The sequence below is a fragment of the Myotis yumanensis genome, unplaced genomic scaffold, assembly GCF_028538775.1.
Source record: "Myotis yumanensis isolate MYYU_CA2020_CCGP unplaced genomic scaffold, mMyoYum1.0.hap1 SCAF_2, whole genome shotgun sequence".
Taxonomy (NCBI): domain Eukaryota; kingdom Metazoa; phylum Chordata; class Mammalia; order Chiroptera; family Vespertilionidae; genus Myotis; species Myotis yumanensis.
The window spans coordinates 109,491,520-109,563,608 of record NW_027223753.1 but is presented as its reverse complement, the minus strand read 5'-3'; the positions used below and the strand labels follow the sequence as shown (position 1 = coordinate 109,563,608).

Below are 72,089 nucleotides of genomic sequence, written 5' to 3'. Positions count from 1 at the left end.
GTGTGAGCGGCCCACTTCCCCATCCAAGGAGGAGCAACCACGCGAGCAGTCCGACCTGTGCGAGGAGCAGCAGCTGCATGAGCAGTCTTCCTACTTCTGAGGAACAGCAGCTGCACACACCCTGCACTAGTCCGAGGAGCAGCAGCTGCACAAGCATCTTGCCCTTGTCCAAGCAGCAGCAGCCACACAAAAGCCTCCTAAATCTGAGGAGCAGCAGTTCAGCGAGCTACCTGGCCCCATTTAGGAGCAGCAGCAGCTCACTCCGGTCTGAGGAGCAGCAGCCACATGAGCAGACTGCCTACATCTGAGGAGCGGCAGCCCTGTGCAGCCTGCACCTGTCCGATGAGCAGCAGCCGGGTGAGTGGCATGTCCTTGTCCGAGGAGGAGCAGCCACGTGTGCAGCTCACTCCCGTCCAAAGAGCAGCAGCCTCGCAAGCAGCCCACCCCTGTCCGAGGAGCAACAGACTTGCAATCAACCGGTCCAAGTCCTAAGAGCAGTAGCCCCACAAGCAGCCCACCACATCAGAAGAACAACAGCAGCATGCAGCCAGCCCCCATCCAAGGATCAGCAGCAGCCTCACAAGCAGCCCACCCCCGTCCGAGGAGCAACAGACTTGCAATCAACCGGTCCAAGTCCTAAGAGCAGTAGTCCCACAAGCAGCCCACCACATCAGAAGAACAACAGCAACGTGCAGCCAGCCCCATCCAAGGATCAGCAGCCACGTGAGCAGTCCACCCCAGTTCAAGGAGTAGCAGCTGCGTGTGTAGCCTGCCCCCATCCAAGGAACAGCAGCCTCATGAACAACACACACTCTGTCTGAGGAATAGCAACTGTATGTGATGCCTCCCCCCACCAGCCAGAGCAGCCACCACAGCTGTGAACAGCACCGACCAGAGGAGCTGCTGCCAACTGAGGAGCAGCTGCTACCACAACCGCCCCAGGAGCAACCACAGACCGAGAAGCCACTGCCACTCAAGGAGCAGCACCTGAAAGACTCAACATCTAGATGAGTCGGTGAGATAAAACATGGGTAGAAAAAGAAACCCCCAAAGGAAAGAAAAGGAGGACTCGCCAGAAAAGCAGCTAAGTGAAACAGAGGCATGCAGCATGACAGAAAAAGAATTCAGATTAAGGGTCCTAGAATGCATAACTGGATTGAGGAAAAAATCAACAACTTATGCAAGAAGCAAGAAGAAACGGATGAAAAAATCAACAACTTAAGTAAGAATAAAAAAAATGGATGAAAAAAATCAACTAATTATGTAAGAACCAAGAAGAAATGAAGAGTGATATAGCTGCAATAAAAAACACCATTGAGAGAGAAACCAAGATGGCGGCATAGGTAAACACCAGAGATTGCTGCCTCGCACAACCACTTCAAAAATACAACTAAAAGACGGAACGGACATCACCCAGAACCACAGGAAGGCTGGCAGAGGGGAAATTCTACAACTAGAAGGAAAGAGAAAAGCATACCCAGACTCAGAGGAGGCATAGTGCAAAAGTAAAATAATAAGGCGTGGAGGTGTGTGTGGAGCAGGCTGGCGGCTGAGGGCGCGGTTGTCTTTTTCAATCGGGAGGGAGTCACAGGCTCTGGGATCCAGTTCCGGGCAAGTCTCTGGGGACCCAGACTCAAACGAGAGAAGCGGGACTGTGTGGCATCGGTCGGAGCTCAAGGCCAGCTTTCTTTCCAAGGTACTTGCAGTGGTTGCTGGGACACTGAGAGGCAGAGCCTCTGGGGACAGGACTGAGAGGAGCCATAACTGCTCGCTCCGCACCCATGTTGATCCCCTGGGACCCACTCTGCCCAACCCCTGCACAGAGGCATTTGCTGGATAGCCTCAGGCAAAGGCTAGATTAGCACTTCCATAGAGATCAGGACAGAAGTTCTCCCACTGCAGACACAGCTGATTCTCACAGGCAGTTGGCCTGGAGGTCAAATCCCGCCCCCCCCCCCCTCCCCAGTGTTACCTACAATAATCAAGGCTTAACTACAACAAAACTGTGCACAAAGACCACTAGGGGGGTGCACCAAGAAAGCATAAAAAATGCGGAGACAAAGAAACAGGACACAATAGACAGAAATGGAGGAAAGCAAAATGCTGGATATAGAGTTCAAACCACACTTTTAAGGTCTCTCAAGAACTGTCTAGAAGCCACCAATGAATTTAGTAAGGCCCTTGAAAAGACTGGTGAGACCGCCGATAAATATAGTGAGGTCTTCAAAAAATCTAATGAGACCCTTGATGTTGTGATAAAGGACCAACTAGAAATAAAGCATACACTGACTGAAATAAAGAATATTATACAGACTCCCAAAAGCAGACCAGAGGAGCGCAAGAATTAAGTCAAAGATTTGAAATGCGAAGAAGCAAAAAACACCCAACCGGAAAAGCAAAATGGAAAAAGATTCCAAAAATACGAAGATAGTGTAAGGAGCCTCTGGGACAACTTCAAGCATACCAACATCCGAATTATAGGGGTGCCAGAAGATGAGAGAGAGCACGATATTGAAAACCTATTTGAAGAAATAATGACAGAAAACTTCCCCTACCTGGTGAAAGAAATAGACTTACAAGTCCAGGAAGTGCAGAGAAACCCAAACAAAAGGAATCCAAAGAGGACCACACCAAGACACATCATAATTAAAATGCCAAGAGCAAAAGACAAAGAGAGAATCTTAAAAGCAGCAAGAGAAAGAAACTCAGTTACCTACAAGGGGATACCCATACAACTGTCAGCTGATTTCTCAACAGAAACTTTGCAGGCCAGAAGGGAGTGGCAAGAAATATTCAGTGATGAGTACCAAGAACCTACAACCAAGATTACTTTATCCAGCAAAGCTATCATTCAGAATTGAAGGTCAGATAAAGAGCTTCACAGATAAGGAAAAGCTAAAGGAGTTCATCACCACCAAACCAGTATTATATGAAATGCTGAAAGGTATCCTTTAAGAAGAGGAAGAAGAAGAAAAAGGTAAAGATACAAATTATGAACAACAAATAAGCATCTATCAACAAGTGAATCAAAGAATCAAGTGAATAAGTAATCTGATGAACAGAATGAACTGGTGATTATAATAGAATCAGAGACATGGAAAGGGAATGAACTGACTATTCTTGGGGGGGGGGGGGGGAAGGGTGTGGGGGATGCGGGAAGAGACTGGACAAAAATTGTGCACTTATGGATGAGGACAAGGGGTGGGGAGTGAGGGCGGAGGGTGGGGTGGAAACTGGGAGGAGGGGAGTTATGGGGGGAAAAAAGAGGAACAAATGTAATAATGTGAACAATAAAGATTTAATTAAAAAAAAACACCATTGAAAGTTTCAACAGTAGACTAAGAGAAACGGAGGACCGAATTAGCGAATTAGAAAACAGGGAAGCAAAACACACCCAAACTGAACTGCAATTGGAGAAAAAAATTAAAAGACAGGAGGAGAGCCTAAGGGAGCTATGGGACAATCTGAAACGAAACAACATATGAATAATAGGGGCGCCAGAACAGCAGAACGAGGAACAAGGGTTAGAAAACCTATTTGAAGAAATAATATCAGAAAACTTCCCTGAGGTGGGGAAGAAAAAAGTCACACAAGAACAGAGAGTCCCAAACAAGGTGAACCCGAAAAACCCACACCAAGACACATCATAATTACCATGGCAAATGTTCAGGACAAAGAGAGAATCTTAAAGGATGTAAGAGAGAGACGGAAAGTTACATACAAGGGATCTGCCATTAGATTTTCAAATGATTTCTCAACAGAAACACATCAGACCAGAAAAGAATGGACGGAAATTTACAAAGTGATGCAAAGCACAGGAATGAATCCAAAAATACACTATCCAGCAAGGCTATCATTCACAACTGAAGGGGAAATAAGAAGCTTCACAGACAAAAAAAGGCTAAGGGAGTTTATCACCACCAAGTCAGCAATGCAAGAAATGCTAAAGGGACTGGTGTAAAAAGAAATAAAAAGCTAAGAAAGAAAACAGGCACAAAAAAATAAAAATGTCATATAAAAAGTACCTTTCAATAATAACTTTAAACGTAAATGGACTAAATGCTCCAATCAAAAAACATCAAGTAGCTGAATGGATAAAAAGCCATGACCCATACATTTACTGTCTACAAGAGACCCACCTCAGAATAAGGGACTCACACAGACTGAAAGTGAAGGGATGGAAAAATATCTTTCAGGCAAATGGAAAGGAAAAAAAAGCTGGGGGTAGCAATACTTATATTGGACAAAATAGACCTCAAAGTGAAGGCCATAAGAAGAGATAAGGAAGGCCACTTCATTATACTAAAGGGATCGATACAACAAGAAGATATAACCCTGATAAACATATATGCACCCACTGCAGGAGAACCCAAATACATAAAAAAAACTCCTGGAAGATATTAAGGGAGAGATCAACAACAATACAATCATAGTAGGGGACTTTAATACACCACTGACATCACTGGATAAATCCTCTAGACAAAATATTGGCAAAGAAACAGCAATCCTAAATGACTCACTAGATCAGATGGACTTAATTGACATCTTCAGAACAATTCACCCCAGAGCCACGGAATATACGTTCTTCTCAAGTGCTCATGGGACATTTTTAAAAATAGACCACATATTGGGTCACAAACAAAGTCTCCCCAAATTCAAGAAGATTGACATTATGCCAAGCATCTTCTCAGACCACAATGGCATAATATTAGAAATAAACTAAAATAAAAACAACCCCAAATACTCAAACACTTGGAAGCTGAATAGCGTGTTATTAAATATTGATTGGGTTACCAATGAGATCAAAGAAGAAATTAAAAACATCCTGAAATTAATAACAATGAAAACACAACAATCCAAATCCTATAGGACACAATGAAAGCAGTCCTGAGAGGGAAGTTTATAGCTCTACAGGCATCCCTCAAAAAACAAGAAAAAATGGTAGTAAATCATCTAACTCTACATCTCAAAAAACTAGAAAGAGAGCAATGAGAAAAGCCCAGAGTGAGCAGAACGAAGGAGATAATAAAGATTAGAGCAGAAATAAATGACATAGAGACCAAAAAAAACAATACAGAAAATCAATGAAACCAAGAGCTGGTTCATTGAAAGGATAAACAAGATTGATGAACCTGTAGCCAGGCTCACCAAGAAGCAAAGAGATAGGACCCAAATAAACAAAATCAGAAATGATAGAGGTGAAATAACAACAGACCCCATAGAAATACAAATGATTGTTAAAAAATACTATGGACAACTATACTCCAACAAACTGGACAACCTGGAGGAAATGGATATATTCCTAGAAAAATACAACCTTCCAAAACTCAATTAAGAAGAATCTAAAAATCTCAATAGGCCAATAACTATGGAAAAATTGAAGCAGTCATCAAAAAGCATCCAGCAAAGAAAAGCCCAGGACCAGACAGCTTCACAGGGGAGTTTTACCAAACATTCAAGGAAGAACTAAAATATATCCTCCTCAGACTACTACAAAAAAATTCAAGAGGAAGAAACACTTCCAAGCTCATTCTGTGAAGCCAGCGTCACCCTAATACCAAAACCAGGTAAAGACAATACAATGAAAGAGAATTACAGGCCAATATCCCTCATGAACATAGATGCCAAAATCCTCAACAAAATCTTAGCAAATCGGATCCAGCAGTACATCAGAAAGATCATACACGATGACCAAGTAGGATTTATCCCAGGGATGCAAGGACGGTACAATATCCACAAATCAATAAATGTGATACATCACATAAACAAATTGAAAGAAAAAAAAAACCACATAGTCATATCAATTGATGCAGAAAAAGCTTTTGACAAAATCCAACACCCATTTTTGATAAAACTCTCAGCAAGGTGGGAATAGAAGGCTCATACCTCAACATAATAAAAGCCATATATGACAAACTACAGCCAACATCATACTCAATGGACAAAAACTAACACCATTTCCCCGAAGAACAGGAACAAGAAGGGGATGCCCACTCTCACTACTCCTGTTCGACATAGTACTGGAAGTATTAGTCATTGCAATTAGACAAGAAGAAGAAATAAAAGGCATCAAAATTGAAAAAGAAGAAGTAAATTGTCCTTATTTGCAGATGACATGATATTATACATAAAAAACCCTAAAGACTCCCTCAAAAAACTATTAGACTTAATAATGAATTTGGCAATGTAGCAGGATACAAAATTAATGCCAAGAAATCTATAACAGTTCTATACACCAATAGTGAACTTACAGAAAGAGAGACTAAAAAATAATCTCATTTACCATCGCACCAAAAAAATTAAGATACCTAGGAATAAACTTAACTAAAGTGGTAAAAGACCTCTACTCAGAAAACTGTAAGATGTTGAAAAAAGAGATAGAGGGAGACATAAACAGATGGAAGAACATACCATGTTCTTAGATTGGTAGAATCAACATCATTAAAATGTCCATACTACCCAAAGCAATCTATAAATTCAATGCACTTCCCATTAAAATACCAATGGCATATTTCACAGGCCTAGAAAGAACTCTCCAAAAATTCATCTGGAATGAAAAAAGACCCCGAATATCTGCATTGATCTTGAGAAAGAACAAAGTAGGTGGGATCTCAATGCCAGATATCAAGCTGTATTACAAAGCCACTGTTCTCAAAACTGCCTGGTACTTGCACAAGAACAGACATATAGATAAATGGAATAGAATAGAGAGCCCAGAAATCGACCCGAACCAACATGCTCAATTAATATTTGACAAAGGAGGCAAGAACATACAATGGAGTCAAGATAGTCTCTTCAATAAATGGTGTTGGGAAAATTGGACAGATACATGCAAAAAAATGAAACTAGACCACCAGCTTACACCATACACAAAAATAAACTCAAAATGGATAAAGGACTTAAACATAAGATGGGAAACCATAAAAATACTAGAAGAATCCAAAGGCAACAAAATCTCAGACATATGCCGAAGCAATTTCTTCACCTATACAGCTCCTAGGGCATTGGAAACTAAAGAGAAAATAAACAAATGGGATTACATCAAAATAAAAAGTTTCTGCACAGCAAAAGAAACCATCAACAAAACAACAAGAAAGCCCACTGCATGGGAGAACATATTTGCCAATGTTATCACCAATAAGGGTTTAATCTCCAACATTTATAGGGAACTCATTCAACTTAACAAAAGGAAGATAAACAATCCAATCAAAAAATGGGCAAAGGACCTAAATAGACACTTTTCAAAAGAGGACATTCAGAAAGCCAAGAGACATATGAAAACATGCTCAAAGTCACTAATTATCTGAGAAATGCAAATCAAAACAACAATGAGGTATCACCTCACACCTGTCAGAATGGCTATCATCAACAAATCAACAAACGACAAGTGCTGGAGAGGATGCGGAGAAAAAGGAACCCTCCTGCACTGCTGGTGGGAATGCAGACTGGTGCAGCCACTATGGAAGACAGTATGGAGTTTCCTCAAAAAAACTAAAAATGGAACTACCATTTGACCCTGTGATCCCACTTCTAGGAATATATCCCATGAAACCAGAAACACCAATCAGAAAGGATATATGCACCCATATGTTTATAGCAGCACAATTCACCATAGCTAAGATCTGGAAACAGCCTAAGTGGCCATCAGTAGATGAATGGATTAGAAAACTGTGGTACATCTACACAATGGAATACTATGCTGCTGTAAAAAAGAAGGAATTCTTACCATTTGCAACAGCATGTATGGAACTGGAGACCATTATGCTAAGTGAAATAAGCCAGTCAATGAAGGGAAAATACCACATGATCTTACTCATTTATGGATAATAAAGACAATTATAAACTTTTGAACAAAAATAGATACAGAGGCAGAGCAGCCTCAAACAGACTGTCAAACTACAGTGGGAAGGCCGGGGAAGGTTGTGGGGCAGGAGGGGAGGGTAAGAGATCAACCGAAGGACTTGTATGCATGCATATAAGCATAACCAATGGACATAAGACACTGGGGGGTAGGAGAGGCCAGGGAATTGTCAAGAGCAGGAAAAAAAATGAGACATATGTAATACTCTTTATAATACTTTAAGCAATAAAACAATAAAAAAAGAAAGAATAACAGAAAACTTTCCTGATATTGAGAAGAAAAATTCTACACAAGTCCAAGAAATTCACACAGTACCATATAAAATGAACCCAAAAAGACCAACACCAAGACACATCATAATTAACTTGGCAAACACCAACGACCAAATGAGGATCTTAAAGGCTGCCAGAGAGAGACAGAAAGTTACCTACAAGGGATCTCCTATTAGACTATCAGCTAATTTCTCAACAGATTCACATCAGTCCAGAAGGGAAAGGAATGAAATAGACAAAGTGATGCAAAGCAAGGGACTGAATCCAAATACTATAACCAGCAAGGCTATAATTCAAAATTAAAGGTGAAATCAGAAGCTTTGCAACTAAAAAGGGCTAAGGGAATTTATTGCCACCAAACTAGCAATGCAAGAAATGATAAAGGGACTGCTGCAAAAAGAAGAAACAGGAAGGGAAGAAGGAACACAAGCATAAAGAATAAAAATGGTGAAAACAAAGTAGCTATCCTATCTAATAAAATACAAAAAGGGTAATTAACCATACATCTGCTATGCTTCCCATTGGCTAATCAAGACGATATGCAAATTACCTGCCAAGAAAGATGGTAGTTAACCGCCAACAAAAATGGCGGTTAATTTGCATACGTAGGCGCAATGCTGGGAGGCGAAAGGGGAAGGATGGAAGAAGCCACCTGATGGTGATCGGAAACCCAGGTGGCAGCTATGAGCTGGGTGGCAGGGCAAAGGCGGCCCTGGGTCTCAGAGGGAAGGAGGCAATGGCGGAGGCCCTGCCCCCTGTGCTGCCGCCCCATGTGCAGCCGGGCCATTGGCGCGGGGCTCAGATGGAAGGTGGCATGGCAGGGCCCCCCCACCCCTTGTGCAGCTCCCCCGTGTGCAACCCGCTCCGTGTGTGGCCTGTCCATTGGCGCGGGGTTCAGAGGGAATGCGGCATGGCAGGGGGCCCCCAACCCATGTGCAGCCCACCCTGTGTGCGCCCCAGCCAAGGGCATTAGGCTCAGGAGGCTCAACCAGCAAAGCAGGACTGTGGATTGGGAATGGGCACAGGCAGACTTCCTGGTCCTTCCCCTCAGCCGGCAGGCTCCTATCAATCTTCAGTTTCTACTGAAAGGAATGTGGCGCCTCCACTGTGTAGCCTCCCAGAACTCAGACTCCCAGGCTCCGGAGTGGAGACTTCAACAAGGACTTCAGCACCTGCTCAGGGAAATAATCGCCACCTCCCTACTCCACAGCTGCTTCTGTGACTGCAAGAAACTGCGCATGCTCCTCTCTGTGACATGGGCGGGGCCAGAGCCTGAGTTGAGCGGTTCCACCATAGAATAGCAGCTGGACCAGTGCAAGGATGGAGGGAGGGAGGGGGGAGAAGGAGCAAGGGGGAAGCCCTGGTTCCCTGCTCCTCCTCCCACAGGCATGGCCCTTGCTGCTGATATGATAAAAGGAGTTGTGTTTTTCTAACTCTGTCTGGGTAAAGGAAACAAGTGTCTGTTGACTTCTGATCTTATTCTCAGAGCTTCCAGTTAATCCCTCTGGATGCATCATACCCAACCTCCAAAGGATCAGAGGGGTAGGATCAACCTTCCTTCCATAGTTGAGGAAACTGACCAATAAACACATGTGTCTCATGCCTCAGTGTTAACTTCCACAGAAATCTCCAGGTAATGACTCAGATTCTATATCTAAGGGTATATTTTCTTCTGTTTTCATGTTTAATTCAGCCCCAGGAATCAAATAATACAATAAAGAATAAAATGAGTTCAGAGGGCTCAGCATTGTATTCCCAGGGCCTTTGGTCCCACACAAACTGCAGAGCTCAGTTATCCTGAGATGAAAGGAAAAGAAAGAGAAAGGTTTCCAAGCTCAGTTACAGATACATCTCATAACCACATATTAAGGACACAACATTAACTTAGGGGTGGAAAGGACACAAATGGAATAGAAGATGGAGCCACTTGGAGTGAGCAGGCCAGCAGGGTGGGGCATTGGGGGCAAGCAGGCCAGCAGGAGGTGGGGGCAGTTAGGGGCAAGCAGGCTGGCAGGGGGGTAGTTGGGGTGAAAACACTGGTACGGGGCCAGTTGGGGTTGATTAGGCTGGCGGGGAGGCATTTGGTGGCGAGTAGGCTGGTGGCGAGGGGAAGTTGGGGGCAAGCAGGCTGGCAGGCAGAGTGGTTAGGGGCAATCAGGCAGGCAGGCAGGTGAGTGGTTAGGAGCCAGCAGTCCCAGATTGTGAGAGGGATGTCTGACTGCCAATTTAGACCCAATCCCTGTAAACCAGCAGTAGGACATCCTTCCAGGGGTCCCAGATTGGAGAGGGTGCAGGCCGAGCTGAGGGACACTCCCCCCTCCCCGAGTGCACAAATTTTTGTGCACCAGGCCACTAGTCAATAATAACCTTAAACATAAATGGATTAAATGCTCCAATCAAAAATATAGGGTAGCTGAAGGAGTAAGAAAAAATGACCCATATATTTGTTGTCTACAGGAGACCCACCTCAGAATAAAGGACTCCCACAGACTGATGGTGAAGGGATGGAAAAAAATTTGTCAGGTGCATAGAAATGAAAAAAAAAAAACAAAAAAACTGGGGGTAGCAATACTTATATCTGAAAAATTAGACCTCAAAGTGAAGGCCTTAACAAGAGATAAGGAAGACCGCTTCATAATATGAAAGAAATCAATAAAACAAGAGGATATATCTCTGGTAAACATATATGCACCCAAACAGGAGCACCCAAATACATAAAAAACATTCTGAAGCTATCAATGAAGAGGTATCAACAGCAATACAGTCATAGTAGGGGACTTTAATAACCATTGTCAACACTGCATATATCCTCTAAACAAAAAATCAGCAAAGAAACATCAATTTTAATGACTCACTAGATCAGATGGAATTAACATCTTCAAAACATTTCACCCCTAAGCTATAGAATATGCATTATTTTCAAGTGCCCATGGGACATATTCAAAGATAGACCACATATTGGGACACAGGCAAAGTCTCTTCAAGTTCAAGAAGATAGAAATCATATAAAGCACCTTCTCAGACCACAATGGCATAAAATTAGAAATCAACTCCAATAAAAACAATGAAAAAAATCAAACATCTGGAGGATAAATAACATGCTATTAAACAATGATTGGATTACCAAAGAGATCAAAGAAGAAATAAAAAGCATCATGACAACAAACAACAATGAAACACAAAAAACCAAAATCTGTGGGACACAGTGAAAGCAGTCTTAAGAGGAAGTTCATAGCTCTACAAGCCTACCTCAAAAAAACAAGAAAAAATGGTAATAAATTATTTAACTCTTCAACTCAAAGAATTAGAAAGAGAGCAACAAGACAAGTCCAGAGTAAGCAGAAGGAAGGAAATAATAAACATTAGAGTGAAAATAAACAACATAGAGACAAAAAAATCAATACAAAAGATCAATAAAACCAAGAGCTGATTCTGTGAAAGGATAAACAAGATTGATGAACCTCTAGCCAGGCTCACCAAGAAGCAAAGAGAGAGGACCCAATAAACAAAATCAGAAATGAAAGAGGTGAAGTAACAACTGACCTCACAGAAATACAAAAGATTATGGAAAAATACTATGAAGAACTCTATTCCAACAAACTGGAAAACCTAGACTAAATGGACATAGTCTTAGAAAAATGCAAGCTTCCAAAACTCAATCAGGAAGAATAAAAAAACCTGAATAGGCCAATAACTACTGAAGAAATTGAAGCAGTGATCAAAATTCTTCCAGCAAACAAAAGCCCTGGTTAGACCGCTTTACAGGAAAGTTCTACTAAGCATTCAAAGAAAAACTAAAACCTATCCTCCTCAGACTATTCCAAAAAATTCAATAGGAAGGCACACTTCCAAGGTCTTTCTATGAAGCCAGCATTACCCTAATCCCAAAACCAGATAAAGACACCACAAAGAAAGATAACTGCAGGCCAATATCCTTGATGAACATAGATGCTAAAATCCTCAAAAAAATTTTATCAAATTGGATCCCGCATTACATTAGAAAGATCATAAACCATGACCAAGTGGGATTTATTCCAGGGATGCAAGGTTGGTACAATATCCACAAATCAATAAATGTGATACATCTCATAAACAAATTGAGAGACAAAAATCACATAATCATATCAATTGATGCAGAAAAGGCATTCGACAAAATCCAACACACTTTCCTGATAAAAACTCTCAGCAAAGTGGGAATAGAGGGATCATACCTCAACATAATAAAAGCCTTATATGACAAACCTATAGCCAACATTATACTCAATAGACAAAAACTAAATTCATTTCCTCTAAGAACAAGAACAAGACAGAGATGCCCACTTTCACCACTCCTGTTCTATATAGTACTGAAAATGCTAGCCATAACGATCAGACAAGAATAAATAAAAGGCATCCAAATTGGAAAAGAAGAAATAAAACTGTCATTATTTGCAGATGACATGATACTGTACATAGAAAACCTCCAAAACTCCATAAAAAAACTATTAGACTTAATAAATGAATTCAGCAATGTAGCAGGATACAAAAGTAACACCCAGAAATCTATGGCTTTTTTATACACCAATAATGACCTCACAGAAAGAGAAACTAAAAAACAATCCCATTTACCATTGCTTCAAAATAATTAAGATATCTAGGAATAAACTTAACTAAGGAAATAAAAGACAAGTACCCTGGAAACTACAGGACATTGCAAAAATAGATTGAGGAAGACATAAACAAATAGAAAAACATACCATATTCATGGATTGGTAGAATCTACATAATTAAAATGTCCATATTACTAAAGCAATTTAGAGATTCAATGTAATCCCAATTAAAATACCAATGGCATATTTCACAGACCTAGAACAAATTCTCCAAAAATTCATGTGGAATAAAAAAAGACCAGATCTTCTGTATTGTTTTTTGGTCTCTATGTCATTGATTTCTGCTCTAATCTTTATTATCTCCTTCCTTCTGCTCACTCTGGGGTTTTCTTGTTGCTCTCTTTCTAATTCTTTGAGTTGTAGAGTTAGATGATTAACTACCATTTTTTCTTGTTTTTTGAGATAGGCCTGTAGAGCTATAAACTTCCCTCTCAGGACTGCTTTCATTGTGTCCCAGAGGTTTTGGATTGTTGTGTTTTCATTGTCATTAGTGTCCAGGATGTTTTTAATTTCTTCTTTGATGTCATCGGTAACCCAATCAATATTTAATAACATGCTATTCAGCTTCCAAGTGTTTGAGTATTTTGGGTTGTTTTTATTGTAGTTTATTTCTAACATTATGCCATCGTGGTCTGAGAAGATGCTTTTTATGATCTCAATCTTCTTGAATTTGTGGAGACTTTGCTTGTGACCCAATATGTGGTCTATTTTTGAATATGTCCCATGAGCACCTGAGAGGAATGTATATTCCGCAGCTGTGGGGTGTAGTGTTCTGAAGATGTCAATTAAGTCCATCTGATCTAGTGAGTCATTTAGGATTGCTGTTTCTTTGCTGATTGTTTGTCTAGCGGATTTATCCAGTGATGTCAGTGGTGTATTAAAGTCCCCTACTATGATTGTGTTATTGTCGATATCTCCCCTGATATCTTCGAGAAGTATTCTTATGTATGTGGGTGCTCCTGCATTGGGTGCATATATGTTTACCAGGGTTATATCTTCTTGTTGTATTGATCCCTTTAGTATTATGAAGTGGCCTTCCTTATCTCTGGTTATGGCCTTCACTTTGAGATGTATTTTGTCAGATATAAGTATTGCTACCCCAGCTTTCTTTTCCTTTCCATTTGCGTGAAAGATATTTTTCCATCCCTTCACTTTCAGTCTGTGTGAGTCCTTTCCAATGAGGTGGGTCTCTTGTAGACAGCAGATGTATGGGTCATGTTTTTTTATCCATTCAGCCACTCAATGTCTTTTATTTGGAGCATTTAGTCCATTTACATTTAAAGTTATTATTGAAAGGTACTTGTTTGTAGCCATTTCTTTTTTGTGTGTGTGTGTGGCTGTTTTCTTTCTGAGCTTGATATTTCTTCTTTTACACCAGTCCCTTTAGCATTTCTTGCATGGCTGGTTTGGTGGTGATAAACTCCCTTAGCCCTTTTTTGTCTGTGAAGCTTCTTATTTCCCCTTCAATTTTGAATGATAGCCTTGCTGGATAGAGTATTCTTGGATTCAGTCCTTTGCTTTGCATCACTTTGTAGATTTCCGTCCATTCTTTTCTGGCCTGATGTGTTTCTGTTGAGAAATCATTTGATAATCTAATGGGAGATCCCTTATATGTTACTTTCCGTCTCTCTCTTGCAGCCTGTAAGATTCTCTCTTTATCCTGAACATTTGCCATGGTAATTATGATGTGTCTTGGTGTGGGTCTTTTCGGGTTCACCTTGTTTGGGACTCTCTGGGCTTGTGTGACTTTTTTCTTCCCCACCTCAGGGAAGTTTTCTGATATTATTTCTTCGAATAGGTTTTCTAATCCATGTTCATCTTTCTGTTGTTCTGGCACCCCTATTATTCGTATGTTGCTTCGTTTCATGTTGTCCCAAAGTTCCCTTAGGCTCTCCTCCTGTCTTTTAATTTTTTTCTCCATTTGCAGTACAGTTTGAGTGTGTTTTGCTTCCTTGTCTTCTAATTCACTGATTCGGTCCTCCGCTTCTCCCAGTCTACTGTTGATACTTTCAATGGTGTCCAAGAGCTGGTTCTTTGAAAGGATAAACAAGATTGACAAACCCCTCGCCAGGCTCACCAAGAAGCAAAGAGAAAGGTCCCAAATAAACCAAATCAGAAATGATAGAGGCGAAATAACAACAGACCCCACAGAAATACAAATGATTGTTAAACAATACTACGGGCAACTCTACTCCAACAAACTAGACAACCTGGAGGAAATGGACAAATTCCTAGAAAAATACAACATTCCAAAACTCAATCAGGAAGAATCTAAAAATCTCAATAGGCCAATAACTATGGAAGAAATTGAAGCAGTCATCAGAAAGCTTCCAGCAAACAAAAGCCCAGGGCCAGACGGCTTCACAGGGGAGTTCTACCAAACATTCAAGGAAGAACTAAAACCTACCCTCCTCAGACTACTACAAAAAATTCAAGAGGAAGGAACACTTCCAAGCTCATTCTATGAAGCCAGCATCACCCTAATACCAAAACCAGGTAAGGACATCACAATGAAAGAGAATTACAGGCCAATATCCCTCATGAACATAGATGCCAAGATCCTCAACAAAATCTTAGCAAATCAGATCCAGCAGTACATCAGAAGGATCATACACCATGACCAAGTAGGATTTATCCCAGAGATGCAAGGATGGTACAACATCCGTAAATCAATAAATGTGATACATCACATAAACAAATTGAAAGAAAAAAACCACATGGTCATATCAATTGATGCAGAAAAAGCATTCGACAAAATCCAACACCCATTTTTGATAAAAACTCTCAGAAAGGTGGGAATAGAAGGATCATACCTCAACATAATAAAAGCCATATATGACAGGCCCACAGCCAACATCATACTCAATGGACAAAAACTAACACCATTTACCCTAAGAACAGGAACAAGACAGGGATGCCCACTCTCACAACTCCTGTTCAACATAGTCCTGGAAGTATTAGCCATTGCAATTAGGCAAGAAGAAGAAATAAAAGGCATCCAAATTGGAAAAGAGGAAGTAAAACTGTCCTTATTTGCAGATGACATGATATTATACATACAAAACCCTAGAGACTCCATCAAAAAGCTACTAGACTTAATACATGAATTTGGCAATGTAGCAGGATACAAAATTAACCCCAAGAAATCTGAGGCATTTCTATACACCAATAGTGAACTTTCAGAAAGAGAGATTAGAAAAACAATCCCATTTACCATCGCACCAAAAAAAATAAGATACCTAGGAATAAACTTAACTAAAGAGGTTAAAGACCTCTACTCAGAAAACTACAGGACGTTGAAAAAAGAGATAGAGGAAGACATAAACAGATGGAAGAACATACCATGTTCTTGGATTGGTAGAATCAACATCATTAAAATTTCCATACTACCCAAAGCAATCTATAAATTCAACGCACTTCCCATTAAAATACCAATGGCCTTCTTCAAAGATCTAGAACGAACTCTCCAAAAATTCATCTGGAATAAAAAAAGACCCCGAATAGCTGCAGCGATCCTGAGAAAGAACAAAGTAGGTGGGATCTCAATACCAGATATCAAGCTGTATTACAAAGCCACTGTTCTCAAAACTGCCTGGTACTGGCACAAGAACAGACATATAGACCAGTGGAATAGAATAGAGAGTCCAGAAATTAGCCCGAACCAATATGCTCAATTAATTTTTGACAAAGGAGGCATGAACATACAATGGAGCCAAGATAGTCTCTTCAATAAATGGTGTTGGAAAAATTGGACAGATATATGCAAGAAAATGAAACTAGACCACCAACTTACACCATACACAAGAATAAACTCAAAATGGATAAAGGACTTAAATGTACGACAGGAAACCATAAAAATTCTAGAAGAATACAAAGGCAACAAAATCTCAGACTTATGCCAAAACAATTTCTTCACTGATACAGCTCCTAGGGCAGTTGAAACTAAAGAGAAACTGAACAAATGGGACTACATCAAAATAAAAAGCTTCTGCACAGCAAAAGAAACCATCAACAAAACAACAAGAAAACCCACTTCGTGGGAAAACATATTTGCCAATGTCATATCTGATAAGGGCTTAATCTCCAAAATTTATAGGGAACTCATACAACTTAACAAAAAGAAGATAAACAATCCAATCAAAAAATGGGCAAAGGATCTAAATAGACACCTTTCAAAAGAGGACATTCAGAAAGCCAAGAGACATATGAAAACATGCTCAAAGTCACTAATCATCCGAGAGATGCAAATCAAAACAACAATGAGGTACCATCTCACACCTGTCAGAATGGCCATCATCAACAAATCAACAAACGACAAGTGCTGGAGAGGCTGTTGAGAAAAAGGAACACTTGTGCACTGCTGGTGGGAATGCAGACTGGTGCAGCCACTATGGAAGGCAGTATGGATGTTCCTCAAAAAATTGGAAATGGAACTCCCATTTGACCCTGTGATCCCACTACTAGGAATATATCCCAAGAAACTAGAAACACCTATCAGAAAGGATATATGTAACCAGATGTTCATAGCAGCACAATTCACCATAGCTAAGATCTGGAAACAGCCTAAGTGCCCATCAGTAGATGAATGGATTAGAAAACTGTGGTACATCTACACGATGGAATACTATGCTGCTGTTAAAAAGAAGGAACTCCTACCATTTGCATCATCATGGATGGAACTGGAGAGCATTATGCTAAGTGAAACAAGCCAGTCAATGAAGGAAAAATACCACATGATCTCACTCATTCATGGATAATAAAGACCATTACAAACTTTTGAACAATAATAGATACAGAGGCAGAGCTGCCTCAAACTGATTGTCAAACTGCAGTGGGAAGGCCAGAGAGAGTTGGGGGGCAGGAGGGAGGGGAGTAAGAGATCAACCGAAGGACTTGTATGCATGCATATAAGCATAACTAATGGACATAGGACACTGGGGGGTAAGGGAGGGTAGGGGTTTGTCAAGGGCCGGGGGGAAAAAAGGACACTTATGTAATACCCTTTGTAATACTTTAAGCGAAAAATAAAAAAAAATTAAAAAAAAAAAAAAAAAAAAGACCAGATCAGCCACAGCAATCGTGAGAAAGAAGAACAAAGTTTGGGGATCACGATATCAGAAATCAAGCTATATTACAAAGCCACGGTTCTCTGAACTGCCTGGTACTGGCACAAAAACAGACATATAGACCAATGAAACAGAATGGAGAACCCAGAAATCAAACCAAACCAGTATACTCAATTAATATTTGACAAAGGATGCAAGAGAATATAATGGAGTCATGACAGTCTTCTCAATAAATGGTGTTGGAAAATTTGGTCATATACTTGCAAAGGAAGAAAGAAGAAGAAGAAAACGGTGAAGAAAAGGGAGAAGAAGAAGAAGAAGAAGAAGAAGAAGCAGAAGAAGAAGAAGAAGGAGAAGGAGAAGGAGAAGGAGAAGGAGAAGGAGAAGGAGAAGGAGAAGGAGAAGGAGAAGGAGAAGGAGAAGAAGCAGGAGGAGGAGGAGGAAGAGGAGGAGGAGGAGGAGGAGGAGGAGGAGGAGGAGGAGGAGGAGAAGGAGAAGGAGAAGAAGAAGGAGAAGGAGAAGAAGCAGGAGGAGGAGGAGGAAGAGGAGGAGGAGGAGGAGGAGGAGGAGGAGGAGGAGGAGGAGAAGGAGAAGGAGAAGAAGGAGAAGGAGAAGAAGGAGAAGGAGAAGGAGAAGAAGCAGGAGGAGGAGAAGGAGAAGGAGGAGGAGAAGGAGGAGGAGGAGGAGGAGGAGGAGGAGGAGGAGGAGGAGGAGAAGAAGAAACTAGATCACCAACTTACACGATACACAAACTCAAAATGGTTAAAGGACTTAAATGTAAAATGGGAAACCATAAAAATCTTTGAAGACTCCATAGGCAGCAAAATAACAGACATATGTCATGGCAATATCTTTTTTTTTTAAACTCCAAAACCTTTTATTAACAAACTCTAGCAGGTTTAATTTTGAGTCCAACTAACAGCAATACAGCATCTCTAACAGGACCTAGGATGGAGGTGCACACCTAATAAACATGGTCTCTTAAACAAAGGATTAATAAAATATAAAACATCAACTTACATATTTTTTTAAAAGAGCAAAATTCTCCAGTGTTGCAGAAAAAGGTATCCCAAAGTGATTTCGGTCAAGAATAAAACAGCATTTGACACTATGCTGCCTTAAAAATCCAGTTCAGGACACACCTGAGAGAATAGCATTTTCTCTGCTAAAAAATTTTTTTTAAAATCCCCATTTCTCCTCCTTTTTGTTTAACTTCCACTGCTTATTGCTAGAAACACCCAGAGAACAGTATAACAAGACCCAGCCCAGTTCTCTTGGCATCTGCCAGTCTGAAGAGTCACAGCAAGGATTGTTCCTTAGGAATTTTCACCTGTGCTACCATCAGGAAATTGAACCTTAATTTCTGGGAAATGGCAAAAAGGTCCTATTTCCTTCAAGGAAAGGCTTGAGAACTCTGTAAAGGATCAAAGGGTGGTGGACCTGGCCCAGACTGAAACACCAGGATGTGGAAAGGGGGCCTTTCTATATAAAAATACCCCACACCTTAGAACCTAAAATTTAACCTACAGGTAAAAACAAGTAGAATAGCAGCTGACTTATATACCAAAAAGGTGCTATCGCCCCATCTTTAACCATAAAGGAAACACAGGGGAGGAGAGTTTAGAGAATTTGACCTCCTCTTCCTTCCAAAGACTTTGACACATATTCTAGGCCAGACCCAAGTTGCAAAGACAGACATGAGGTCACAGGGTACAGTCTCTGCTGGAAAAAGCTGCCACTTCACCAAGACTTCCTTTCTGGTATGCATAGTGCCTAAGAATTACTAGAGAAATTATGTTTTCAATTCAACTTCATCTCTGACAAATGCTTCAATAGCAGCTGCTAGTTACCGCCTGGAGTACCCCGACTCTCACCCCAGTTCAAGGTCACAGATCCTTCTAGTTCAGTGGTTCTCAACGTTCCTAATGCTGCGACCCTTTAATACAGTTCCTCATGTTGTGGTGACCCCCAACCAAGAAATTATTTTCCTTACTACTTCATAACTGTAATTTTGCTACTGTTATGAATCCTAATGTAAATATCTGATATGCAGGATGTATTTTCATTGTTACAAATTGAACATAATTAAAGCATAGTGATTAATCACAAAAACAATATGTAATTATATATGTGTTTTCCGATGGTCTTAGGCGACCCCTGTGAAAGGGTCATTCGACCCCCAAAGGGGTCGCGACCCACAGGTTGAGAACCGCTGTTCTAGTTGATGGGCTCCTTGCCAGACTTTTTCATAACCTCGTTGGTTTTAGAGAAATGTATGCATCCAAAGAACCCTTTGTATACCAACAATGGGGAGGGATGGGTTGTCTGCAGCACGTGGTGGTGCTTCCTATCAATGGCACTGCCCTTCTTCTGAGCATAAGAGCCTCAGAGGAAGAATGAGGTCACTTGAGTTCTGATTTAGCCAGGACACAACCACATCAGTAAATTGCTCCCAACCTTCCTCCTTTGAGAATTGGCCTGATGTGTCCGGACAGTGAGGACAATGTTGAGTAGAACACCTTGCTTGGCCCACCCATATACATCTCCCTGACCAGGATGAACAAAACCATCAATGTCTGTAGACAGCTCTTTAAAAATGCTTTCAAAACTGGGCGGATGTGGAACAGGTCTTTGAACACTAAAGCAGAGCCCATGAACTTGATTTGGTCCATGATATGGATCCTGTCCCAGAATGACAACCTTCTCTTGTGTTGCACATTTGGATCCATGTGGAGACATGGTGTAGGGGTGGATAAACAGTGTAATGACTTCTTTCTTATGCAACAAATCCCATTAGCTTTATAAAATACCATTTTCTGGACTCTCCACCAAGGTGCTTCTTCCAACTGTCACCTAAACTCACTGGCAGGTTGGGAGCCGTGAGTGTACGCAGGGCTGAGGTCTTGTTCTTCTGGACGTGGACCAACTGCTCGGGGCTCAGTGGCAATGAGGGTGGTGTACCCGGCTCCTCTTGCTCCACCCAGGCCTTCTTGACAGGGCTGACATAAACGCGGCTCCCCTGGCTGGTGTCCACTGGCAGTGTCAGACCCTCATCGCCCCCTCCTCACCCCAGCTGCCTGCCACTCTGATCGGTGAGCCTTGCCCGCTCATAGCAATATCTTTACCAATACAGCTCCTAGGGCAATGGAGACTAAGCAGAAAATAAACAAATGGGACTACAGCAAAATAAAAAACTTCTGCACAGCAAAAGAAACCATCAACAAAACAACAAGAAAGTCCACTTCATGGGAGAATACATTTGCCAATGATATTTCTGATAAAGGGTTTAATCTCCAACATTTACGGGGAACTCATACAACTTAAGAAAAGGAAGAAAAACAACCCAATCAAAAAATGGGCAAGGGACCTAAATAGATACTTTCTGAAAGAGGACATACAAAAAGCCGAGAGAAAAATGAAAAAATTCTCAGTCACTAATCATCTGAAAGATGCAAATAAAAATAGTAATGATATACCATCTCACACCTGTCAAAATGGCTATCATCAACAAAACAACAAATGACAATTACTGGAAAGGATGCGGATAAAAAAGAACCCTCTTGCACTGCTGGTGGGAATGCAGACTGGTGCAGCCACTGTGGAGAACAATATGGAGTTTCCCTAAAGAGTAAAAGATGGAACTGTAATTTGACCCTGTAATTCCACTTCTAGGAATATATCCCAAGAAAACAGAAACACCAATCAGAAAGGATATATGCACCCCTATCTTCATAGCAGCACAATTTATAATAGCTAAGATTTGGAAACAGCCTAAGTGCCCATCAGCAGATGAGTGGATTAAAAAACTGTGGTACATCTACACAATGGAATATTATGCTGTGGTAAGAAAGAAGGAACTTCTACCATTTGCAACAGCATGGATGGAACTGGAGAGCATTACGCTAAGCAAAATAAGCCAGTCAGAGAAAGATAAATATCACATGATCTCACTCTTATTTGGTTTATAATAATCAACATAAACTGATGAACAAAAATAGATCTAGAGACAAGGGGCTGGCATGGGGGTTTAGAGATCAACCAAAGGTCTTATATGCATGCATATTAGCATAACCCATGGACACCGAAATTGGGGCAGTGGGGGCTTGCCCTCATGGGTGGGAGTGGCTGTGGGGGTCAATCATGGAAAAAGGAGACATATGTAATACTTTAAACAATAAAAAATAAAAGATCATACACCATGATCAAGTGGAATTTATTCTGAGATGCAAGGTTTTTATATCTGCAAATCAATAAATGGGAAATACCACACAAACAGAATAGAGGATAAAAAAATCACATGAGCATATTCATAGATGCAGAAAAAGCATTTGATGAAGTCCAGAGCCATTTCTGATAAAAAATTCTCAGCAGAATGGGAATAGAGGGGACATACCTCAAAATAATAAAAGCCATATATGACAAACTCACAGCCAACATCATCCTCAGTGTGCAATAACTAAAAGTATTTCCCTTAAGATTGGGAAAAAGTCAGGGATGTCTGCTTTCACCACTCTTTTTCAACATAGTATTGGAAGTTCTAGCCACAACAATCCGACAAGCTGAAGAAATTTAAAAACATGCAAATTGTATAGGAATAAGTAAAACTGTCATTATTTGCAGATGGCATGATACATTATATAGAGAACCCTAAAGAGTCAACAAAAACATTACTAGAACTGATAAATGCATTCAGCAAAGTATCAGAATACAAAATTAATATCCAGAAATCAGTTACATTTTATACACCATTAATGAACTATCAGTAAGAGAAACTAAGAAAGCAATCCTATTTGCTATTCCAATAACAATAAAAATAAGGTAGCTAGGAATAATTTTAACCAAGGAGATAAAAGACCTGTACTCAGAAAACTATAGCACACTAAAGATGTGCTATAAAATTAAAGAAGATACAAAAAAGTGGAAGCATATAATATATTCATGGATTAAAAGAATTAACATCATTAAAATGTCCATACTACCCAAAGCAATCTATTAAAATACCAATGGCATATTTCACAGTCTAAAACAAATATTCCAAAAATGTGTGTGGAACCAAAAAAGACCCATGAATAGTTTCAGTAAACTTGTAAAAGACTAAAGTTGAGGTATCATAATACCTTATATCAAAATATATTACAAGGCAATTGTAATCTAAATAGCCTGGTAATGGCATAAGAACGGACTGAAGATCAATTAAACAGAACAGAGAGCCCAGAAATCAACCCATGCCTGTATGATAAATTAATACTTGACAAAGAAGGCAAGAGCATGCCATGGTAAAGATAGTCTCTTCAATAAATAGTGTTGGGAATATTGGACAGCAAAATAAAAATAAATTTTTAAAAAACTAGACCATAATATGAAACTTACACCATACACAAGAATAATCTCAAAATGGATAAAAGACTGAAATGTCATGAAATCATAAAAATCATAGAAGAAAACAAAGGCAGTAAAATCTCAGCTATCTCTCCTAGCAATATTTTTGCTGATATATGTCCTGGGGCAAGGGAAACAAATGATAAAATAAACAAATTGGACTACATCAAACTCAAAAGCTTCTACACAGCAAAATAAACCATCAACAAAATGAAAAATGGACCCACTGGGAGAACATACTCACCATTGAGATATCTCATAGGGGTTAATTTCCAAAATATATAAAGAACTTATACAACTCAGCACCAGGAGCACAAAAATCCAATTAAAAAAATGAGCAGAGGACCTGAATAGACACTTCTTCAAAAGAGGACATATAGATGGCCAATGAACTATGAAAAAATGCTCAACATCACTAATCATCAGAGAGATGCAACTTAAAACCACTAGATAAACCACCTCACACCTGCCAGAATGGCTACTATCAATAAATCAATAAACTGCAATGTTGGTGAGGATGTGGAGAAAAGGGAAACCTAGGAATGCAGCTACTGCTGCTGCGGAAAATAGTATGGAGTCTCCCAAAAATATTAAAAATGGAACTGCCTTTTGACCCAGTATTACCACTTCTGGAAATATATTCTAAGAATCCCAAAACACCAATCAGAAAGAATATACGCACCCTTTTATTCATAGCAGGGTTATTTACAATAGCTAAGATCTGGAAACAACCCAAGTGCCATCAGTAGATGAGTGGATTAAAAAAAATACGGTACATTTACACAATGGAATATTACTGGGCTGTATAAAAGAAAGGAATCTTACCCTTTGCCACAGCACATATGGATCTGGAGACTATTATGCTAAGTGAAATAAGCTAGTCAGAGGAAGACAAATACCTTAGGATCTCATTCATATGAGAATCTCATTCTCATTCATATGGAATCAAATGAACAAAATAAACTGATGAATAAAATAGAAATAGAGGCATGAATACATGGAACAGGCTGACAGCTGTCAGAAGGTAAGGGGTAGGTAGACTGGATGAAAGAAGATGAGGGGATTAGCCAAAGAACAAATATGTATAGCCCATAGACACAGACAACTGTGTGGTGATAGCCAGAGGAAAGGGGAGGCCAGGACTGGGTAGAGGTGGATAAAGGGGGTGTGGGATGGGGACATCTGTAATAGTGTCAACATTAAAAATAAAGTTAAAAAATAAGTAAATGTATAATTATCAATATTGTACTAATCTCAACATACATGAAAAACTCAGGCTACTAAGAAGAAGGGGGGAAAGTCAAATTTTTAATATGCATCTACATTTGGCAGACACTAAATATTTTATACACAATATTACTTTATTCATTACTCCAAAAATTAATGGAGAGGATGATTACCCTTTTACCCACCCCATTTCCCAGATGAATGTGAATAAGTTCAGAGAATTAAATCTTTTGCTAAAGATTATGCAGCTAGAAGAAAATGGTGCAGGAATTTTTATCTGGGTCCATATCTCACTAAAGTATATTATTTTCTATTACTCCACATTTCTTCTCCAAATGAAATATACACCTATAGAGAAAAAATATTTTTAATAATGATGAGAAATGAAAACAATATGCTGAGATAATAAGGTTATTTTTCATTATTTGAATTTTTTCTTAATGGTTAAGAATATACCTAGTGTTTATTATTGCATACTGTACATATTAATACCTTCATTTTTTATGTTTGTGTTTTTTTGGTTAAGTTATAGAGATAGAACATTACTTAAAGGTAGAACACAATAGATTTTAGCATGGCTTTGGGGTGGGGACATTAGATAAATGGTTCTTAAGTCATTTCTATAAAAAAAATCCGTGTATGCCAAAAAATGAATTTTGGAAGCCAACACAATATAGCTTTTCAATAAAACCAATTGTCTCCCAGATTTACTCATGATCTTTTTCAAACTTTATTATTGTCCAGTTTTGCTTTCTTGTTGGATAGCATCACCATCTATCCAGTTGCCTCAGTCATCAATGAAACTTCCCACTCGCCCACCCATATCCTAATCATCATCATTTTCTCTTCATTTTACTCCTGAATCAATTCATTTATCTCTTCACCATGGTGCCTTTACCTCTCCACTGAACTACAGTAAATAATCTAACTGATATAACCCATCCACTCTTGAATTTGTTCTCTACTGTAGCCAAAATAATTTTTTAAATATTTTTATTTATTTCAGAGAGGAAGGGAGAGAGAGATAGCAACATCAATGATGAGAGAGTATCATTGATTGGCTGCCTCCTGCACTCCCCACACTGAGGATTGAGCCCGCAATCTGGGCATACGCCCTGACTGGGAACCAAACCCTGACCTCCTGGTTCATAGGTGAATGTTCAATCACTGAGCCATGCCGTCCAGGCCCAAAGTAATTTATAATGCTAATATTATCATGTCACCCATGTTTAAAATACCTTAATGGTTTCCCATTGATCTCAAAATAAAATCTTGGTCTATAAGGGCTTGAGCAGCCCCCACTGCCAGCCTCATCTCCCACTTCCTTTTAGTGGTGCAGCCATATGGAATTTACTTCATGTTTCTTAATCATGGTATGCTCCCTCAGAAAGTCTTTGGCAGATGATGTTCCCTTGATTGAATGTATGCTTTTCTACCTTACTCCTTTTGTTAGCTTAACATTTATTCATTCTTTATTTCTCATTCTATCAGAAAGTCTTTCTTAACCACATCAGGCATTCTTATTTTTTACTCTTACAGAGTAATATATTATTTATTTTGGCACTTAAATTAATAATTTTATATTTATTCATGAAGTAATTTAATTAGTATGTAACTCTCCCAGAAAACTACAGTATCCACAAAGGTAAGGATCTTGTCTGTTTTTGCTCATGTTATACATCCAGAACCTAGCACAGGACCTGACAAATGTCAGATATCTAATGAATACTTCTTATTAGTGGTTAAATGAATAAAGGGTGGTAGTAATGGTGACCATAACCATAGCAGAACATGAAATCCCTTTGATCTCAGCATCTCTGGGTTCAAACACATAAGGTAAAGACAAATTCTCCATCAAAATTGTAAGTCAGTAAAATTTGCCTTTCCATCCACTTGTTACCCTTTCTGGACCTTTCTTCCTCCCAAGTTGTGTCCTTCACCATCCACATGCCCAGTGCCCTCTTTTATTTTTAACCAATTACATGATTTTTTATTTAGTTAGTTTACAAATATGGTAAGCTTGTGCTACACTCAAGACACCCTGCTAGATACTAGGAAATAAGTAAATGTATAATGGTAACTCCCTCAAGAGGTAAAGATAACATACTAATTGATGGCAACTATTACAAACCTACAATGTTCCAATCACCATTTTTTAAGATATACACAAAAGGCTGAGACAAGAAGTATAGCACTTACTAGAGTGAGCAGGGACTTCAAGACCAAATCCTCAGCAGCCAGCCTATCTTGTCCTTCTTACTTCTCCCATTTTCTACTAATAACTTCATTTGGGGGTTCCCAAATACAGAAAAAGAAGCAATAAAACAGGAATGTTTTAGAAGCCATTTTTTAGTTCAGGCTCCCTTGCTAGCACATCTGCCTGGAAGGATAACAGAGGAGAATCAATCAGAAGGCACACTTAAGGTTTAAGTTGGCTGTAGCTCTCCAAATTGTGTGTTTGTTTGTTGTTGTTGTTTTTTTCTCAGAACTTAGATTCTCATGCAATCTGTTAATCTCCTACCTTGAATCAAAACTGTGGTGTAAGAATGAAGCAAGCATGGGAATAACTCAAAGTTAGAAGTCCTCTGTGTCTCAGTTCATCAATCCAGTGGCTGAATTGTGCCTTTGCAGGGTCTTTATCATCAACCTAAACCATGACTGAGAAGCAGAAGTAAAACCATGGTTACAAGGAAGAAGAGCCTCCCTTTAGTACCATAGGTTATCTCCAATGGCTACTGCAGCTCTGAAAGTGGGCCATTTATTGTCCAATACAGATAATAAAACTGTCACAAATCATCCAACAAACTGTTGAGAGATAATTCTAACTTTGTTCTCTCTGTCTTGACATCCCAAATTCTTTCCATTATACTGTGTGATATTATAAAAACAAGCAATAAGGAATGTTGTGTCGTAAATCAGTGAGAGAGATACAAGACACCTTAATGAGCTAATTAATTAGGAGTCATTTATTGTGTGCAGCCCAGAGGGAGGTGGTCTTCCAAATCTCTGAGCGAAGTCACACAGGAAGTTTTCCATATTTATACCTTTTGAGCTTCTTTGTAGATTTTATAAAGAACTCTGTGTGAGTTATTGTTACAGACAGTTTGTAATCTTGAATACATAAAGAACAAACATTTGCATAATAATATGGGAATTATTATCAGTATTAGTCCATTATGTTAGATGGCTAGCTTGCAAGGTCAGACAGTTAAGTTTTTATCTTTTTCTATTATTCAAACTAAAACAGTTATTATACAGAATAAGAGACTGTCTAAAAATGACAGAGTTTACAGAACAAGGGACTATCTAACAATAGCAGAGAATTTCAAACAGCAGTTTTTATACAAGATGGAGGTTACTATGCTTCAGGAACATTTAAAATTTACAAATCCCAGCTATCAATTTTTGAGGGAAAAGAAGAGCTCTTCTGACAAGAGGCCATCATGAAGCACCATAGAATGTTCTTGAGTAGAGAGTGACAGAAACAAACTTTTTAACTGAATTAATTGCTATGTGCAGGGGAGAGGTACTGTAAAGTTATGCTGGAACTTAAACGTCAAGACTCTGGAAGCTGGGATTAGGGTTATCATTGGAGCCCTATGCTTTCTCTCCTTCAATTCAGGTAGAATTGAGCTAATTAATCTATGTAGGAACACCTTGATAAAGACTTGTCATTAAAATTTGCCATTACAATAGCTCATTTGCTGGGCTAGTTGTACTCTGACTCTTGGATATTGTAACTTATTTCTGGCTTTCATTAACTCCCTACTTGCATGAAGGTCAATAAACTTTCCCATGAGGTGTTGAAAATTAAGTATAACAGTAAATTAGGAGCAAAGGTCAGAGATTTCAATCTTCAGCTACCAGGTAATTAATGTAAATGTATGAAACTTACAGAGACAACTAGAAGAAAGTGAAAGGGAATTTGACAAACTAGATCATACATATACAAGGCATTCAAATTCAAACTTTTGATAAATATAGTCAACTTTTTCTTTTAAAAAAATGTATCTTCATTGTTGAGTATTACAGATGCCCCCTCTTTTGTCCCCACATTGCCCCCTCTGCCTGGTTCCCACCCAGCCCCAGTCCTTAACCATTCTATTTTCTGTCTCTATGGGCAATGCATGTATGCATTTAAGTTCTTTGGTGAATCTCTTCCCATTCCCTCCCAACCCCCTTCCCTCTGAGATCCATCATCTGTTCCATGTTTCCATGCCTCTGGAACTATTCTGTTCATGTTTATTTTGTTCATTAGATTCCACATATAAATGAGATCATGTGATATTTTTTATTCTTTGACTGGCTTATTTCACTCAGCACGATACTCTCCAGGACCCTCCATGCTGTCTCAAAGGGTAAAACATCCTTCTTTTTCATTGCTGCATAATATTCCATGGTGTAAATGTACCACAGTTGTTTTTTTTTATCCATTAATCTACTGATGGGCACTTGAGCTGTTTCCAGATCTTAGCTATTGTAAATAATGCTGTTATGAACATAGGAGTGCATATATTGTTTTGAATTAATGTTTCAGAATTCTTAGGTTATAGTCCTAGAAGTGGGGTCAGTGGGTCAAATGGCAGTTCCATATTTAATATTTTGAAGAAACTCCACACTTATCCATAGTAGCTCTACATTCCCACCAGGAGTGTTCTAGGGCTCCTTTTCCACCAAATCTTCGCCAGCACTTGTTTGTTGACTTATTGATGATATCCATACAAGCAGGTGTGAGGCAATACCTCATTGTCATTTTAATTTACATCTTTCTGATGATTAAGTGTACTATCCAATGATTTTTAGTCAATTTACAGAGATGTACAACCATCATTGCAATCCAATATTCATAGAAACATGATTCATAATAGCCAGAAGAGTGGAAGCAAGTCAAATGATGATCCACAAGCAAATGGAGAAATAAGCAAACAAACAAAACCTGGTCTTTTTAATGAGATCACTGTCAGCTTCATCAAATTTTAAATTTTAAATCTAATGGGTATTATTTGTTTATTTGTTCTTGGGTTTCAAAAAAATTGTTTAAACAGAAATTCTCCAAATTCAGAGTGAAAAGTTTGTGCTTTAAGGAAAGGATGAGTCTGCGATGTTGAATGTCACTGAAAACTAGAAGAAGATAATTTGACCATCTACATTTCACTAGTTTTGTTTACATAATGTATGTATTATTGTTTTATATAAATAAAGTGGTTTGTTCTTTCAATGAATATCAATCCAATTACCCAGAATAAAACTCCAGAAAATTGGTTTCTTCTAGAACCATGTCATAATGGTTTCAAAAATATAAGAGCCAGGTATGTGGCCATCCAATTATTTATAGGCAGAATACTATTTATACTTTGAAAATTTAAATGATTTATAGTTAGCAAAGAAAGATGTGGAAATAAATTGTAGTACTAGAAATTATTTTATGTGTCTTATAGGATCAAATTCTGAAAAATTACTGTAATTTGAGTTCTTCTAGCTCCACTCTGGGAAAATCCTTTTCACCAAAATCTGACCAAATTTGGGCTAAGAATATTTCATTGGATGCAATCTGGGTCTTTCCATGAGAAAGAAACAAAAATTACAAAGACTGTAATTGTTATATATTCCACTTCTCCCACATCCAAAAATATATGTCAGATAGCTTACCTTAAAGTAAAAAAAGCCACTGGGAAAGACCTCTACCTCAACATGGAATGGCTTATGTCTCTACTATCTACTGAACTGAAAACCATATAAATCAAAAACTGAATTTAATGTTATTTATAATCTTCACTAAAGGCCCGGTGCATGAAATTCATGCATGGGGGGCGGGGCGGGGGGGTCCCTCAGCCTAGTCTGCACTCTCTCCAATCTGGGACTCCTTGGGGGATGTCTGACAAGGATTGGGCCTAAACCAGCAGTCAGACATCCCTCTCACAATCCAGGACTGCTGGCTCCCAACTGCTTGTCTGCCTGCCTGCCTGATTGCCCCTAACCATTTCTGCCTGTCAGCTGATCACCCCCTAAACACTCCTCTGCCAGCTTGATTGACGCCTAGCTCCTCCCCTGCCAGCCCAGTCGCCCCCAACTGCCCTCCCCTGCCAGCCCGGTCGCCCCCAACTGCCCTCCCCTGCTAGCCTGATTGCCCTCAAATGCTCTACCCTGCCAGCCATCTTGTGGCTATGGGAGCTGCCATCTTTGAGGGTGTGGCAGTCAATTAGCATATTCCCTTCTTATTGGCTGTGGGCACCGCCATCTTTGCAATGGTGTGAGGGTCAATTAGCATATTCCCTCTTTATTAGATAGGATTGTTAATTTTAAATCTTCTCAAAACTCTTCTGTTTGTATGTCATGTGGCATTTTGTTGTGTTTGTCAAGACTAACCAAAAGTAAGTCTACTCTAGTCAGAGAATTTTGTTATTCTATACCATTTTAAATCATGGTATTTGGTTTACCTCTCTAAGAAATCTTTCTGAATAAATATATTTATTAAATTTATTGGGTGACATTGGTTAATAGGATCATATAGGTTTCAAGTGTGCATTTTTATGATATAAGATCTGAATTGTCTGACAATCACCTAAAGTCAAATCATCTTCCATCACCATATATTAGGCCTCCTTCACCCCTCTTCCCCCTCACCCCCTACCCTTTGAAAATCACCACATTGCTGTCTGTGTCCACGATTTTTAATTTTGTATCCCACATATGAGTAAATCATATGGTTCTTAGCTTTTTCTGACTTATTTCACTTAGCATAATGTTCTCAAAGTCCATCCATGTTGTTGCAAATGGTGCTATTTAATTCTTTCTTATGGCTGAGTAGTATTCCATTGTGTATATGTACCACATCTTCTTTATCCAGCTCTCTATCAAAGGACACTTTGGTTGTCACCATGTCTTAGCCACTATGAATAATGCTGCAATGAACATAGGGGTTCATATATCTTTGCGAATACATGTTTTTGGGTTTGGGGGGTATATACCCAGGAGAGTAATTGCTGGGCCACATGGTAACTCTATTCTTAATTTTTGGAGGAGCCTCATACTGCTTCCCATAGTGGTTGAACCAGTCTACATTCCTACCAGCAGTGAAGGAGAGTTCCTTCTCTCCATAAGCTCTCCAGCACTTATTACTTGTCTTGCTGATAATAGCCAGTCTAACAGGTGTAAGATGGTATCTCATTGCAGTTTTGATTAGCATTTCCTAAATTGCTAGTAAGGTTGGACATCTTTTCATATATCTTTTGGCTGTTCGCATGTCTTCTTTTTTTAAAAAATTTTTTATTGATTTTATTGATTTCAGAGAGTAAGGGAGAGGAAGAGATAGAAAAATCAATGATGAGAGAGAATCATTCATTAACTGGCTGCCTCCTGCACAACCCCCTAATGGGGATCAAGCCCACAACCCAGGAATGTGCCCTGACTGAGAATTGAACAGTGACTTCCTGGTTCATAGGTCAGTGCTCAACCACTGAGCCACACCAGCCAGGCTGCATGTCTTCTTGGGAGAAATGTCCGTTCACGTCCTCTGCTCATTTTTTAATTGGGTTGTTTGGTGTTGAGTTTTATGGGTTCTTTATATATTTTGAATATTAAACCTTTGTCTGAGCTATTGTTTGCAAATAACTTCACCCATTCAGTCAACTGCCTCTTTGTTTTGTTGTCAGTTTCTTTTCTGTGAAGAAGCTTTTTAGCCTAATATAGTCCCATTCATTTATTTTTGCCTTTATTTTCCTTGCTTTTAGGGTCAAATACATATAATGTTCTCCATGAGTAAAGTCCATATGTTTAGTACCTATGTTTTCTTCTATGTAATTTATTATTTCAGATCTTATCTTTAGGTCTTTGATTCATTTTGAATTAATTTTTGTACATGGAGGCAAAAATGTCATTCTTTTGTATGTGGTTTTCCAATTTTCCCAGCACCATTTATTGAAAAGGCTTTCTTTTCTCCATTGTGTGTTTCTGGATCCTTTGTTGAAAATTATCTGCCCATCTACATGTGGTTATATATCTGCCCTCTCAATTCTGTTCCACAGATCTGTGTGTCTGTTTTTCTGCCAATACTTTGTTGTTTTGCTTATTGTAGCTCTGTAGTATAATTTGAAGTCAGGTAGTCATTCTTTTTTCTCAGAATTGTTTTGGTTATTCGGGTTCTTTTGTGGTTCCATACAAATCTGATGAATTTTTGTGTTCTATTTCCTTAAAAAATAACATTAAGACTTTGATGGAGATTGCATTTGATCTGATCTGTATATTGCTTTGGGTAATATGGCCAGTTTAACTCTGTTGATTCTTCCAATCAGTGAACATGGAATACTTTTTCATGTTGTGTCTTTTTCAATCTCTTTTAATAATGCTTTTTAGTTTTCAGTATATAGGTTTTTCACATCTTTTGTTAAGTTGATTCCTAGGTATTTTATTCTTTTGGTTGCAATTGCAAAAGGAATTTTTTTCCAAAATTTCTTCATTTAGTTTTTGAATGTGCTCATTTTTTTGGACAAAGAATTGCACATTTAGATATATTTTTAATATTATCTATCTATAGATATACTATTTCCAAATGTAGCTTCAGTAATAGATTCATTACAAGTCATTATATAGGGGATTTCAATAATATCCATTCCTAAGTAAATTTGCAGCAATTCCTGTAGATATTGTGGGTAAAACAGTACTACCACGACCTCTAATATAATAAAAACTGCTATCAAGTTTGCCATCTCCAAGTTTTACTAACCATTCATTATAAGCAGAATCCTCTGATCTCATATTTGTTGTAAGAGACAATTTTCTGAAACATCCCCAAACATTGCAGTACTTTAAACTAGGTTGTACTATGGCCTATTGAATAGCATGCAGTACAATACTGAGACATTGTTGAAAATCCCCTCCAAGAAGAACTTTCCCACCAAATACAACATTCAAATTTTTCTTAGTAATCTGTCTATGGCATTTATAGCATGACTGGATGCCATGGTGCATTCATCAATAATGAGAAGTTGGCCTTTTTAATAGTTTTAGCAACTTCACAGTTTATATTGAGTCTAGTAATTGAAGTTTCATTTAGTGGAATGGGTAATTTATATTGGGAATGAAAGGTGCTCCCACTGAGAAGTAAATTTGCAGCAATTCCTGTAGATGCTGTGGGTAAAACAGTACTACCACGACCTCTAATATAATGGATTAAAACTTTATAAAGATATGCCTCCATGCTACGAGGGCCGGTTCCTGCCTCAACCCTTGCCCTCCTGGGAAACAGCTCAGGGAGGGTGCAGCTGTGGCTAAGAGGACCCAGGACTCAGAGCTTCCACTTTCTGAGGGTGGGTTCCTGCCTGAAACATAGTTGCACTCACAGGAAACAGCTTGGGAGGTTGCAGCTGTTTCCAAGACAACCCCTGCAGGACTGACTTCCTTCCAGTTGGTGGAGCCTCGGTTGTGATGTTACACCCAGGGTATTTATTTATTTATTTATTTAAAAATGAATCTTTATTGTTCAGATTATTAAAGTTGTTCCTCTTTTTCTCTCCATAGCTCCCCTCCACCCGGTTCTCACCCCACCCTCTGCCCTTACCACCCCCCCACTGTCCTCATCCATAGGTGTACAATTTTTGTCCAGTCTCTTCCCGCACAAGCCACACTCCTTTCCCCCCCAAGAATAGTCAGTCCACTCTCTTTCTATGCCCTTGATTCTATTATATTCACCAGTTTATTCTGTTCCTCAGATTATTTATTCACTTGATTCTTAGATTCACTTGTTGATAGATGTGTATTTGTTGTTCATAAATTGTATCTTTACCTTTTTCTTCTTCTTCCTCTTCTTAAAGGTTACCTTTCAGCATTTCATAATACTGTTTTGGTAGTGATGAACTCCTTTAGCTTTTTCTTATCTGTGAAGTTCTTTATTTGACCTTCAATTCTGAATGATAACTTTGCTGGATAAAGTAATCTTGGTTGTAGGTTCTTGGTATTCATCACTTTGAATATTTCTTGCCATGTCCTTCTGGCCTGCATAGTTTCTGTTGAGAAATCAGCTGACAGTCGTGTGGGTACTCCCTTGTAGGTAACTGACTTTTTTCTCTTGTTGCTTTTAAGATTCTCTCTTTGTCTTTTGCTCTTGGCATTTTAATTATGATGTGTCTTGGTGTGGTTCTCTTTGGATTCCTTTTGCTTGGGGTTCTCTGTGCTTCCTGGACTTGTGAGTCTATTTCTTTCACCAGGTAGGGGAAGTTTTCTGTCATTAATTCTTCAAATAGGTTTTCAATATCTTGCTCTCTCTCTTCTTCTGGCACCCCCATAATTCAGATGTTGGTATGCTTGAAGTTGTCCCAGAGGATCCTTAGACTATCTTCATATTTTTGGATTCTTTTTTCATTTTGCTTTTCCGGTTGGGTGTTTTTTGCTTCTTCATATTTCAAATCTTTGACTTGATTCTGTGATCCTCTAGTCGGCTGTTGGAACTCTGTATAATATTCTTTATTTCAGTCAGTGTATGCTTAATTTCTAGTTGGTCCTTTTTCATATCCTTGAGGGTTTCACCGGATTTCTTGAGTGTCTTACTAAATTTATTTGCGGTTTCTAAAAAATTCTTGAAAAACCTTAAAAGTGTGGTTTTGAACTCCATATCCAGTAGTTTCCTTTCCTCAATTTCTGTCATTTGTGACCTGTTTCTTTGTCTCCGCATTTTTTATGCTTCCCTATGTTGGTAGAGTGGCTTTGTGTGCTAGGTGTCCTATAGGACCCAGTGGCTCAGCCTCCCCAATTACCTGAGGTTGACACTCTTGGTGCACCCCTTTGTGGGCTTTGTGCACAGCCTTGTTGTAGTTAAGCCTTGATTGTTGTAGGTATCACTGGGAGGAATTGACCTCCAGGCCAATTGGCTGTGAGAATCAGCTGTGTCTACAGTGGGAGAACATCTGTGCTGGAGACACCCTTCTGGGGCAAGACTTGCTTCAGTGGGGCTTTGGTTCTCACTGAGTCTGCCCCCTGAGTGTGTCCATTATGGATCTGAAGAGTTTTAATCTGGATGGTCCCACTCTGACAACTGGGTACACTGGCTCTTGGATCTCTAAGGAGGTGCTAATTTAGCCTCTGTCTGAGGCTATCCAGCAGGAGCTACGGAGAGATCTGCAGATTCCTATTCTTTGTTTGGGGTTTGCAGGTGCCCAGATGAGGCCCAGCTGTGAAGCAATGCAAGCTGCTGTGGGGCCTTGGGCCTTCTTTTGGAAGTTCTGGGTCTCTCTGACCCAGCTGCAGTTTGTTAGGTAATTTTCAGACTGCAAAGGGCCAGGCCTTTTATACGCAAAAGCCTCTGCACACAGCTTGGGTGGGGCAGGGTCTCAGGGAATCAACGGGGTGGAGCAAACAGCTATGGCTGATTCTCAGTCCTACCCTAAGAGGCCCCGCGTCTCAGTGTCCTGGTAATCGCTGCAAGCACCTCTGAGAGAAAGCCGCCCTCGAGTTCCGACCCATGCTAGACTGTCCACTTTCTCCCAGTATGAGTCTGGGTCCCCAGAGACTCGCCCAGAACTGGAGTTCAGAGCAGTTGGGAGCTTGTGACTCCCTCCCGATTGAAAAAGACAACCGTGTCCTCAGTTGCCAGCCCTTTCCATGTACACCTCCGTACCTCTGTACTTTACTTCCGCACCTCCTCTGTGTCTCAGTGTGCTTTTCTCCTTCCTTCTAGTTGTAGAATTTCCACTCAGCCAGCCTTCCTGTGGTTCTGGATGATGTCCGTTTTGTCTTTTAGTTGTATTTTTGAAGTGGTTGTGCGAGGCAGCAATTTCCAGTGTTTACCTATGCCGCCATCTTGGTTTCTTCCTCACACCCAAGGTTTTTATATAAATAGATGTTTTTGTAATTTTATACCACTTTCTCTCTTTATACTAAAACTGATTTTTCATAAAATTATATTGTCCTTCCTGTGTGGGAATAACTCTGATTCCCTATCATTCAGACCGTTCCTTAAGTTTCATTTCTCATAGCAGTGTTAGGTTTTCTGAGTGACACTCTACCCAGAAACAAGCATGCCTGTTATCAACTCATAGAAATCTTTATTAAGCATTGTATATGCATTGTGTATGGAACCAAAAAGAAACCAAATAGGCACAGCAATCTTGAGAAAGAAGAACAAAATTGGAGGGTTCATAAAACCATATATCAAGTTATACTACCAAGCAACTGTAATAAAAACAGCCTGGTACTGGCAAAACAGCAGACAGTCTCTTCAACAGATGGCGTGGGGAAAACTAGACAGACACATATGCAAAGAGATGAAACTAGACCACCAACTTACACCATACACAAAAATAAACACAAATGGATAAAAACTTTAAATATAAATCATCTTATATAATAAAAGGGTAATATGCAAATTGACCCTAATGGCAGAATGACCACTGGACCAGTCACTATGAGGTGCACTGACCACTTCTTGGTCCCTTCGCCTAGCCATTAGGCACCCAATGGTGAACAGGGAACTGGGGGTGGGTGGAAGCAGGGAGAGGGGCTGGCTGTGGGCAGCTGCAGAATATGGCTCTGATCACAGGCCAGGCCTAGGGACCGTACCTGCACATGAATTTTGTGCACCAAGCCTCTAGTGAAACCATAAAAATCATCCAAGTCACCATAGTCATCAAAATCTTAGACATCCCTCTTAGCAATATGTTTACTGATACATTTCCTAGGAAAAAGGAAGCTAAGGAGAAAATAAACAAATGGGACTACATCAAAATAAAAATCTTCTGCTCAGCAAAAGAAACCATCAACAAAACAATAAGAAAGCCCAATGTATGGGAGAATATATTTGCCAATGTTATCTCCAATAAGGGTTTAATCTCCAAAATTTATAGGGAACTCATACAACTTAACAAAAGGAAGATAAATAATGCAATCAAAATATGGGCAAAGGAACTAAATAGACACTTTCTAAAGAGGACATTCATAAGGCCAACAGACATATGAAAAGAAACTCAAAGTCACCAATCATCTGAGAGATGCAAATCAAAACAACAATGAGACACAGTGAAAGCAGTACTGAGAGGGAAGTTCTTAGCTCTCCAGGCCAACCTCAAAAAAAAAAAAAAAAGAAAAGAAAAGATGGTAATAAATTATCTAACCCTGCAACTTAAAGAATTAGAAAGAGAGCAGCAATAAGAGTAAGCAGAAGGAAGGAAATAATAAAGATCAGAGTGGAAATAAACAACATAGAAACAAAAAAATATATAAAATATCAATGAAACCAAATGCTGGTTCTTTGAAAGGATTAACAAGATTGATGACCTCCAGCCAGGCTCACCAAGAAACAAAGAGAGAGGATCAAAATAAAAAAAATCAGAAATGAAAGAGGTGAAGTGACAACCAACCCTCTGACATACAAAGGATTGTAAAAAAATACTATGAACAACTCTACTCCAAAAAACTGAACAACTTAGACAAAATGGACATACACTTAAAAAAATCCAGGCTTCCAAAGCTCAATCAGGAAGAATCAAAAAACCTGAAGTGGTCAATAACTACCAATGAAATTGAAGCAGTAATCAAAAATCTTCCAGCAAACAAAAGCCCTGATCCAGCAGGCTTTACAGGGGAGTTCTACCAATCATTCAAAAAAGGACTAAAACCTATCATCCTCAGACTATTCCAAAAACTTCAATAGGAAGGCACACTTCCAAGGTCTTTCTATGAAACCAGCATTACCCGAATGCAAAACCAGATAAAGACACTACAAAGAAAGAGAATTACAGGCCAATATCTCTAAGGAACATAGATGCTAAAATCCTCAACAAAATTCTAGCAAACTAGATCCAGCATTACATTAGAGAGATCGTAAACCATGACCACGTAGGATTTATTCCAGGGATGCAAGGCTGGCACAATATCCTCAAATCAATAAACATGATACATCACATAATCAAATTGAGAGACAAAAATCACATAATCATATCAATTGATGCAGAAAAGGCATTTGACAAAATCCACACCCTTTTTGATAAAAACTCTCAGCAAAGTGGGAATACAGGGATAATACCTCAACATTATAAAAGCCTTATATGACAAACCTACAGCCAACATCTAACTCAATAGGCAAAAACTAAAACCATTTCCCCTAATAACAGGAACAACACAGGTATGCCCACTCTTACCACTCCTGTTAGACATAGTACTAGAAGTGCTAACCATAGCGATTAGACAAGAAGAAGAAATAAAAGGCATCCAAATTGGAAAAGAAGAAGTAAAACAGTCATTATTCTCAGATGACATGATACTATACATAGAAAACCCCAAAGACTCCATCAAAAAACTACTAGACCTAATAAATGCATTTGGCAGGATACAAAATTAGCACCCAGAAATCTGTGGCCTATTTATACACTCACAGAAAGAGAAACAAACAAAAAAATAATCCCATATACCAATCGCATAAAAACATTAAGATACCTAGGAATAAACTTGACTAAGGACGTAAAAGACCTATACTCAGAAAACTATAGGACATTGAAAAAAGAGATAGAGGAAGACATGAACAAATGGAAGAACATACTATGTTCATGGATTGATGGAATCAACATCATTAAAATGTCCATACTACCCAAAGCAATCTATAGATTCAATGCAATCCCCATTAAAATACCAATGGCATATTTCAAAGATCTAGAACAAACTCTCCAAAAATTCACCTGGAATGAAAAAAGACCCTGAATATCCACAGCTGTCCTGAGAAAGAAAAACAAAGTTGGAGGGATCATATTCCCAGATATTAAGCTATATTACCAAGCCATGGTTCTCAAAACTGCCTGGTACTGGCACAAGAAAAGACGTATAGACCAATGGAACAGAACAGAGGACCTAGAAATCGACCCAAGCCATTATTCTCAATTAATATTTGACAAAGGAAGCAAGAGCATACAATGGAGTCAAGACAGTCTCTTCAATAAATGGTGTTGGGAAAATTGGACAGATACATGCAAAAAAATGAAACTAGATAACCAACTTACACCATACACAAAAAACAAACTCAAAATGGCTAAATGACTTACATGTAAGATGGGAAACCATAAAAATCCTACAAGACTCCATAGGCAGCAAAATAGCAGACATATGTCATAGCAATATCTTTACAGACACTGCTTCTAGGGCAATAGAGACTAAGGAGAAAATAAACAAATGGGACTACATCAAAATAAAATCTTCTACACAGCAAAAGAAACCATCAACAAAACAACAAGAAAGCCCACTGCATGGGAGAACATATTTGCCAATGATACTTCCAATAAGGGTTTAATCTCTAACATTTACAGGAAACTCATACAACTTAACCAAAGGAAGATAAATGATCCAATCAAAAAATGGGCAAAGGATCTAAATAGACACTTTTCAAAAGAGGACACACAGAAGGCCAAGAGACATATGAAAACATGCTCAAAGTTACTAATCATCTGAGAGATGCAAATCAAAACAACAATGAGATACCATCTCGCACCTGTCAGAATGGCTATCATCAACAAATCAACAAAAAACAAGTGCAGGTGAGGATGTGGAGAAAAAGGAACCCTCGTGCACTGCTGGTGGGAATTAATACTGGTGCAGCCACTGTGGAGAACCGTATGGAGTTTCCTCAAAAAGTTAAAGATGGCCCTGACCAGTTTGGCTCAGTGCATAGAGAGTCGGCCTGCGAACTGAAGGGTCCCAGGTTTGATTCTGGTCAAGGGCATGTACCTTGGTTCCAGGCACATCCCCAGGAGGGGGTGTGCAGGAGGCAGCTGATCAATGTTTCTCTCTCATTGGTGTTTCTAACTCTCTATTCCTCTCCCTTCTTCTCTGTAAAAAATCAATAAAATATATTTTTTTAAAAAGTTAAAGATGAAACTCCCATTTGACCCTGTAATCTTACTTCTAGGACTATATTCCAAGAAACCAGAAACACCAATTAGAAAGGATACATGCACCCCTATGTTCATAGCATCACAATTTACAATTGCTAAGATTTGGAAACAGCCTAAGTGCCCATCAGCAGACGAGTATGTTAGAAAACTGTGGTACATCTACACAGTGGAATTCTATGCTGCTATAAAAAAGAAGTTACTTTTACCATTTGCAACAGCATGGATGGAACTGGAGAGCATTATGCTAAATGAAATAAGCGAGTCGTAGAAAGATAAATATCACATGATCTCACTCATATGTGGAATATAATGATCGACATAATTTGATGAACAAGAATAGATCCAGAAACAAATGGTAGGGGAGGAGGGGGGTTAGAGAGCAACCAAAGGAATTGTATCATGCATATTAGCATAACCAATGGACAGGGACACTGGGGCTGTGGGGGGCTTGACCAGGGTGGGAATGGCTGGGGAGGGGGAGACAATTGGGGAAAAAGGAGACATGCAAAACTTTAGACAGTAAAAAATAAAAGAAAAGTGAAGTAACTTGCCCTATGTCACTATTGAGTAAATAGCAGAACCAGAATCCAAACACAGAGTCTGATTCCTGAGCCTTTCCTTTTATCTGATATGTTAAACAAAGCTAAGATGTTTCTCTAAATGTCTCCAATTATCCCCATTGAATTGTTTAAATTCCAGCTGACTGTAAAAGCTCTTACTATCTGAGTTTATAGGAATCTGCTTATATATTGGAGTATTTTTTTAAGAATAAATACTTGATTCTAAAAAATAAAATAATAAAAATACTCACTCAAAATAAATAAAAAATAAACAAAAATAGAAGTAAACAAATGGTCAAAATCGATAAATTGATAAACTCTATTAAAATGAAAGATTCTGCTTTTCAAAGACACTATTAAGGGATTAAAGGGAAATCCACCGGGCTGGAGAAGATATTTTCTTCAAACCTTACCAACAAAAGACTAGTATCCACAATATGTAAATAACTACAAATAAATAAAAAAAACTAGATAGAAAGATGGCAAATAACCTACTTGTGCACTTCATAAAATAAGATGAACAAATGACTTGTAAACAAATGAAAAACATTATAAACTCATTAGATTATAAGAAACATAATAGAAGACCTGAGGTGTGAGGTGAGAGCTGTCAGGAAGCTCCCAGGGTTTGGCCCGAGCCCCAGGTGGAGGTGGGCGGGGGAGGGAGCCAGGAGGAACTGGGTGGCATGGGAGGCTGCTATGCATTATCTGAGAGCTGTGGACTGCGCAGCCCTCTACAACCTGTGGTGTTCTCAGTGCACAATTCATAATCTTCAGAGCTGCTTCTTTTTATTTGTTAAGTTTCACTAACTACTCCAGGAGAGTGGGTAACACCATATGGGGGGATGGGCCAGGCACGCCTGCCTGAGGCCAAGGGGCAGTCTTGGGCTTCCTGGGACACAGCAGAGAGGGGCGTGGGGCTGAGTCAGAGAAATCAAGTCCAAAACTTGAAAGGAAGGGGGAAGCAGCTGCGCAGGGACCTAGAAAAGCTGCTGGGTGGCGGCAGCCAAGGAGCCGGTGCCTCTCCCACAGGACAGGCTACACATCCCTTCCTTCTCCTCCTCATGACCTGTCACCCCAACTCTCCTATGAGACCCCACCTGGGTTTGCCCCACACAGCTCCGCACTGCCTCAAAGCCCCCACAGCCCCACCCACACTGCCTCACCTGCACTGCCTAGCCCCGCCCCTCACAGCCCCACCCTGCACAGCCCCAACCCATCCCGCACAGCCTTTGGGGAGCTCTGCCCCCAGAGGATAAAGGGGGAGGTTGCAGACAGGAGGTTGCAGGAGTAGGGGGCAGAGCAGGGCCCACCAAGTTAGATGGAAGGGAGGGAGGGAGAGACCCCACAGGACTGAGGACAGAGATGGGTGGGGAAGGAGGGCCATGCGGAAGTGTTGCCCTTGGTTGAAGTAGAAATCCTGACCCCATTTTACAGACTCCAGCAGAGTGTGTGGGGGAGGGGCAAAGACACAAGAGGGTGTGAGGGGACTGGATGGATGGAGAGCAGCGACTTTTGATTCATGGCCTATTTATTTTTGTTTTTGTTAATATATTTTTTATTGATTTCAGAGAGGAAGGCAGAGGGAGAGAGAGATAGAAACATCAATGATGGGAGAGAATTGATCTGCTGCCTCCCGCATGCCCCCTACTGAGGATTGAGCCCACAACCCAGAAATGTGCCCTTGACGGGACTCGAACCCAGGATCCTTCAGCCCACAGGCCATAGCTCTATCCACTGAGCCAAACCTTCTAGGGTGGCCCATGGCCTGGTGAAAATCACTGCAGTAGGCTGAGCAGGGATCTTACCACGATGGTGCTACCTGATAATGAAGGTGTCTTTGCTTATGTTGGGGTATCGGAACTGCAGTGAAATAAAGACACATCCATGAAGCCGGAAAAGGGTTTCCATGTATACGATGCAATTTACTTTATGTGGCAGCTGAAGAGGGTGAGCAGAGCTTTGGAAGGACATGAGGTCTACAAAACCAGGGGCTGGAGGGAAAGTGCATGCTGAGCATTCTGCACCGTGAGTTACAATCTATCCTATATAATAAAAGCCTAGGTGGCCTCATGCCCTCACGTGACATCATCACAAGATGGCCACCACAAGATGACCATCACAGGATGACCACCACAAGATGGCTATCAGGGGAGGGCAGTAGTGGGTGATCAGGTCAGCAGGGGAGGGCAGTTGGGGGCTACTGGGCCAGCAGGAGAGGGCAGTTGGGGGGGATCAGGCTGGCAAGGGAATGGTTAGGGGGCAATCAGGCTGGCAGGCAGAAGCTGTTGGGGGCCATCATGCAGGCAGGCAGGTGAGTGGTTAAGAGCCAGCAGTCCCAGATTGTGAGAGGGATGTTTAGGCCCCATGGATCGGGCCTAAACCGGCAGTTGGACATCCCCCAAAGGGTCCCAGATTGGAGAGGGTGCAGGCTGGGCTGAGGGACCCCCCCCATGCATGAATTTCATGCACCGGGCCTCTAGTCCTATCTAATAATAGACAAACATGGTAATTAACTGTACCTCTGACACGCTTCCCATTGGCTAATCAGGGCGATATGCAAATTAACTGCCAACCAAGATGGCGGCCGACAGCCAGGCAGCTGAAGTGAACAGGAGGCTTGCTTGCTCCAGTGAAGGAGGAAGCCAAGGTTCCCCGCCTGCCGCCACCCAGCTCTGAACTGCAGTCTAAGCAACTATGTTGCAATTATAGAAGCTAAACAATCCCCATGCTTTCAGCCAGCTGGCTGAGCTGGAGTTGCAAGTGTTTCAATTATAGAACCCAAACAAACCAGATACCTGCTTTCAGCAGCCGAGGTCTCAGAGCTGGAGCCGAGCCTCAGAGCTAAAGCCGGCTCTCAGTTCCAGTGACAGCCATAGAAGGTAAATAAATCCCAGAATAAAAAGAAAAAAGAAAAAAAGGAGAGGTTGGGAGCTTCAGTCACCCACCAGACTGAAAACGGCCCTCAGCCCCTCACCCAGACTGGTCAGGCACCCCAGTGGGGACCCCCACCTTGAAGGGGGTGTGACCAGCTGCAAACAGCCATCATCCCCTCATCCAGGCTGGACAGGCACCCAAGCAGGACCCCCACCCTTATCCAGGACACCCTTTAGGGCAAGCCAGCTGGCCCCCACCCGTGCACCAGGCCTCTATCCTATATAGTAAAAGGATAATATGCCTCCAGGCACCAGGATCAGCGAAGCCGCGAGGTCTCCCAAACCCGGGATCAGAGGAGCCACGAGGCCTCCTGGCACTGGGATCAGCAGAGCCATGAGGCCTCCTGGCACCGGGATCAGTGGAGCCTCCCAGCACTGGGATCAGCGGAGCCGTGAGGCCTCCTGGCCCCTGAAGCAGCGTGACAGGGGTCAGCCACCAAACCCCCTGATCGCCCTGTGGCTCTGTGTGTGACAGGGGACAGGGCCACAACCTCCCTATCCGCTCTGCTCTGTTCGTGACAGAGGAAGGCGCCCCAACCCCCCATGGTCCCTGCTCAGTGTGTGACGGGGTGGAGCCGCAACCTCCCCATCAGCCCTGCCCTGAGTGTGACGGGGGGAGTGCCCCAACCCCCTGACCCGCCCTGCTCTGTGTGTGACAGGGGGCGGTGCCCCAACTCCCCTATCGGCCCTGCTCTGTGCATGACAGGGGGGAGCTCCCCAACCCCCTGTTCGGCCCTGCTCTGTGTGTGACAGGGTACAGAGCCCCAACCCCCTGATCGGCCAGCTCTGTATGTGACAGGGTTGGCGCCACAACCCCCTGATCTGCCCTGCTCTGTGTGTGACAGGGGGTGGTGCCACAACCTCCTCATTGATCCTGCTCTGAACCCGTCCAGGTGCTGCACCTAGGGATTGGGCCTGCCCTCTGCCACCCGGGAGCGGGCCTAAACCAGCAGGTCGTTATCTCCTGAGGGGTCCCAGACTGTGAGAGGGCACAAGTGGGGCTGAGGGACACCCCCCCCCCACCAGTGCACAAACTTTTGTGCACCGGGCCTCTAGTATATATATGTATAAAAGCCTAACATGCTAAGTGTCTGACTAACTGGTCTCTATGACGTGCACTGACAACCAGGGGGCAGATGCTCCGACTGGTAGGTTAGTTTACTACTGGGGTCCGGCCGATTGGGACTGGGCAAGACAGGGCTAGACACACCCTGGAGCCCTCCAGTGGTCCCTCCCATAATCCCTCCGCAGCCACTGGCCCTGATCAGCCCCAATCATGACTGGGCAAGATGGCCCTGATCGGCCCTGATTGCCGGTCAGGCGGCAGGACCCCACCCATGCACGAATTCATGCACTGAGCCTCTAGTACTAAATAAGAGTGTTGAAAGAGGACACCCCTGTCTTGTTCCTGTTCTTAGGGGAAATGGTTTTAGTTTTTGCCCATTTAGTGTGATATTTCCTGTAGGTTTGTCATACATGGCCTTTATGATGATGCAGTATGATGCCTCTATTCACACTTTGCTGAGAGATTTTATCAAAAAAGGGGATTTTGTTGAATGCTTCCTCTGCATCAATTATATAATCATGTGATTTTTTGTCTTCCAATTGGTTTATGTGATGTATCACATTTATTGTTTTGTGAATATGGCATCAGCCTTGCACCCCTGGAATAAATCCCACTTGGTCATGGTGTATGACCTTTTTAATGTATTGCTGGATATCATTTGCTAGAATTTTGTTGATGATTTTAGCACCTATGTTCATCAGGGATATTGGCCTGTAATCCTCTTTCCTTGTATTGCCTTTATTTGGTTTTAGAATTAAGCTAATGCTATCCTCATAAAAAGAGTTTAGAAGAGTTCCTTTCTTTTGGAATTTTTGGAAAAGTTTTAGGAGGTTAGGTGTTAGATCTTCTTTGAATTGTCGTTTAAACTTGCCTGTAAAGACATCTAGACCAGGGCTTTTGTTTGCTGGGAGGTTCTTTTTATTTTGTTTTGTTTTGTTTTTGTTTTTTTTTTATTACTGCTTCAATTTCATCAATAGTTATGGGCCTATTCAAGTATATTTATTCTTCCTGATTGAGTTTTGGAAGATTGTATTTTTCTAGGAATATGTCCATTTCATCTGGTTGTCCGGCTTGTTGGAATATATTTGTTCATAGTATTTTCATGATTTTTAGTATTTCTGTGGGGTCAGTCATTACTTCACCTCTTTGATTCCTCTCTCTTTGTTTCTTGATGAGTCTGGCTAAAGATTCATCCATCTTGTTTATCTTTTCAAAGAATCAGCTCTCTGTTTTGTTTATCTTTTGTATTTTTTTTAGTCTCCCTATCATTTATTTCTGCTCTGAATTTTTATTATTTCCTTCCTTCTAATTAATCTGGGCTTTTCTTATTGTTCTCTGTGTAGTTCTTTAAGTTTTAGGGTAAAATAGTTTATTAGAAGTTTTTAGAGGGTTTGTTGTTGTTGTTATTCTTTATGAGGTAAGCCTGTAATGCTATGAACTTTTCTGTTTTAACTGTGTCCCATAGGTTTTGGGTTGTTCATTTTCTTTTGTTTCAAGGAAGTTTTGATTTTTTTAAATTTTGGAGATTAAACCCTTATTGGAGATAACATTGGCAAATATGTTCTGCCATGCAGTGGGCTTTCTTGTTGTTTTGTTGATGGCTTCTTTTGCTGTGCAGAAGCTTTTTATTTTGATGTAGTCCCGGTTGATTATCTTCTCCTTAGTTTCCATTTCCCTAGGAGGTATATTAGTAAAGATATTGCTGCAACAAATGTCTGCAATTTTTCTGCTTATGGCTTCTTCTAGGATTTTTATGATTTCCTTTCCATTTGATCCAGTAATCCCACTTCTAGGAATATATCCTAAAAAAACAGAATACCAATCAGCCATGATATATGCACCCTTATTTTCATAGCAGCACACTTTACAATAGCTAAGATTTGGAAACAGCCTATGTGCCCATCAGCAGATGCGTAGATTAAAACCTGTTGTGCATCTATAGAATGGAATACTATGTTGTTGTAAAAAAAGAAGGAATTCTTACCATTTGTAACAGCATGGAAGGCCTGGCGAGCATTATGCTAAGTGGAATATAATGAACAACATAAACTGATGAAGAAAAATAGAACCAGAGTCATAGAAGCATTGAAATGACCATCCAACTGATGATGGAAGGTGTGTGTGTGTGGGGGGGGGTGAATGGGTAAGAGATCAATCAAAGGACTTGTATGCATGCACATGAGCACAACCAATGGACACAGACAGTAGGGGAAGGGCATGTGCTGGGTGGTGAGGGTGGCCAGGGAGAGGTCAATGGGGGAAAAGGGAGATTTATGCAATACTTTAAACAATAAAGAATTTAAATTAAAAGAAAGAAATTTTTCTTGAATGCATATATATATGGCCAGATTATTATGACCACCTAACGTTTGTAGGCAAATAAGCTATAATTTCACGCTGAAGTTGCTAAGGGCCAGACCATTATAAATAAGGAAGCAGGTTGTTTACCATGACAGTAGAAGTGATTTTTTTCTGAAGATATGGGTAAACAATGCAATTTAACAGCACCTATGTAAACACATATGTAAATATGTACACACATCCACGCCCAAAAACTGTCTGTTTAAAGAAGATAGGCAGGCATGCTTGGGCCTATTTCATATTTAGTCTATTTACAGAAGATAGGCAGGCTTGGGCCTATTTCACATTTAATAAGATGCAGTGTAGTTCATGCAGTTGAAGGATGCTCACTGTGGCATGAAACAGAGCCTGGCAGAGGATACAACTTCCTTATCTTTTCCAGCTTCTGGGACACCTGCATTCCTTGACTTCTGTTCCCTTGCTTCACTTTCAAAGCCACAAGGGAAGGAGGATGTAGAGCATGGGTGTCTTGCATTTCTAGGATATCCAACACTTAAGATCTACTCTCATAGAAGATTTCAAGTAAATAATTCAGCCCTGCTGGTGTGGCTCAGTGGCTGAGCATCATTCCAGGAACCAGGAGGTCACAGTTTGCCCCTGTTCAGGGCACATGCATGAGTTGTGGGCTTAATTCCCAGTAGGAGGCATGTAGAAGGCATGTAGGAGGCAGTTGATTATATGTTTCTCTCTTATTGATGTTTCTATCTCTCCCTCTTCCTTCCTCTCTCTCTAAAATAAATAAAAACATATTAAAAATAATACAGCAAGTATTATTAACTACAGTCACCAAGCTGTACATTATATGCTTAGAGTTTATTCATTTTATAACTGAAAGTTTATATCCTTTGACCAACATCTCTTCATTTCCCCTATTTCTCTGCCCCTGGTAATCACCATTCCACACTCTGTTTCTATGAGTAAAGGCATTTTCTTTACTTAAATGAAGCAATGGATGTTTAATAGGTTTATGTATAATGTTGGACAGAATTATATAAGTAAAACTTGCATCATGGACCCTCATTTTTAACAGAAGCATATAGGTGCCAGTAAAATAAAATATGCTCTATATACTGATGGAATTGAGACTTCAAAACAATAACATGTTTACTTATACAAATATTTTGTTTCCTTCACAATAAAAAGAATACTATTTTCCTTTTGTTAGTTTTAACACTTTGTAGCTATCTATAGGTTACTTCATCTCAACCATTCTCAAAGGACCCTTAAGGGGTTCCTAAGCTATTTTTCTAAGGGGTCCTCCCTTTTCCAATGACATGTCCATGTAAAGCCAGATTTCCTGCATATACTTCAACTTAAATAAAATACCTAAGCAGACTCAATGTGCATCAGATATGTGAATCCAGTTCTTCAGTTTTGACAGACATTTAAAGAAATTGCAGAACTGTAAAACAATGACAATCTCATCACTTTTTAAATAAAAAATTTTGGATAATATAGGTAAATGCTTTCTTAAAGATATTATTTATTTCAATATATAAGGGTTTATTAACATTTTAAAATGAATTCATATGAAACATTTCAAACATCTCAGGGTTAATTTCTAATATGTTAAATATTTCCAGGTAGTATCCAACAAAACAAAAGTTTTCTTGGGTCTTCATTATTTTTAAGAGTGTAAATGGGTCCTGAAGCCAAACAGTGTGAAAACCACTGCTTAACCTCAATAGTCTTCCCAACTCTGTGGGAAGAAAAGGAAAGAGGTGGAGGGTTGATGAGGTGGCCATGGGAATTGAGTAAGATTTGTTTTCTGGTATGTAACAGTATACAAAATATGATCCATTCTTGGATAAGACTTAGTTCAAAATCAGCTTCCTTATAATGGCCTTCCCATGGGCCACTCAGTAGTAACTCCTACAGAAGCAAAAGCCCACTCACCAGGCCTGCATCAGCTGTTATTAAAATATTTTGTTTTTTTGGGGTTTTTTTATGTCTTGTCCCATAATGTAAATAATAGACTTTCTGATGCCAGAGAGTGCTCTTTAAATCTCTAATTATATTCATAGTTTTGCACATCTTACAACTCAATCACTAAAATGCATAATTTTCAACCTTCATAAAAATGTCTTTATGGAGTGATCTGATCTGGTTTGCATGCTGATCATTTGGTTAGAAGTTCAATAAATAAGTAAATAGCAATTCTACTGTGTCTAACAGCTTACAAAGGGTTCCATATTCATTGTTTTACAACTTTGTGAGTTAGGTATCACCCATTGACTTTTTTGTTTAACAAAACATATCTTGCTTTCACTGTTGTGCCAGGCTTAACATGTAAATTATTATAATACAGTGGGGAAAATACTAATATAGAAGCCAGAATAATGTCACAGGAGGGCTTAAAAGACTGAGAATATAGCAGGTTTCTGTTGTGTGGGCCTAAGAGCTCCACACAGTGAATGATAGGTGAATGGAGTTGTCAAGGATGAACGGTATCTGGAAGTCAGAAGGAAAGGGCATGACAGAGAAGGAGACAGCAAGTGTGAGTACATAGACCTGACAAAGCATGGCCCATTAGAGGAGCAAATGATGTGGAGCAGCTGCAGGGAAGAGGCAGTATGAAGGGAGTCTAGAGTAGAGAGTCACCCAAAGCTGAAGAGAAAAGACATTGTGTACTAGCTGTATTATCTCTGTTTTTTCACGTAAGCAAAGAAAAGTGGCTAAAGTATTTAAATCAAGAGAATTCTGTGTTCATATTTAGATTTGTAACATTATTTCTGAATGCAGTGCCACAAATTATCCAGGTAAACAACAATACAATTTTCATGAGAAGTTATGAAACACAGGAGAGCACAGTAGTGCCAAGTTTCTGAGCACAGAGGCACATAATTCTACAGCTGATTTTGTACATTAAAAGTTCTACTGAGGTTTTAGCTATACAATTAAATGCAGCAACAAAAGATTTTTCAGGATTTCAAAACAACTACATCCCTGCCTCTCAAAAGAAAAGAAAAAAGAGAGACTTTAGGATTCACAAAATGGCAGTTTCTTTTAACAAATTATATGTAGTTCCTGGTTTTTATATTCATCCTTATGCCCCTCCATTAAAACTGAGAATCAACTAATTGAAGTCTTCGCATCAAAACTGACAAAAATAATTACATTTTTCTTTCTCAATTGCTCTTTCTTTTTTCTTTAACAAAATAACACTTGTAATAATTTCAAATGTCATCTATAATACTTCATGTAGCAGCAACATTAATCAAATAGTAAAGAGTATCTTATTTTCAAAATCCAAAAGTATTAAAGGTAATTTATTACCTTTCACCCATAAAAATAGCTTAGTGCACCATGAGAATTATTCAAGCTATGATAAAATAAATTAACTGCCTAAGTAAGCCAGCAAGGCAAGGTAGAAATTAGATATTTTCTTTACCAACAAATGTTTCTATGCTAGCATGCTAATGTATTTTTTTGGGGAAAATGACAAAAATTATACTATGAACCTTTTTTTCCCTCTTGGTTTCTAAAAGAAAAAAATAGTTACACTGCATAAACATATCAAATAAGTCTCTTGCCTCAGGAAAGTAGAGACAGCTTTGTCATACAGGAGATACTGTAGGTTTTTGAGGAACCTGTAAATGAATTTTAGTTCTACTAGTAGCCAATTGTGAGATTGAGTAAGTTGCTTCATCTCACACAACCTGTTGCTTTAACAGCAAAATGAAGATAATATATGTTAAAGATTAAGTAACTCATTCTACATTAAGGGTTTAGCAGTGACTGGCATAGTAAGGTATAGAACTATTACTGTTATTAATATTTCTATTATTAAAAGATCTTTACTTATTTTTCTTCTGCCTACTTGGTAATAAAGTCTTTCTTGTAGGGAAGAAATTCTGCTTATCACAAAACTTCTGTCAACCCTTCATTTCTTTTTTCAAAATTATTTTTAAGGGCACACTATGTCATAATGATTAAGAAATCTACTACCCTAAAGTCTTCTCATTAGTTTTTGTTCATATTTGCAAGATTAAGCTCCAAAATCAGTTTTAGGTTATCTTAGATATTTAATACCGACTAGAATATAAGTTAATTATCTCACACACAGACAAAAATAAAAAATAAAAGTATCTAGACCCAAAGCTTTGGGGAATCTCAAAAATAATTTTTCAAGGGCAATGAGGGTCAAAGATAATCAAACTAAGAAAAGGGGAAAATATATGAGTAAGAACCAGAATTATTTAAAAATTATTTACATATTTACCTTACCACAAACAGATTACAACATGACTATGCTTATTGTGCATGAAGAAATATTCAAGAAACTCACAAATATCTGCAGAGACTAGAAAGTGACAAAACAGACTTGAAAAATAACCAAATACAATTTGAAGAAGTAAAAAATTACAAAAATGTAATGCAATAAAAATGCAAAATATAAAATACTTATAAAAATTAAATACAATTAAATAAACTGTAAAAATAAAATTTAAAAATATGCACAGGAGTCATGTTTGACAGCAAACCAGGAACGTTAGTATAGTAGAAAAAAAGTAAAAAACTGAAAAATAGGTTTAAAAAATCCAGAAAGCTGCAAATAGAGATAAAAATAGGGGAAAAATAGAAGAGAATGTGAAAGATAAGAGTGTTTAATAAAAAATTCCAGAAGGAAATTATATTTTTAAATTTGTATGTACCTAATTACATATCCCCCCCAAAATAAGCAAACATTGATAGTAGCAAAAGAAAGGACAAATCTATAATTATAGTGGGAAATTGTGATATATCTCTTAGTTAATTGTAGAATTAACATAAAAAATAATTAAGGTACCCTAGCCGGTTTGGCTCAGTGGATAAAGCGTTGGCCTGCGGACTGAAGGGTCCCAGGTTCGATTCTGGTCAAGAGCATGTACCTTGGCAGCTGATGGATGTTTCTCTCTCATCTATGTTTCTAACTCTCTATCCCTCTTCCTCTCCCTTCCTCTCTGTAAAAAATCAATAAAATATATTTTTAAAAAATAAGTAAGGCTATGTAAGATTTTAAAAATATAACTTAAGAAATTGACCTATGGCCATGATACATTACGATTTTAGAATACATATTTTGAAAGTGTATATGGAACATTAAGAAAATTGTCTGTCCTGTGTCATAATATACCTGTCAACAAATACCAAAGGATTAGAATCACAGAAAAAAAAATAGAAAGGGGCACAAGGTAACTTCTGTGGCTCTGGCTATTTTCTAGCTTACCCTGGATGGTAGTAACATGAACAGTCACTTTATAACAATCTGTTAAACTATATAGCTATGTTTTGTACAATATTATATGTGATTCATATTTCAAAGTATATTCTCTGACCAAAATGCATTTATGTCAGAAATTATTCAGAAACAGATAGCTAGAAAATGTCACATATTTTCAGAAATCAACAATATATTCTAAATATCACATGGGTCAAAGAGATCTAATACAAGAAATTAGAAAATAGTTTGAACTGTATCATATCAAATGCTATATAGCAAACCTTATAGGATTCATCTAAATTGACATGCAAAATATTATTAGAAGAAATGTATATAATAAAAAAGAGAAATGTTAAAAATAAAGTAAGTATATTAAATACCTAAAGTACTTAGAAAATTATCAAAAAATAAAAGGAAAAAATGTGGAGGAAGAAGAAAATTGTAAATTTACAAATTTAACAAATAGTTTAAAAACATAAAATATAGAAGACCAACAAAGCTAAACTTGTATATTTGAATAGATAAATACTGTGGTAAGTTTGATGAGAGACAGAGGGAGAAAGGGAGGAAGGGAGAATATTGGAAAGGACCCAAAGAAATCACTGCAGACATAAAATAGGAGGGTATTGTGAACAAATTTGAAAATTCCTAGAGAAGTGCATTTTAACAAAAATTTGACTCAAAAAGAAATGGAAAACCCCAAAAATCTTTTAAAGAACTTGAATCAAATGTAAAAAATTCTTCACATAAGGAAAACTACAATCTATTGAAATGAGTTTTCTAAGCATTCACTGAAGAAAGTATTTCAGAATGTTATAGACTGAGTTGTGCACTCCCCAGAATTATATGTTGAAGCCCTAATCCCCTAATGTGGTGGTATCTGGAGATGGGAGGTAATTAGGTTTAGATGAGGTCACAAGGGTAGTGCCCTGATGATGGCATTCCAAATGTTGGATTATGGTGAGCTTGTTCTCTCTCTCTGTCTCTCTCTCTCTCTCTCTGTCTCTCTCTCTCTCATTTCTTTCTCTCTCACTAGGATGAGAATACAATGAGAAAGGCAGTCCTCTGAAAACCAAGAAGAGATTCCGCATCATAACCCAACAATGCTGCACTTTGATCTCAAATGTCCAGCCTCAAGAATTGTGAAAAAATAAATTTCTATTGCTTAAGCCACTCAAGCAGATGTTATGGCAGATGGAACACAATTTATATAAGTTCTTTCAGAGCATAGAGAAACATGTTATACTCTTCAATGCATTTTATAATCAACTCTTTACCAAACATGAAGGACAGCACAGGAAAGGAGAAAAATTAAGTCAGTGTCAAGTTTTACTTTGAGTAAAATATTATTTTTAAAAGGTTATCAAAGTAAATATAGTAATATTAAAAAGGATAATATATTATGCCCAACTTGGTTTTATCCCATAATAAAAAGTTTGGCTTAACATTTAAAAAATCAATTAATATAACTCACCACTATATCAACATATAAAAGGAGATAAACATATTATTAGTTGAGCAGATTCAGCGAACACAATGATAAAATTCAAAATCCATTGATGATAAGAATTTATACCAGATTAGAAACAAAAGTGAGCTTTCTCAAGGTGGTCAGGAATACTTACAACATACCTATAACAAACATTGTATTAAGTGGTGAAGCATTGAAAGCTTTCTCTTTGAGTTAAAGAAAAAGGTAAAAATGTCTGCTATCAGAACATCTATTCAATATTTTAAAGAGATCTTAGCCTGCTAGTACAAAAGGGAAATGAAATAGTAAGGGTTAGGTTTCAAAGGATAAAACAAGTTGACATTGTTAGCAGATGATAAAATTAAGTGTATAGAAAATCCACTTAGTAAATTTAATAAGGATATTAGATTTTAATCAATATTCCAAAATAAATTTATTTTTACATACCAGCAAAAATAGATGTAAAATAAAATATATAAATATTTCCATTTTAAAAAGAATAAAATATATCATGTACCTAGAAATAAATCAAACAAAAGTTGTGCAAAACCTCTATAAAAATATTTTTAAGTTATCAAACTTTTCAAGGAAATTTTTTAATTAAATAGAGTGCTATACCATAAAATAACCCTATTAATAATGATAATATTAATTAATAATGATGACAATCCGACATATACATAAAATACTTTATTAAGAATTTCTCAGTTACTAACATTTGTTCAGCCTAAAAACTCTATTTAGGGTAGGTAGATGTTCAGGGACTAAAAGACTAGGTATTGTAAGATGTCAAATTTTTCCTAATTTAATTATAACTTAAATGAAATCCCAATAGAAATTCCAACATGGGTTGTTTGTTTTTGGTTATGGTGGACCTTGACAAATTTATTCTAAAACATATAAAAATGCAAAGGGCAAACAATAATTATTACACACTTGAACAACCAGTTGTGAGTACTTTCTTTACAATAAATCAGGATTCATTATAAAACCATAGTATTTAGAATTGTGTTGTATTTATGCAGGGATACACAAATTAAAAATGGAATAGAATATAAAGCTCAGAACAGAATCACACATATATACACATTTGATCTATGACATAGGTGGTATAGCAGAGAAGTGGTGAAAAGTGGTCTTGTTAGCAATCAGTGGTAGAAATATTGGATATACATGTTTGCAAAAAAATAAAATTGAAACCATGAATCACAATACATACAAAGTAAATTCCAAGTGGTTAAAAGATCTAAAGTTGAAAAATAAAATTAAAACATAATGTAGGAGAACATCTTCACGACCTCTGGGTAGAAAATAGTTTCTTAAACAAAACACTATCCATAAAAGGCAAGATTAATAAATTTGACTTTATTAAAATGAATATCTTCTGCTCATCCAAAAATGTAATTAAGGTAATAAAATATATTTTAGAGGGAGAAAAAATATTTGCAACACAATAAGAAAACAAAGGCTTAGAATACTACCTACCAATAAGAAAGGGACAACATAAAATATGCAAAAAAGTTTAATCAAATTAAAAATTTGGAAAATGCCAGCTAAAACTTCAATAAAATACAACTACTCTACCATATGTCAAAATTTTAAAAGTCTTTAATACCAAAAGAATTTGCAGTATCTGAGAACACTCATACACTATGATGGGAGTGTAAAAAATTACACCACACTTCCCTGGCCTGGTGGCTCAGTTGGTTGGACCATCATCCTGTGCACCAATAGGATTTAAGTCCGATTCCCTGTTAGGGCACATACCTAAATTGCAGGCTCAATCCCTGGTGTGGGGGAACATACCAGAGGCAACAGATTAATCTCTCTCTCTCTCTCTCTCTCTCTCTCTCTCTTCTCTCTCTCTCCCTCTCTCAAATCAATAAGCATATCTTTGGGTAAGGAAAAAAAAAGACTATACCATACTGAAGAATTTACTCTTATTTACTCAAGTTAAAGATACTAAATCACAATGTTCACATTGGCAATGTTCTCAGTATCCAAATGCTGAAAAAAAATTAAAAGTGGAACTGCCTTATAACCCAGAGACTCCACATCTTGGAATATATTTGAAGAAGCCTAAAACACTAATTCAAAAGAATATATGCAACCTTATATTCATAGCAGCACTATTTACAATAGCTAAGATCTGGAAACAGCCCAAATGATGATCAGTATATGAGTGGAAAAAAAGATGTGATATATTTACATAATGGAATACTTTGCAACTGAAAAAAGAAGAATCTTTTACCCTTTGAGACAGCATGGGTGGATCTGAAGATTATTATGCTAAGCAAAGTAAGCCAGTGAAAGAAAGACAAATATTACATGATCTCATATGTGGAATCTAATGAACAAAATAAAGTGATGAATAAAATACTGTAGAACCAAAGACATGGAAACATGGAATAGACTGACAGACCTCAGAGGGAAGTGGGAGTGGGAATAGATTAACCAAAGAAGGTATATGCCTATATGCATTGCCCATGGATACAAACAATAGGTGGTGAAGGTCTGTGGCATTGTGGGAACCAGGTGGAGGGGAGCAAAGGGGGGCAGGGGTAAAAGTGGGGATGTCTGTAATATTCTCAACAATAAAGATAAAAAAATAGAGGGAACTGAGAAAATGGCAGCCGAATAGGCAGACCAGTCATGCATCTCATACCAAGCCCAAACTGGGATTACAACTAAATTGGAGAGCAAATAAGGCCCAGATGAGAAGGTGACTTATAGCAAGGAAGGACAGAAAACACCTAGAGACCAGTAGGAAGGGCTGCAAGATTGGGGTGGGGGGTGGAAGGCTGGCAGGTCAAGAGATAGAGGTGAAAGTTAAGGCAGATTTGTCTTGCACCTTGTCCTGGAATAGACAGAAGAAGTAAATCTAAGAGCATCCACCTGGAATTGGTGAATTAGAAACAGCTGGTGAAACAATTTGCAGCCAGGAAGGGCAGAGAACACCTAAAGAACGGTAGGATCAGGGATCTGGGCTAGAGAGAGACAGGTGACCACCAGGCCAAGAGGGTCAGGAGGAAGCTGCACTGCACCAATTCTGTGTCCCATGGGAAAGGAAGTCCATAGGGTTGCTGGTGGCTGGGGAATTTAGATCTAAGTCCACAGCCTAGCAGAGAAAGGTGGCCTGAAGAACTGCCAAGCAGTGTGGTGCCAAGGGGAGAGAAATTCGCAGTTGAGTGGTTGTTTTGCATTGGTTTGTCTTTGCTTTTATTTGCTAAAACCAGTTCATAGGACTTTTCAATTACTAACACTCACCTGAGGCTATGGTGCAGGTAGAGGTGCAGATTTATGGAGTCTGGGGAGAGACTGTGGAGGAGAGCAGAGCAGGGAGAGGTGACCAGAAATTCAGCCCTGAGACATTCGTGACTCACCAAACCTAAGTAGCCATTTTTCTCTTGAAGAGCCAGCCCCTCCCAGCAGCCTCAAGACTGCTAATACAGCCACACCCAGACTATACCTTGAGCTTTACAAAGGACATAAGGACCCTGAATAGCCCAAAGAGCCTTCAGGGACTGGGTTGAAGAGGGGCTGATCAGTCCAAGAAAGCAATACAGCACCACCCTCACCTAAAGCCCCATCAGAAACAGAAGTTTGAGTGATTAAGATTGACAGCAAGCAGACAGGCAAAGTGGGCAGATTGGTCCCACCCACTTGCAGCCAAGGCCTGTGGAGACAGACACAAACAGAAGAGCAGTGGATCGCTTGGAAATTCAACATGGTGCTGACTACCTAAGAGGAAACTGAAAAGTGGCAGACAGAACAGAAGAGTGAGGGAATTAAAACTCAGCTGAAGTGAATGACACTTCACTCTTTTATTTTATACTAGAGGCCCGATGCAAGAAAATTCATGCACGTGGGGGGGTGGGGTGGGGAGGGGGTGATCCCTCAGCCCAGCCTGTGCCCTCTCACAGTACTAGAGCCCCACAATTGATAGCACCACAGAGGGAGGCCCCTCTCACCTGCCACAGCCTGCCAGTTGGTGGCCTGGGACTCCCTCTTTGGGGCGATCGATTGGAGAGCCCCCCAGTTGATCACCCCACTGGCCAGTGGCCTGGGCCTCTCTCTGAGGGGCAGTCATGGGATGATGTCAGGGCCCCCCAAACAATCACATTGCACCTGCCTTGGCTGGCCTGGTGCCAGTAGGTGTCATAGTGTGGTCTTCCAGATGGTTGTTCCACTGTTCGGTCATTCAGTCAATTTGCATATTTTGCTTTTATTATTATAGATATATAATTTTTAATTTTATTTTCTTTATTTTTTATTTCTTCTTTTTGGATTATTTTTTCTTGATTCTATTTTTATGTTTTTATTGTTATTTTATCTTTTGTTACACCTTTCTCTTTCTCTCTTCTCTCTTTTTCATTCTGTTTTTTTCTTTTCTTGTACCTGCTTTAGTTTTCCTCTTTCATTTCTTTTTTTTAAATTTAATTTTATTATTTAAAGTATTACAGATAGTAGTACATATTTCTCCTTTTTTCCCCATTGACCTCCCCCCTGCCTCCCCTACCCCCTGGCACATGCCATCCCCCCTACCCCCCAGTGTCTTGCATCCATTGGTTATGCTTATATGCATGCATACAAGTCGTTTGTTTGATCTCTTACCCCCGCCTCCTCAACCATCCCCTGCCTTCCCACTGTAGTTTGACAGTCTGTTTGTTACTTCTTTGCCTCTGTATCTATTTTTGTTCATAAGTTTATAATGTTCTTTATATTCCACAAATGAGTGAGATCATGTGGTATTTATCTTTCACTGACTGGCTTATTTCACCAGCATAATGCTCTCCAGTTCCATCCATGCTGTTGCAAATGGTAAGAATTCCTTCTGTTTACAGCAGCATAGTATTCCATTGTGTAGATGTACCACAGTTTTCAAATCCACTCATCCGCTGATGGGCATTTAGGCTGTTTCCAAATATTAGCTATTGTAAGTTGTGCTGCTATGAACAGAGGGGTGCATATTTCCTTTCATATTGGTGTTTCTGTTTACTTGGGATATATTAATAGAAGCAGTATTACTGGGTCAAATGGCAGTTCCATTTTTAATTTTTTGAAGAAACATCATACTGTTTTCCACAGTGGCTGCACCATTCTGCATTCCCACCAGCAGTGAAGGAGGGTTCCTTTTTCTCCACATCTCTACAGCACTTGTCATTTGTTGATTTGTTGATGATAGCCATTCTGGCAGGTATGAGATGGTATCTAATTATTGTTTTGATTTGCATCTCTTGGATGATTAGTGAATTAAGCATGTGTTCATATGTCTCTTAGCTTTCCTATGTCCGCTTTCGAAAAGTGTCTATTTAGGTTCTTTGCCCATTTTTTGATTGGATTGTTTATCTTTCTTTTGTTAAGTTGTATGAGTTCCCTGTAAATGTTGGTTATTAAACCCTTATCAGAGATAACATTGGCAAATATGTTCTCCGATACAGTAGATTTTCTTGTTGTTTTGTTGATGGTTTCTTTTGCTGTACAGAATTTTTTTTTTTTCTTTTTCATATCATTAGAACCAAAATGTATTTTTTTAAATGGAGCTTTTGACAGTTGGAGGACTTAATTACAAACTCTCAAATATATCCATGTTTCAGAAAAAATACTTAATCGGGAGCAGGGCCTGCTGGCCAATTGTCCACGGCCCCTCCCCCCAGTCTGCCTGGCCCTGATGAGGCCCAATCAGGGCAGGCCAGCCAGCCAACCTCCCGCTGTCTACTCCTTCCTACAGGCCCAGCCCTGATCTGCCCTGATTGGGGCCAGGCTGGCCGGACCCCACCCATGCACAAATTTGTGCACTAGGCCTCTAGTCTTAACATAAAATTCATGTCATTTACACAAACTTAGACAGTTAAGTATATACAGGGGAAACAAAACAGAAGCAGTATTTACAAATTTAGATTACATGAGACATTGTGAAGACTTTTTTGTTAACGAGCAACACAATACATACTTTTACATTTCACATTTCAAAATGATGCATCTGTGAACAATATGATAAAAGTCATAGTGTTGAAGGCTTTAAATTAAGTTTAAGGTTATACTGAAGATTTTAAATTAAATTTAAGGTTGGGGAGTTGAACACTAAATTTAAAGTCAAGGTCACATGATAAAAACTTTAAATTCAAAGATAGATTGTCTAAGAAAGGACAAAACAACTAACATTCAAACTGTTTAGTCAATTAGTACCCTGTGAGTACAAAATATATAGGAATTACTAAATGGATTAACCTAATTACAAATTATGTTCAGTTCTAAAGAACTTGCAACAGCAAGAAGTCTTTTTCAGTCACATAGTTTCTCTCTACCCTGGGGTAGTATCTGATATAATTTAAATCCTCATTCAAAAACAATTCCCTCCTACTTCCATATTTGTAGAAGTATTAAATATTTTTAAATTGTTTTATTCCTTAAAGTATTACAAAGAGCATTATATCTGTCTCCATTTTTATTCTCCCCTTGACCTTCCCCTAGCCTCCCATACCCCCCAGTGTCTTGTGTCCTTTAGTTATGCTTATATGCATACATACAAGTCCTTCGGTTGATCTCTTACCCACCACCCCAACCCTCCCCAGCTTTCCCGCTATAGTTTGACAGTCTGTTCCATGTTGCTCTGCCTATGTATCTATTTTTGTTCATCAGTTTACAATGATCTTAATTATCCATAAATGAGTGAGATCATGTGGTATTTTTCTTTCATTGACTGGCTTATTTCACTTAGCATAAGGCTCTCCAGTTCGATCCATGCTGTTGCAAATGGTAAGGATTCCTTCTTTTTTATAGCAGCATAGTATTCCATCTTGTAGATATACCACAGTTTTATAATCCATTCATTTGCTGATGGGCACTTAGGCTGTTTCCAGATCTTAGCTATGGTAAATTGTACTGCTGTGAACATAGGGGTTCATATATCCTTTCTGATTGGTGTTTCTGTTTTCTTGGGATATATTCCTAGAAGTGGGATCACAGGGTCAAATGGGAGTTCAATTTTTAGATTTTTGAGGAAACTCCATACTGTCTTTCATAGTGGCTGCACCAGTCTGCATTCCCACCAGCAGTGCACGAGGGTTCCTTTTTCTCCACATCCTCTCCAGCACTTATCTTTTGTTGATTTGTTGATGATAGCCATTCTGACAGGTGTGAGATAGTACCTCATTGTTGTTTTGATTTGCATTTCTCAGATGATTAGTGACTATTAGCATGTTTCCATATGTCTTTTGGCTTTCAGAATATCCTCTTTTGAAAAGTGTCATTTTAGGTCCTTTGTCCATTTTTTGATTGGATTGTTTATCTTCCTTTTGTTAAGTTGTATGAGTTCCCAGTAAATGTTGGAGATTAAACCCTTATCAGTGATAACATTGGCAAATATGGTCTCCCATGCAGTGGGCTTTCTTGTTGTTTTGTGATGGTTTCTTTTGCTGTGCAGAAGTTTTTTATTTTGCTGTTGCCCCGTTTGTTTATTTTCTCTTTAGTTCCCAATGGCCTAGGAGCTGTATCAGTGAAGAAGTTGCTTCGGCATATGTCTGAGATATTGTTGTCTTTGGATTCTTCTAGTATTTTTATGGTTTCCCGTCTTAAATTTAAGTCCTTTATCCATTTTGAGTTTATTTTTGTGTATGGTGTAAGTTGGTGGTATAGTTTCATTTTTTTGCATGTATCTGTCCAATTTTCTCAACACCATTTATTGAAGAGACTATCTTGACTCCATTGTATGTTCTTGCCTCCTTTGTCAAATATTAATTGAGCATATTGGTTTGGGTCTATTTCTGGGCTCTCTATTCGATTCCATTGATCTATATGTCTGTTCTTGTGCCAGAACCAGGCAATTTTGAGTACAGTGGCTTTGTAATACAGCTTGATATCTGGTATTGAGATCCCACCTACTTTGTTCTACTTTCTCAGGATTGCTGCAGCTATTTGGGATCTTTTTTTATTCCAGATGAATTTTTGGAGAGTTCGTTCTAGGTCTGTGAAATATGCCATTGGCATTTTAATGAGAAGTGAATTGAATTTATAGATTGCTTTGGGTAGTATGGACATTTTAATGATGTTGATTCTAACAATCCATTAACATGGTATGTTCGTCCAGTAGTCTATATCTTCCTCTATCTCTTTTTTCAATGTCCTATAGTTTTCTGAGTAGAGGTCTTTTACCACTTTAGTTAAGTTTATTCTTAGGTATCTTAATTTTTTTGGTGCGATGGTAAATGGGATTGATTTTTTAGTCTCTCTTTCTGTAAGTTCACTATTGGTGTATAGAAATGCCATAGATTTCTTGGCGTTAATTTTGTATCCTGCTACATGGCAGAATTCATTTATTAAGTCAAATACTTTTTTGATGGAGTCTTTAGGTTTTTTTTTTTATGTACAATGTCATGTCATCTGCGAATAAGGATATTTTTACTTCTTCTTTTCCAATTTGGATGCCTTTTATTTCTTCTTCTTGTCTAACTGCAATGGCTAATACTTCTAGTACTGTGTTGAACAGGAGTGGTGAGAGTGAGCATCCCTGTCTTGTTTCTGTTCTTAGGGGAAATGGTGTTAGTTTTTATCCATTGAGTATGATATTGGCTGTGGGTTTGTCATATATGGCTTTTATTATGTTGAGGTATGATCCTTTTATTCCCACCTTGCTGAGAGTTTTTATCAGAAATGGATGTTGGATTTTGTCAAATGCTTTTTCTGCATCAATTGATAAGACTATGTGGTTTTTTTCTTTCAATTTGTTTATGTGATGTATCACGTTTATTGATTTGCGGATAGTGTACCATCCTTGCATACCTGGGATAAATCCTACTTGGTCATGGTGTATGATCTTTCTGATGTACTGCTGGATCCGATTTGCTAAGATTTTGTTGAGGATTTTGGCATCTATGTTCATGAGGGATATTGGCCTGTAATTCCCTTTCATTGTGTTGTCTTTGTCTGGTTTTGGTATTAGGGTGATGCTGGCTTCATAGAATGAGCTTGGAAGTGTTCCTTACTCTTGGATTTTTTGGAAGAGTCTGATGAGGATAGTTTTAGTTCTTCCTTGAACGTTTGGTAAAACTGCCCTGTGAAGCCATCTGGCCCTGGGCTTTTGTTTGCTGGAAGCTTTTTGATGACTGCTTCAATTTCTTCCATAGTTATAGGCCTATTGAGATTTTTAGATTCTTCCTGATTGAGTTTTGGAATGTTGTATTTTTCTAGGAATATGTCCATTTCCTCCAGGTTGTCTAGTTTGTTGGAGTAGAGTTGTTCATAGTATTTGTTAACAATCATTTGAATTTCTGTGGGATCTGTTGTTATTTCGCCTCTATCGTTTCTGATTTGGTTTATTTGGGACCTCTCTCTTTGCTTCTTGGTGAGCCTGGCTACAGGTTCATCAATCTTGTTTATCCTTTCAAAGAAACAGCTCTTGGTTTCATTGATTTTCTGTATTATTTTTTTTTGTCTCTATGTCATTTATTTCTGCTCTAATCTTTATTATCTCCTTCCTTCTGCTCACTCTGGGCTTTTCTTGTTGCTCTCTTTCTCATTCTTTGAGATGTAGAGTTAGATGATTTACTACCATTTTTTTCTTGTTTTTTTGAGGGAGGCCTGTAGAGTTATAAACTTGCCTCTCAGGACTGCTTTCATTGTGTCCCATAGGTTTTGGATTGTTGTGTTTTCATTGTCATTAGTTTCCAGGATGTTTTTAATTTCTTCTTTGATCTCATTGGTAACCCAATCAATATTTAATAACATGCTATCCAGCTTCCAAGTGTTTGAGTATTTGGGGTTGTTTTTATTGTAGTTTATTTCTAATATTATGCCATTGTGTACTGAGAAGATGCTTGATATGATTTCAATCTTCTTGAATTTGTGGAGACTTTGCTTGTGACCCAATATTTGGTCTATTTTTGAAAATGTCCCATGTGCACTGGAGAAGAACGTATATTCTGCATCTTTGGGGTGAAATTTTCTGAAGATGTCAATTAAGTCCATCTGATCTAGTGAGTCATTTAGGATTGCTGTTTCTTTGCTGATTTTTTGTCTAGAGAATTTATCCAATGATGTCAGTGGTGTATTAAAGTCCCCTATTACGATTGTATTGTTGTCTATCTCTCCCTTGATATCTTCCAGGGTTTTTTTTTAATGTATTTTGGTGCACCTGCAGTGGATGCTTATATATTTATCAGGGTTATAACCTCTTGTTGTATCAATCCCTTTAATATTATGAAGTAACCTTCCTTAGCTCTTGTTATGGCCTTCACTTTGTGGTCTATATTGTCCAATAAAAGTATTGCTACCCCAGCTTTTTTTTCCTTTCCATTTGCCTGAAAGATATTTTTTCATCCCTTCACTTTCAGTCTGTGTGAGTCCCTTATTCTGAGGTGGGTCTCTTGTAGATAGCAAATATATGGGTCATGTTTTTTATCCATTCAGCTACTTGATGTTTTTTGATTGGAGCATTTACTCCATTTACATTTAAAGTTATTATTGAAAGGTACTTGTTTGTAGCCATTTTTATTTTTTTGTGCCTGTTTTCTTTCTTAGCTTTTTATTTATTCTTTTTACACCAGTCACTTAAGCATTTCTTGCATTGCTGGCTTGGTGGTGATAAACTCCTTTAGCCTTTTTTTTGTCTGTGAAGCTTCTTATTTCCCCTTCAATTGTGAATGATAGCCTTGCTGGATAGTGTATTCTTGGATTCATTCCTGTGCTTTGCATCACTTTGTAAATTTCCGTCCATTCTTTTCTGGTCTGATGTGTTTCTGTTGAGAAATCATTTGAAAATCTAATGGCAGATCCCTTGTATGTAACTTTCCGTCTCTCTCTTACATCCTTTAAGATTCTCTCTTTGTCCTGAACATTTGCCATGGTAATTATGATGTGTCTCGGTATGGGTCTTTTTGGGTTCACCTTGTTTGGGACTCTCTGTGCTTGTGTGACTTTTTTCTTCCCCACATCAGGGACGTTTTCTGACATTATTTCTTCCAATAGGTTTTCTAACCCTTGTTCCCCTTTCTGTTGTTCTGGCACCCTTATTATTCCTATGTTGTTTCGTCTCATGTTGTCCCATAGCTCCCTTAGGCTCTCCTCCTGTCTTTTAATTTTTTTCTCCAATTGAAGTTCAGTTTGGGTGTGTTTTGCTTCCTTGTCTTCTAATTCGCTAATTCGGTCCTCCGCTTCTCCTAGTCTACTGTTGAAACTTTCTATGGTGTTTTTTATTGCAGCTATATCCCTCTTTATTTTTTCTTGATTCTTACATAAGTTATTGATTTTTTTTCATCCATTTCTTCTTTATTCTTGCATTAGTTGTTGATTTTTTCCTCCATCCAGTTTATGCACTCTAGGACCCTTAATCTGAATTCTTTTTCTGACATGTTGCATGCCTCTGTTTCACTTATCTGCTTTTCTGGCGAGTCCTTTTCTTTCCTTTGGGGGTTTCTTTGTCTTCCCATGTTTGATCTCACCAACAGAACTAGATGTTGAGTCGTTCAGGGGCTGCTCCTTGGGTGGCAGTGGCTCCTCAGGCTACGGTTGCTCCTTGGGTGATTGTGGTAGCAGCTGATCCTCAGTTGGCAGCGGCTCCTCTGGTGGGTGCTGTTCACAGCCGTGGTGGCTCCTCTAGCTTGTGGGGGGAGGCTTCTCACACAGCTGCTGTTCCTCAGAGGATGTGCTGATCACGAGGCTTCTGTTCCTTGGATGGGAGCGGACTACACATGTAGCTGCTACTACTTGAACTGGGGTGGACTGCTCACGTGGCTGCTGTTCCTTTGATGGGGGCTGGCTGCACACTGCTGTTGTTCCTCTGATATGGTGCATTGCTTGTGGGGCTACTGCTTCTTGGACATGGGCAGGTTGATTGCAAGGCTGCTGCTCCTCGGACGGGGGTGGGCTGCTTGCAAGGCTGCTGCACACATGGCTGCTCCTGCTTGGATGGGGACAGGCCACTCACCTGGCTGCTGCTCGTTGGACAGGTGCAGGCTGTGTGTAGCTCTGCTCCTTGGACTGATGCATGCTCCGCAGGCCTGCCGCTCCTCGGATGTGGGTCATCTGCTTGTGTGGCTGCTGCTCCTCCAACCGGGGTGGGCTGCTGCTACTCTTCGAATGGGGATGGGTTGCTAGCAGAACTGCTGATCCTCGGATTGGGTGGGCTGCTCGTGCAGCTGCTGCTGCTTGGACGAGGGTAAGATGCTTGTGCAGCTGCTGCTCCTCAGACTGGTGCAGGGTGTGGGCTGTGTGCAGCTGCTGCTCCTCGGATGGGGAGGGCTGTGCAGGGCTGCTGCTCCTCAGATGTAGGCAGACTGCTCATGCAGCTGCTGCTCCTCAGATGGGTCAGGTTGTTCGTGTGGTTGCTGCTCTTTGGACGGGGGAGCGGGCTGCTCACACAGCTGCTGTTCCTTCAACAGGGGCAGGCCACATGAGGCTGCTGCTCTTAGGCCTGGGGCAGGCTGCTCGCGAGGCTGATGCTCCTTGGACAGGAGCAGGCTGCTCACGTGTCTGCTGCTCATGTGGTTGCAGTGCCCTGGACTAAAGCATTGGGCTGGTCAGAGGGGAATGTGCTTCAGAACTCACAGGAACCTGTGCCCGGGGTGGCTGGAGACTCAGTGACCATGGGACCACAGCTGAGGTAGCAGGTTCCTGGCAGGGGTGGCTGTAGAGTGCCAGGTGTTACCTGAGGGCACCCTGGGTGGAGGTGAGGCTGGTCTCTCAGTTACATCAGCTTTTCCCTTGGAAAAGGCGAGGCCTCTGAAGAAGAGCTGGCTTCCTGGTCCTGTTTGCAATGGTAGCAGAGGCTGCCTAGTTAGGCTAGCCCAGTTAGCCTGCCTCTGAAGGTCCTGAGGGTTCTAACTCTGCCTCATTCACACACACACACACACACACACCCACACACACACACACCACACTCCTCTTTTGCTCCCTCGCTACTGTCTTCTTCCTGCCTCTGTAGCTGGGGCTAGGGTGTAATTGAGCCTTTCATTAATGAAATTTCCTCTCCAGGTATCTGGTTATGTGGCTTGCTCTCTAGCACTTTAGCCAGACAGGATAAAATTCACCTTAACAAGACATGACCCAAATGGAACAGAGCATGAATGTACTCACAACACCGATAACCCCAATATAAGTGACCACCTGATAAAATAGAATTAGGGGAGAGAAAAGAGAGCACAAATGATATCCAAGAGAGAAAAAAAAGATAGGAGAAAAAATAAAAAGGAGAATATATATATATATATATATATATATAGAGAGAGAGAGAGAGAGAGAGAGAGAGAACACCACAGAACCAATAGATAAACCAAACAAATACAAACACTCAGTAAAGAGGGTGGGGGCAGAATCTGTAGAGCTGAGCTGATATACAGGAAATAAGGTTAAGAGTTGGATAAATATGGGGAGGACCTCAATTCAGTATAGAGGAAGTAGAAAAGGGATGAGTGGATAAGAAGAGAAAGAAGGTAAACAAAGTAATATATTTACAAAAAATTGATTTAAAAATGGTATAAAAATAGAAAATAGCAAGTAAAAATAAAATAAAATTGAATGCTGAAAAAATAATGTGACAAGAAGTAGAAAATAAAGCAACAAACAAAAAAAGGAAAACAAAGAAAAAAGCAAAAAAAGCTAACAAAATAATAATAAAAAAATAAAAATGGAAAATTGAAATGTCATTCCTTTGGCTGGCTTAAGATCTCAGTTTTCTAGAATGACTGTGATTTTTTAAATTTTTTTTCCTGTTTCTGGGACTGAAGGCCAGACCCTGTTAACTCCCAGGGACTAATCAGATTATTTTAATCATTCTTACCATTCAGGGTGGAATCTGGATGTGTCTGTATTCCTTGCCTGGGGGCTGGAGGGAGGGGTTATAACTTCAGGAGGAAATGGCTGCCCAGGTCCTGGGCTCAGGAGTGACTCAGCACTCAACTTGTTGCCACCTCTCCTGGACCCCCTTCTCTCTCCATTCGCTCCCCAGATTCCACTCATCCGCACCTTCTCCAGCTCCTCAGCACGGGTGAGTGTCTGTATTCGAAATGTCCTATGAACAGGGTTCAGTGAAAAAAAAAAAAAAAACACCAAAAACAAATGCCAGCCCCAGAAACAGGGAAAACTGAGTCTCTGTGAGCTCCTCTCTTACCAGCATTGCATGGTCTGGTCAGCGCTTCAGGCTGACCCCTCTGGGCTCAGTCTTCTGTAATTATGGAACCCAGATCTCAAATCCCCCAGTGCCAATAGGCCTGCGGATGTGCTTTCCCCAGCCAGAGGCTGTGCCTGTCACAAGGGACGCAGCTAGGTGCTGCACGGTTTCCCTCTGATGCTCTGGGCTCAGAGATCTGGCAAACTTTCCTGCCCAGATCCCTGGTTTATACCTATTCAGGGGAACTCTGCCCTTCCTGACTGCAAGCTGTCTCACCAGCTGAGTCTCCTTCACCAGTTCGGGGTGGATGTTATTCCTTTCAGCTGCTCATCCTATTGCTCCTGGACAAGCCTTGGGACACATCTGCCTATTCCGCCACCATCTTGTCTCCCAATCTTGTGCAGAAGCTTTTTATTTTGATGTAGTCCCGTTTGTTTATTTCCTCCTTAGTTTCTATTGCTCTAGGAGCTGTATTGGTAAAGATATTGTTACAACAAAAGTCTGCTATTTTGCTGCCTATGGCTTCTTCTAAAATTTTTATGGTTTCCCATCTTACGTTTAAGTCCTTTATCCATTTTTAGTTTATTTTTGTGTATGGTGTAAGTTGGTGTTCTAGTTTCATTTTTTTGCAAGTATCTGTCCAATTTTCCCAATAGCATTTATTGAAGTGCCTGTCTAGACTCCATTGTATGCTGTTGCCTCCTTTGTCAAATATTAATTGAGCATACAGGCTTGTGTCGATTTCCGGGTTCTCTGTTCTGTTCCACTGTTCTATATGTCTATTCTTGTTCCACTACCAGGCAGTTTTGAGAACAGTACTTTGTAATATAGCTTGATATCTGGTACTGTGATTCCTCCAACATTGTTCCTTTTTCTCGAGATTACTACAGATATTCAGTCTTTTCTTATTCCAGATAAATTTTTGAAAAGTTTGTTCTAGGTCTTTGAAGTATCCCACTGGTATTATAATGGGGATTGCATTGAATTTAAAGATTGCTTTGGGTAGTATGGACATTTTAATGATGTTGATTCTACCAATTCATGAACATGACCTATAAAACTCTCAGCAAGATGGGAATAGAAGGATCATACCTCAACATAATAAAAGCCATATATGACAAATCCACAACCAACATCATACTCAACAGGCAAAAACTAAAATCATTGCTCTTAAGAACAGGAAGAAGACAGGAATGCCCCCTCTCACCACTCCTGTTCAACATAGTACTGGAAGTGCTAGCCATTGCGATTAGACAAGAAGAAGAAATAAAAGGCATCCAAATTGGAAAAGAAGAATTAAAACTATCCTTATTCGCAGATGACATGTTACCGTACATAAAAAACACTAAAGACTCTATAAAAAATTAATAGGCTTAATAAATATATTCAGCAATGTAGCAGGACACAAAATTAATGCCAAGAAACCTATGGCATTCCTATACTCCAATAGTAAACTTACATAAAGAGAGACTAAAAAAGCAATCCTATTTAAAATTGCATAAAAAAATTAAGATACCTAAGAATTAACTTAACTAAGGAGGTAAAAGGCCTATATGGGGAAACTACAGATCACTGGAAAAAAAAGATAGAGGAAGACATAAACAGATAGAAGAACTTACCGTGTTCATGGATTGGTAGAATTAACATCCTTAAAATGTCCATACTACCCAAAGCAATCTATAGATTCAATGCACTCCCCATTAAAATACCTATGGCATATTTCACAGACCTAGAATGAACTTTTGAAAAATTCATCTGGAATTTAAAAAAAGACCCCAAATAGCTGCAGCAATTCTGAGAAAGAAGAACAAAGCAGGTGAGATCTCAATACCACATATCAAGCTATATTACAAAGCCACTGTTATCAAAATAGCCTGGTACTGGTACAAGAACAAACATATAGATCAATGGAATAGAATAGAGAACCCGGAAAGCAATCCAAACCACTATGCTCAGTTAATATTTGACAAAGGAGGCATGAATATACCATGGAGTCAAGACAGTCTCTTCAATAAATGGTGTTGGGAAAATTGGACAGATACATGCAAAAAAATGAAACTAGACAACCAACTTACACCATATGCAAAAATAAACTCAAAATGGATAAAGGACTTAAACATAAAATGGGAAACCATAAAAATACTAGAAGAACTCACAGGCAGCAAAATCTCAGACATATGCTGAAGCAATTTCTTCACTAATACAGTTCCTAGGGCAATGGAAACTGAAAAGAACATAAAGAAATGGGACTACATCAAAATAAAAAGCTTTTGCACAGCAAAAGAAACAATAAACAAAACAACAAGAAAGACCACTTTATGGAAGAACATATTTGCCAATGTTATCACCAATAAGGGTTTAATCTCCAAAATTTACAGGGAATTCACACAACTTAACAAAAGGAAGATAAACAACCCAATAAAAAATGGGCAATGTACCTAAATAGATACTTTCAAAAGAAGACAGAAGGAAGGCCCAGAGACATATGAAAATATGCTTGAGTCACTAATTATCTGAGAGATGCAAATCAAAACGGCAATGCAGTACCATCTCACACCTGTCAGAATGGCTATCATCAACAAATCAACAAAGGGCAAGTGCTGACGAGGATGTGGAGAAAAAGGAACCCTCGTGCACTGCTGGTAGGAATGCAGACTGATACAGCCACTGTGAAGAACAGTATGGAGTTTCCTCAAAAAACTAACAATGGAACTCCCATTTGACCCAGTGTATATTCACTTCTAGGAATATACCCCATAAAACTAGAAACATCAATCAGAAAGTATATATGCACCCCTATGTTCATAGCAGCACAATTCACCATAGCTAAGATTTGGAAACAGCCTAAGAGTCCATCATCAGATGAGTGGATTAAAAACCGTGTTACATCTACCCAATGGAATACTATGCTGCGGTAAAAGAGAAGGAATTCTTACCATTTGCAACAGCATGAATGGAACTGGAGAGCATTATGCTAAGTGAAATAAGTCAGTCAGGGAAAGATAAATATCACATGATCTCACTTATTTATGGAATATAATGAACAACATAAACTGATGAACAAGAACAGATCCAGAGACAGAGAAGCATAGGTCAGACCATCAAACCTCAGACGGAAGGTAGGTGAGGGTTGGGGTAAGGGGGAGAGATCAACCAAAGGACTTGTATGCATGCATATAAGCCTAACTAATGGACACAGACAACGGAGGGGGGGTGAGGGTATGACTTGGGGGTGGGAGGCAATGGAGGGATAAGGATACATATGCAATACCTTAATCAATAAAGATATTTTGAAAAAGAAACAGCCAACTCCAGATCTTTATCATTACCTTGTTCTTTAAATCTTTGATAGTGTTTAATTTTTTAGTCATTTAAAAACCAAACAAGTTAAAGACTAAACACCTACTGAGCCATTAATCTAGCTAATTCAAGTGAGACTTTGCTTCATTGCTCCCTTTCTGTTTCTGTACAATGGATTTAGTCATTATTCTCCATAGAAGTTCTGATGAAGAACTTGATCCTATGCTTATTTTAATATTTAACAAAAGCCAATATAGACACATATTTAGAGCAATAAAAGAATTAAAAATTTTTTTTAAAAAGTGGGCAAAGTATCTAAATAGACACTTTCCTAAAGAGGACATACAGAAGGCCAAGAGACATATGAAAACATGCTCAAATTCACTAATCATCAGAGAGATGCAAATCAAAATGACAATGAGGTACCACCTCATACCTGGTAGAATGACTATCGTCAACAAATCAACAAATGAAAAGTGCTGGCAAGGATGTGGAGAAAAAGGAACCCTCATCCACTGCTGGTGGGAATACAGACTTGTGCAGCCAATATGGAAAACAGTATGGAGTTTCCCAAAAAATTAAAAATGGAAGTCCCATTTACCCAGTAATCCAACTTCTAGGAATATATCCCAAGAAATCAGAAACACCTATCAGGAAGGACATATGCACCCCCATATTCATAGCAGCACATTTACAATAGCTAAAGATTTGGAAACATCCTGAGTGCCTGTCAGCAGATGAGTGGATTAAAAAACAGTGGTACATCTG

General features: G+C 39.3%; 1 pseudogene; it reads right to left on the bottom strand.

Annotated features, from left to right (window-relative positions):
- Positions 1-20,065: 20,065 nt before the first annotated feature.
- LOC139002540 (uracil-DNA glycosylase pseudogene) lies at positions 20,066-63,040 on the bottom strand (annotated as a pseudogene).
- Between the last annotated feature and the right edge of the window lie 9,049 nt (positions 63,041-72,089).